Source organism: Perissodus microlepis, chromosome 17, assembly GCF_051167445.1.
Source record: "Perissodus microlepis isolate ML-2025 ecotype Zambia chromosome 17, ASM5116744v1, whole genome shotgun sequence".
NCBI classification, from domain to species: Eukaryota; Metazoa; Chordata; class Actinopteri; order Cichliformes; family Cichlidae; genus Perissodus; species Perissodus microlepis.
The window spans coordinates 37,282,725-37,354,813 of NC_140477.1; the positions used below are offsets into that span (position 1 = coordinate 37,282,725).

At 41.1% G+C, this 72,089-nt stretch overlaps 1 protein-coding gene across 1 annotated transcript; it reads right to left on the reverse strand.

The window, feature by feature from the left end:
- Window positions 1-22,306: 22,306 nt before the first annotated feature.
- Window positions 22,307-46,512, reverse strand: LOC146370055 (chloride anion exchanger-like). Its single transcript, XM_084909356.1, has 20 exons — window positions 46,382-46,512; window positions 44,648-44,787; window positions 44,063-44,173; window positions 43,819-43,979; window positions 42,192-42,356; window positions 41,966-42,118; window positions 41,591-41,673; window positions 40,524-40,671; window positions 40,327-40,440; window positions 39,639-39,716; window positions 39,466-39,561; window positions 39,252-39,358; window positions 38,938-39,007; window positions 37,846-37,938; window positions 37,572-37,667; window positions 36,834-37,061; window positions 36,709-36,763; window positions 36,442-36,587; window positions 36,274-36,337; window positions 22,307-22,641 (listed from the first exon to the last, which is right to left on the reverse strand). Exons 1-20 carry the CDS (start codon window positions 46,510-46,512, stop codon window positions 22,307-22,309), a joined length of 2,574 nt encoding a protein of 857 aa, XP_084765482.1.
- Between the last annotated feature and the right edge of the window lie 25,577 nt (window positions 46,513-72,089).

The window sequence follows — 72,089 nt, forward strand, 5'->3', positions numbered from 1 at the left end:
CACGTGGCCACAGCACCAGAACGCATATTCAGTATGTACGAGAACTAAAGAGTAGGCTGAAGTATGCATACGACCTAGCCTCAAGGAATGCTGAGAAGAGACAATTGTTGAACAAAAGACGCTGGGATGCTAAGGTTACTGCCCTTCCATTGGAAGTGGGTGACAGAGTCCTGGTAAGGAATCTGAGCCTCAGAAAGAAACACAAAATCTCTGATAAGTGGGAGCCTATTGTGCACATCGTTGTTAAGCAGCCGGATGAGTCTATCCCAGTTTATGTGATTAGGCCAGAGGATGCAGAGGGCAGAGAGCGAGTTCTGCATCGTGACATGCTTCTTCCCTGTGGGTTCCTACCGGTTAACCTGCAATGTGACAGTCAGGATGTGCTAACCAGTTCGGTTCAACCTCTCATGAGAGCGGATGCAGGGAGCACCACAGAAGAAACTCAGCTGGAGGAGGAGTTTGGGCAAGACGAGGAAATAAACTTTACATCCAGCCAATTTCCTGACAATGACTTGTTGGCGGATCAAAGGCATGTTCTGGGAGAACAGGAGGCGTCCCATCCACAGTATCCTCTGAATCCTGGGGCACCTGAATTCATTCTAGATCTGACAGGATCGGAGACAGCAAACGCTGAGGAGGTGCTCAGCCCAGCCCCAACATGTGGTAGGCCACAAAGGAGGAGAGTGCCACCGGCTTACCTCAGTGACTATCAGGTCGGCTACAAAGTCGATTGTAAGCATCACAGTTTCAATGCGCCGATGACACTTGCATTGCTCAATAACTTTTTCCTGTCATTACAGCAACAGATTGCTAGGTTAGTGCAATCTCTGTCAGGTGATAGTGACGGGGACGTCACACTTTAAGCAGGGGTGGATGTAACCCAGTGTTAATTTGGTTATCTGATATTGTGTGATATTCAGTATATATGTATATATCTATATTGGGTGTTCAGTTATAAAATGTTCTTCAATGAGTTTGAGTTTTTTTTTTTTATTGCTATTGGTTTGCGGCTGCTTTACGACAGTCGACTGTGGTAGTACATCCTAGCGGGAGGGGCTATGAGCTCACGTGGCTTGTAGCTGTGCCAGAGAGCAAGCTTGGGTGAGCTAGCGGGGAATATCTCCTTCTGCAGTAGCCTTAAAAAAAGACTATTGTTCGTTCTCCTGCCAGGTAAAAATCTGTTTCGTATGTATATTATACTATTCCATGTGTTATCATGTGTTTGCTATGATGTGATGTGTAGTAATGGTTATTAAGGTGCTAATCGCTAATCGGGGATAAGCTAGCAAGCTCGACAATTAGCCGCTATGCTAAGCGGACGTTGGTAGCCAAGTTCGTATGTCACTGTGGGGTTATGAGCTCACGTGGCTTGTAGCTGTGCCAGAGAGCAAGCTTGGGTGAGCTAGCGGGGAATATCTCCTTCTGCAGTAGCCTTAAAAAAAGACTATTGTTCGTTCTCCTGCCAGACGCCTCGCTGCTGTGCTGCCTTACTGCTGTGCTGCCTTACTGCTGTGCTGTCTCGCTGGTGCCGTTAAAGGACAAGCGGCTGCCATCCATTCATCCATCCGGACCTTGATTATTTGGACTGAAGTACTCACACACACGCCCGCACTCAGTGCCATACACTCTCTTTATTTTGCTGGCCAGCTAACACCATTGTTTTTTTTTGTTTTGTGTTTTTTTGCATTCACAAAGACTATCCAAAGACATTTTGGTTATTGTCAAATAGACACTCTCTGATTACGGACTGAGGAGGTTGTGGTGTTACAACCCCAGGACTGAGAAAAAAAGACTCTTTACATAATATATTCACTTGTCTCCTGGTTAGGAGAAGTGACTATTGATGGAAATATTCTTTTCTTCTTGTCTTTGTTTACATTGTATCCCAGAGAAGTTTTAAGTTGTTCAGGTTGAAACATTTGCACTTAGTCGGTTAAGTTTCCTTTGATGTATCAGTGTCAAGCTGATGTTCAAGAGGGTATGTTAAGGACAGATGTGCTCCAGTCCATCAATCCTTTAAAGTGCTGGACACCGATGGTAAATTGCCATCAGACCCTAAATAAATTGTCCTCTGCTGTTATCCATATTGCTTCACTCATTCTTTGGTGAGTAGACGTATTGGTTACATCTACAGTCTTTGTGTTTTTGCACCAGCTTTCATTGATGTAAACCCCCTCCTTTGTTCTCACCGGGGTGGCCGTTCCTGTCATGACGGTGGACGACATTGCTGCAGACAAAGCATGTTGAAGTGCAAATTTCTCTGAAGAACATTTAGACAGCCCTGTGAAATACTCTGAGAACACAGTCTGGTAAGATGAGACCAAAATTGAACTCTTTGGATGCCATAACACACACCAAAGGAACTGCATATCAACCCCAAAACGCCATACCAACAGTGAAGTTTGGAGGTGGGTAAACAACATCATGGTAAAGACGCTCTCAATTAGTTTCAATTGAAAATCTCTGGAAATAACTAAAGGTCAGACTTCATAGACGGGCCCCGTGGAACCTTCAGGATTTGTTGTTTGTGTGAAAGATTGGTCCAAACTCCCACCTCAGCAAATCATACTTCTAGTTTCTCTGCACATGAAGCATGTTGATGCTTGAAGGTGGCACTTTTATATGCCAGCCATGTGTGGCGTTGTTACCGACATCTGGAGAGAATTTCAATAGCAGATTTAGAAATATATTTATTTTAAAAACATTGATATGTTCAATATCTGTTTTACCAGCTGTACCTCATTAACAAAGAAATTTGTAAAATTTTAAATTAGAAGGTTTTAAACACTAATGGTTTTTATACTTCCTGGGAGCTAAGCTAAAGCTAGCTAGTGTAGCAATTGTGGGTATTATTGTAGACAAATTCTTCATGGAAGTATTTGTATCCTTTGCCCAATTTGTTGCCTTTAGTGAAAGAATTTGGTTCTACGGTCTTCACCACATGAGTGATAGCGAAATCTGCTAATGTAGTCAAAAGCGCTCTTTACATTACCTGCATCTATTTTCTATTGACAGACTGCAAAACAGAAACGAGTTTGCTGTCAATGATGTGGTTTGGTTTTTGTGAAAAAGGCAGAGCTGGTCACATGTCATGTGAATGTCAGGCGTGCAATAGCACAATTGTTTCTTTTCATCTTTCCTATGGGGAGTGTAATTTGCTTTAAAGCACACTAAAGAAAGCATGTTTAGAACAGAAACCATCATTTTCAGTTAGACCAGTGTGAAAATGCACTTTAAATGAATGACAAGGTTGTTTATTTTTTCCTTCATTTTTTCACATTTTCATGAACAAGATCTATAAAAGTATTGTTTCAGTCTTATACTGGAATCATTGATAGATGACCCTGGACAGCCAAGAGATAAATTCTTTATTGTTATTGCAGAGAAAACACAAACAACAGCATTTACTAATCTGTTATCGTAGCAGTGTTTTTATGGGTTTTATAGTACAGTCATAAATACCATTAAAAACACTCATGTACAGTCCAATCATAAAAGACAACAACTGTAAAAGCAACAAATAAGACCATTTATAAATCCATTTGTACAGTAAAGGAAGGGGGGGTGAAGGGGGACTGTTCAGTATGTGCATGGTTGTACGGTAGAAACTATTCCCCACCCTGGTGGTGCCATAGGTACAATCCGTTTTATTCAAAAAAAAGTCATCTCCCTGCTCACATCAAGCCTCATCTCCATATAATATAACGTATAATATAACATGCCTTTTTTTTAAATTTCTAGATAGTGTTCGGGTTATGTATTGTTGGCAGATTAAACATGTGACCCTTCCATCTCGATATCTGACTAATCAGTAACATCAGCTGGTTATAAACTCTCATTACACCAGCTAATGTTAGCTTAACCCTTTAAAGCCAGTCGGAGCGGGCACGCTCCGTTTTGCGCAACTACTTTTAAATCCTTGTAGCTCTGCAACCACGTAAGCTAGCGCAATAATTTTTTTTGCTTTGCAAAAACTGCATAAAAAGCACTTGCAGCAACACAAACATAATATTCCAGAAACACGCTTTGCCGATCCGATCAGCTGTTCATAACACTAGTTATAATGGACGTCAGCGTGAACTATCGCATGTCTGCCATGACCTGCCCAAAACCGAAAGTGACGTCATTTTCGCGGAAATGTAGTTTTTTACCATCAGGGCCTCATGAGCCTTTACTGGTGTTTTTAAAAGTTATCTTTGACTTTATGACTTTCTGTGTCGTTTCTGGGATGCTTAGGACTCATATTGCACTGCTGGAAATAGTTTATTTTGATGCATATGCTGCTTTTTTGCAAATTTGCACTATAATATTTATTTTTGTTTTTCCTGCAGTATATAAAAATTGGTGTATTTCAAAAATAAAACTATGAAGACACTCAAAATAAATTTCCTGTGGTGGGAAACTATTTTGTGCAACTTTTTTGTATTTACAGTTTTGAGGGATAAGCCTCTTAAATCTCTCTAACTAGAAATATATGTTAAAAAAACAAAAACGATTTTCAATTTTTTTGTAGTTTTTTGCACTTTCTTGCAATTTATGTAATTACTATGCACTTAATGCAGACATATTATTAAAATTTGGGCTATAATGGTTGCATTGATGTATAGCAACTTGAAATGCTCCCAAAAATGGCTCTACAGCATGTAAAAATATAATATAAGCTCTGGCGGACTTGGTTCTATGGTAGGTCTTAAAGGGTTAAATTCAGCATATCCTCAACAACTCACCTCAGTGTTCCTGCCATTGGACAGACGTGAGTTTTACTGACTCTTCTGCTCGTACTGGACTCCTTTCACAAAGTTTTACAGCCTTCTCCATTGGAGATGGGACAAATATGGGACAAAATACATGGACAGTCATTAAATTGTAAACAGTGGACTTAGAGCCCAAACTAAAAATAGGTGAATAGCGGCTAAAGTTGAGAGGAAAACAATTAGTATAGGCCAATTAAATATTTTCAGTTGTAATGAGAATGTGCTCAACAACTAAATACTTGAAATGATCTTGTTCTCTGATGTTTCTCTGTTTGCTAGAAGAGATAAATGTTCCTTTGCAAATTGTTTTGATTCTGATAATTCTAGCATCTAGTCTGAATCTGCAAGGGTGATAAGTAGAAGATTGTTATGGCGGGTTCGCCAGAACCAGGTAAATGGGCCCGAAAGCAGACGCAGCACGAAGGCGAGGGTAGAACGTGAAGACAAAACTTTATTAACAAATAGTGCCTCTTGATTAACAGAGTGAAACTGTGAACCAGTGTGTTGCAAACATGAATAACATGAAATAAACATGAACTATGATATCAAAACACAAAGTTATGCACTGAAATGTCAGACGGGGGTGTGAACTATGAAACAGGAGCAGTCTCAGGGTATAGAGCGTCGTGGCTCGGCCAGTGGAGATCAGAGACACTAGAACACAAAGAGAGTAATGTCAGAGATGTGCTGCGATTGGTCAGGTAAGAAAAGGTGAGTTACTTTGAGTGTCTTACAGTCTTTGCAGGATCGAACCTGGCGTGGAGGGGAAAGCAGTCAAAGTGTTCGGGTGAGTTTCCGGAGGCAGGGAGTCCAGAAGGGAGCGTGGTTCGTAAATTCTTTTTCTGTGGCGGGGAATATATATATAACGGTGTACAGAAAGAGTTGAGTGCGCACGGGCAGAAATGTTGAGAGCGCGAGCAACACATTGCGAGCGAGCGCAGGTGCAAAAACTGAGCGAGAGGGGCTGCTATGTGTGTGTGTGGATAATAGCAAACACAGACGGAAAACAACACGGAAATACATTTTTTGCACGCAGCAATCAGTTTTGTTCACTCAAATTCAGCTTTTCTTCGCTCAAAATAAATTTCTCCTCAAAATGCAACACTTGCACCTGCAAACTTTTTTACGTGCGCTCAGACGTGGCACAAAAATAACGCCATAGCATATGGCCTTCCTAAACATTTTTATTCTTGTGTATATTGATGACGTAGACATCATCAGTATGGACATAAAAACAATCACGTTTTTCCAGGACCCTAGAAGAACACAAGATTCATCTTCTCCAACTGTTAGAAAGACTCTTAGATACCGTGTGTACATAGATGCTAAAAGTACCCGGCACAGGCGCCATCTGTAACCTTTCTGAGCTTTTTGTTTGACAAATTAGTTGTTGGCGGGCGTTGCGAAAAACTTCCTCAGCTTTGACAACTTCTAGCTTTGCTTCATCCAAAACTACACTCAGGCACCACTAACACAACGGACCTCCACAAAAATAGCTTTGACTTAGTCCTCAGAAACAGACACAGTCTTAAAGAAGGAGAAATTAATCTTAGTGTCTATTCTTGTCCAGCCTGACCATAAGCTGCAGTTCATTGTGGGGATAGATGCGTGAAACTCAAGGGTCAACACACTTTCTATCAACATTTGGGTTCTGAAGGCAAGTGTTGACCCTGTGTGATGGCTGCACTTACAGCCACACAGTGGTAATACCCACCATGTTAGTGTAGAGGCTTATAAGTAACATTGCATTCACATTTCTTTCTTTAAATATAGGAATTAATTTACAGGACAATAAATAACTGGTTTTGGTTTAGAGTTAATTCACATATCCACATAACACTGCATTCTAAAATAAGTGCGCACTAGTGATGGCCCGCTTGAAGCTGACACTCCGGTGCGTGTGTCAAAAAAATCAACACACTGCTTCAGAAGCACTGTGTCGAAGCTTGATTCGTTTGGCCAGAGTCACGTGATCAGTGACGTCCGAAGCTTCATTTAGAGCCTAACTGCTTCGGTGTCTGATTCAATGGTTTATAAGTAAGTGAATCATTCGCGGGATTTGTGGTGTTTTGATGGTGACAGATAGCGAACCAGTGATCATTCCACTGAGAGACTTGAAGCCAGCCAGGAATAGAGGAGGTTCTGTTGTGTGGGAATATTTTGAGTTGATTTTGGTCAATCCGGTGGGTTTTCCAGCTTTGTGTTCTGGCCGTTTGCTTTTGTTTTGTGCGTGTTTATTTTATCTTATAATGGGAAAAAACTTAAAATGTCAAAAATCTGCTTCCATAATATAAATATCATTAAATAACTTTAGAAAAACTTCCACTTGACTCTTTACATGTAATGTTATAAAAATATATATTTTATTGTTTAATTAATCTGAAAATGTTAGTCTGCCAAATGTGCAGCAATTGAATCTATTTATTCTCTTTAGCTGATAGTTTGTGGGGCCCAGGTAGACTGTATAACTGCATCTCTACCAGTTTCTCTGCACTCCAGCCTCCTCTGTGCCATGTGAAGGGATTTTCCTTAAGGCAGGAGAAATGATCTCCACGAAAAGGAGCAGGTTCGGCCATCGCACAGTGGAACAAATTCTCTTAAAAATAAAAATGAAAAAGGGTTACTTTAAATGCATCATGTTTTTAATTTACAAGTTCATAAGCATTTTCCCTTTCCATTTCACAATCAATTCTACCCCCAGGTCAAAAATATGTCTAGGAAAATTTCCCTAATATAATATTATTTATAAATATACCCGTCTAGCACTTGCACAAGTGCATGGAGGCGGGACCTCACAGCAGAAGCATACTCCATAATGTGTTGTACATTATTATATGTATATTATATGTAATGTGGTATTTTTCAATTATTGTAACCAACATCAAGAAGTCACAAGCAAAGAAAGACCACACCATGGTGCATGTTTGAACAAGGAGAGTTTACTGATCAAGATTATTTATTAAACAACTAAACCACATTTTTTTAACCCCCCAAAATACACGTTCAAAGCAACACAACGGAGGCCCAATATCAGACAGAATTCCACTCTGTAGAGTGGGCAATCATAATGACGCAGTTGGTTTTATTTTGTGGATTCAAGCTGCTCTTCATATTTTTGGCCACCAGATGTCACCAGAGAGGACTGTGTTGAAAAGCTTCAAATAATGAACCGTTTTTCAATACAAGCTTCAGTGCTTCAGAAAGCTTCATTTGGCCATCACTAGTGCGCACATTTTAGTTTACACTGTTATGTATGATTAATCTTTTGTTTTCTGAGTTACCTTAGTTGCAGCTGTTCCAGTCCCTTGATTAAGGAGCCAAGAGGTGGAAAAGGGGCGGAGCGACCTTTAAAGGAAGACTGCAAATTGGTTCATAACTCGGGACCATGGGGGGAACTGGAGTTCATTATGTTAGGTTTAGTTAGGTTTTGTGTGTTTTACCCCTTCTTGTGTTTTTTGTGGGCTGATCAGCAACTATTTAAGTTTCCCCTTTGTCTCGTTAAGTGAGGTCAGTTTGTTTGTGTTATCAGTAGTGTTGTCAACTTTGAGTAGAGTTCTGTTATTTTGACCTCTTTTATGGGCCCAAGATTTTGATTCTTTTTGCATGATTTGAGCCATCTCTAGACCCAGCAGTCTTAGCTAATTATAGGCCAATCTCCAACCTTCCTTTCATATCAAAAATCCTTGAAAGAGTAGTTGTCAAACAGCTAACAGATCATCTGCAGAGGAATGGTTTATTTGAAGAGTTTCAGTCAGGTTTCAGAGCTCATCACAGCACAGAAACAGCTTTAGTGAAGGTTACAAATGATCTTCTTATGGCCTCTGACAGTGGACTCATCTCTGTGCTTGTCCTGCTAGACCTCAGTGCAGCGTTCGATACTGTCGACCATAATATCCTATTAGAGCGATTAGAACATGCTGTAGGTATTACAGGTACTGTGCTGCAGTGGTTTGTATCATATCTATCTAATAGACTCCAATTTGTGCATGTAAATGGAGAGTCCTCTTCACACACTGAGGTTAATTATGGAGTTCCACAGGGTTCAGTGCTAGGACCAATTCTGTTTACATTATACATGCTTCCCTTAGGCAGCATCATTAGAAGACATAGCATACATTTTCACTGCTATGCAGATGACACCCAGCTCTATCTGTCCATGAAGCCAGATAACACACACCAATTAGTTAAACTGCAGGAATGTCTTAAAGACATAAAGACCTGGATGGCCGCTAACTTTCTGCTTCTTAATTCAGATAAAACTGAGGTTATTGTACTCGGCCCTGAAAATCTTAGAAATATGGTATCTAACCAGATTCATACTCTGGATGGCATTACCTTGGCCTCCAGTAACGCTGTGAGGAACCTTGGAGTCATTTTTGACCAGGACATGTCCTTCAACGCACATATTAAACAAATATGTAAGACTGCTTTCTTCCATTTGTGCAACATCTCTAAAATTAGAAATATCCTGTCTCAGAGTGACGCTGAAAAACTAGTTCATGCATTTATTACTTCCAGGCTGGACTACTGTAATTCATTATTATTAGGAAGTCCTAAAAACTCCCTGAAAAGCCTTCAGCTAATCCAAAATGCTGCAGCAAGAGTACTGACGGGGACTAGAAGGAGAGAGCATATTTCTCCTGTTTTGGCTTCCCTTCATTGGCTTCCTGTTAAATCCAGAATTGAATTCAAAATCCTGCTCCTCACATACGAGGTCTTAAATAATCAGGCCCCATCTTATCTTAATGACCTTGTAGTACCATATCACCCTATTAGAGCACTTCGCTCTCGCTCTGCAGGCCTACTTGTTGTTCCTAGAGTATTTAAAAGTAGAATGGGAGGCAGAGCCTTCAGTTTTCAGGCCCCTCTTCTGTGGAACCAGCTTCCAGTTTGGATTCGGGAGACAGAAACTATCTCTACTTTTAAGATTAGGCTTAAAACTTTCCTTTTTGCTGAAGCATATAGTTAGGGCTGGACCAGGTGACCCTGAATCCTCCCTTAGTTATGCTGCAATAGACGTAGGCTGCCGGGGGATTCCCATGATGCATTGAGTTTTTCCTTTCCAGTCACCTTTCTCACTCACTATGTGTTAATAGACCTCTCTGCATTGAATCATATCTGTTATTAACCTCTGTCTCTCTTCCACAGCATGTCTTTTATCCTGTCTTCCTTCTCTCACCCCAACCGGTCGCAGCAGATGGCCGCCCCTCCCTGAGCCTGGTTCTGCCGGAGGTTTCTTCCTGTTAAAAGGGAGTTTTTCCTTCCCACTGTCGCCAAAGTGCTTGCTCATAGGGGGTCATATGATTGTTGGGTTTTTCTCTGTATCTATGAAGCGCCTTGAGGCGACTTTTGTTGTGATTTGGCGCTATATAAATAAAATTGAATTGAATTGAATTGATTTAACCAATTATGTTTTTTGGGTTAAATAAAAAAATCACTTTTTTGGACTTTAACCTGTGCCTAAGTTTCCTTCACTGCTTGGTCCATCACACCCTGCACCTTATTTTCCCAACATCTAACATCCGCTGAATGGAATTACAACGTGGGGACAGCCAGCTGATAGCGCTGGAGGGGGACACACATCTGTTTGTTATTAGGACTGATAACAGGAACCGCTTCTTCAGTGGAAACAATAATTATAAAAGTAAAAAGACATTTGATCCTTGGCTAGAATTATAAATGTGTTCACGGTTGGCTCGGTTAATAACTCAGCTCAGATAGCTCAGCAAAGCTCGCACCTCACTGTGACGGCTGGGGTTGATGCTGGTCTAGCTGCTCTAGGAATAAGTGCGGATACAGGGTTCGTCCTGGCTACCCTCACTCTAGCAACTGGGACAGGCACAGAGTGCTCAGTCACTGGAGAGGCCTCAGGTAGAGAAACACAACAAAGTCTGTGGGAGGGCCGGATTAGCAACAGAAACAGTCTCAAAATAAGTAGGACAGAAAAAGTCTGAGGAAACCAGCTTGGCAACGCAAACACCAAGAGGAGATGCCGCCTCCAGGGCCGAAGTAGATGTTCTCCTTCGGGGTTAACTCCTTTCACTTTTATAGAGTAGTGAGGCAGGCAGAAATTAGTGGAGACGCCCGGGGAGACTGAAGAGATGAGGCTTTAAAGGCAGTGCTGCACATTTTAATACACAATGTATAGGCTGGAGCCAGTTGGAAACCTGCCAAAACATTGGTTCTTTAGTTGAGTGTGCTAGGAGGAAAAAGTCCAGAAATGCTAAGAGCTAGAGCTGGGGGCTTGGACAGAACAAAGTCTTCTATGATGATTAAATGCATCAGCCTTTTAAAAATGTCCTTGGTGTTGATCACATGTAGACAATATTTCTTTAGTTTGGAAACTTCCTCCAAACTAAAGAGCAGGGTCCCTGGTTTGGTTGCGTCCTTCTGTCATATAACACTCAAAGCAAAGGCAGAAAACCATAAAAATAAAACAGGAAATAACTAATACTGAGACAGAGACTCAAGCATCTGAACTTGACACAGAGGCACAAACAGGCACCAACAAACCTGTAGTCAATGAAAGCTAATAAAGGAACTAAAGGATTAGAATAACCAAAAGCTCGTAAGTTCAAGGGAACATGAAATGAAACCATTAATAGTGGACTACAGAGCTCAATTCAAAAAGAATCACCCAAAATCCCACCAAAAATTTAAAAACTTTTGATTTAATCAATTTAATCAAATTGTTGTTTCCCCGCTGTGCAGATGAATGGCGGCCATAGTTGCTTGTCCTACAGTGGCCACCGTAGCCAGGAATCCGCAATTGAACTGGGAGGCGTAAGAAAACAGAGCTCCTGAAAAGATGTCAGTCTGCACTGAGATGGTTGGCATCAGGGACTCAGTGAAGGAATGTGTACAGTGTAAGTGGTTAAGCCATCCTGGTCATGTTGTAACTTGTAACTCTTGTCTTCTGTATTTCTCTGAGTCCAAGATAATAACTTCAAGAACTGATTATTATTCACTGGCTCTTTATTGGTTCATCTGATAATTAGATGTGAGTTAAACTTTTAAAATAATATAAGTTTAATCTTACCCAAAAGATTAATTAGTTTATTTTTATTTAATTATTTGTCCCAGTGGCACTGGGCCACATTTCTAGCTACCATGGCGTTGTGGGTGGCCAAGACTAAATGTATGAGGGACTAAGGTGAAATGATGATTCAGATGTTATCATGTTTAGTTTAAAAGACACTGTGTGAGTAATACTTTTACACATTAAAATATTAACAAACTATGATAGAGGTATACAGGTGTTTTCTTATCCATCACAGGCTTCATCCTAATGTTACTGTAAACTTTTGTGATGTGAACTGTAGGATTCACAGTGGACAGAGTCAGAATCAGCATACTTTATTAATCCCTAAGGACATTATGTGGTTTATAGTTGCTCCAATCCAGTAACAGTAACAGAAACAGACTATTTAACAATACAATATGTTACAGATTTATGAAGTTAAGGAATAGCATAATATATACAAATCACTCAATAATAAATATCACGGATTGACGGAGGTGATTGTAAATAAATATCAAGAATATTGACAGCAACATTACTGAGTAGAAAAGAGTGTGCAAAAAGGATGTAAGTATTACAGTGTTTACAGTGTATTAGATGGAGGAGTTGTACAAGTAAAGTAAGTAAGTAAAATTTTATTTATATAGCACATTTCTAGATAGAAATCACAAAGTGCTTCACAAGATATAACAGATTATAAAAAGAAAAAAAACAAACAAGATACAAACAGTTAGCAAAAAGCAATTTTAAAAAGATGTGTTTTTAGCTGTTTTTTAAAAGTAATCAATGAATCAGCGGATCGTAAGTCCTGAGGAAGGGAATTCCACAGTCTGGCGGCCACAGTAGCAAAAGCTCTATCACCCCTAGTTTTCAGTCTCGTATACTGAGTGACAAGTAGGCCCTGACTACTCGACCTCAGAGACCTACTAGGGGCATAGGGCTGTAAAAGTTCAATAATATATGGTGGTGCTTGTTGTTGAAGAGCCTTAAAAGTTAAAACCAAAATCTTAAAATGGACTCTAAATTTGACAGGAAGCCAATGTAACTGCATAAGCAACGGTGTTATATGTGAAAATTTAGAAGCTTTCGTCAAAAGTCTTGCTGCAGCATTCTGAACGATCTGCAGACGCTCCAAAGAACCTTTGTTTAAACAAGTAAACAGGGAATTGCAATAGTCCAGTCGTGATGAGATAAAAGCATGAATAACAATCTCCAGTTCGGTATAGGATATTATAGAGCTCAATTTAGAAATATTTCTTAAATGATAAAAGCAAGACTGAACAAGAGATTTAACATGACTATCTAACGTAAGAGCAGGATCAAGGATAATCCCTAAGTTCCTGACAGATGGTTTTACAAACGTTGAAAGAGGACCAAGAGCATTTATTATACTGGGTATATGTCTATCTGGGGCACATAAGAGGACTTCGGTTTTATTTTCATTTAGTTGGAGGAAGTTTTCAGCCATCCAGCCTTTAATGGTTTCCAAGCACACATTTAAAAGCCGCAGCTTAGAAGCCTCTTCCGGTTTAAAAGATATATAGAGTTGGATATCGTCCGCATAACAATGGTAACAAATATCCTCAAAAGGGCTCAAAATGTGCTGGAGAGGGAGTAAATAAACTAGAAACAATAAAGGCCCCAGCACAGAGCCTTGTGGCACACCAAAAGACAAGGACGCAGAAGATGATCTATACTTAGAAACTGCCACAGAAGAATATCGTTCAGAGAGATAAGAGGAGAACCATTTCAATGCAGTCCCAGAGACACCAACCCAGTATTTCAGCCTGTTAAGTAAAATATGGTGGTCAACAGTATCAAAGGCCGACGTAAGATCCAATATTAAGAGAACAGAACATTTACCTGCATCGCTTTGTAACAAAATGTCATTAGAAACTCTAAGAAGGGCTGTTTCAGTGGAATGAACTTTATGAAAGCCAGATTGAAATTTGTCGAAAATACTATATTTATCTAAAACTGCTGTAAGCTGCTTAGCCACGATCTTCTCTAGAATCTTAGCAATTAACGGAATTTTTGAGATTGGTCTATAATTGCTAGTGAGAGATGGGTCCAGCATAGGCTTTTTTAACAAGGGATGTATAACAGCAGTTTTAAAATAGGCAGGGACTATGCCCGAGGCCCAAGGAGGTATTAATTATAGTAAGAATACAGGGACCAGTAGAGTAAAAGACATTTTTGAATAATGATGCAGGTAAGAAATCAAGAGAGCAAGAGGATAATTTTGTTGCACTAACTATTTTTCCCAGCTCTGGTAGTGAAACAGGTGAAAAACCTTCTAAAACAACAGGCCGAGCTGGAGTGGGAACTGACAGCGCAGATGCTGAAAAAGACAAGTTTTTCCTTATGTTGCTAATTTTTTCTAAAAAGAAAGCAAGAAAAGTTTCACAATCTTCAACAGAAGAAATAATGGCAGCAGGTGGAGCAGGAGTAATAATATTAGTAATAGTATCAAATAAAACTTTAGGATTACCTCTGCTCTTTGCAACCAACTGAGAAAAGTAAGCAGCCCTCGCAACTCTAATAGCATTGTTAAAGGAGGCTAAAAGATCCTTTAAATAAAGGAGATGAACATTTAAGTGGGTTTTCCTCCATAACCGCTCAGCTTTACGACAATTACGTTTTATAAGACGAATGTTGTCATTTAACCAGGGTACAGACTTGGAAACAGGCACAGGTCTCATTTTAATCGGACAGATTTCATCTAAGATCGAAAGACAATGATAATTGAATAGATCTATAGAAAAATCAACATCGTTTTGTGGGGATAATGTTAAATTAAAAGCATCAGAGAACTTCTGTGCTGAGGAGGAGTTTAAGGTGCGGGAAATAACTGTCTGATGAACAGGAGACATAGGCTCATAAAAAGACATATTAAAAAAGACACAATAATGGTCAGAAATAAAAATGTCCTTAGAACAAATATAATCAATATTCAGACCCAAAGAAAAAACAAGGTCCAGTGTATGGCCTTTGTTATGTGTGGGGCCAGATACATGTTGGATAAAATGAAAAGAGTCCATGATGCTGGTAAAACCCTTAGCAAAGAGGTCGGACTGATCATCAACTTGTATATTAAAATCTCCCACAAGAAGCAATTTAGACAACCTCATAGTAGAGGACAAAAAATCACTAAACTCAGCTAAAAACGAGCTGTTTGGGCCAGGAGGGCGATAAACCAACGCACAGTAAAAAGGATCCTTCTTTCCGATTTTGATAAGCTGCAGTTCAAAAGACAGAAAGTGTCCAACTTTCACTGAACGGCAGTTAAACCGGCTCCGAAATGCCACCGCGAGGCCTCCTCCACGACCAGATCCTCGAGGCTGGCAAATGACAGAGAAGCCATTTGGGCACATTTCAATAGTAGACGAATAATCCGAACCCCGTTGCCAGGTCTCAGTCAAGAACAGGAAGTCCAGATTTTTAGAAACAATAAAATCGTTAAGCACAAACGATTTATTCGTCAAAGATCGGGCATTAAAGAGCGCCATAGACAGCGGGGTGAAAACATTGTTGTTGGAAGAAGCTCGAGTTTCTCGAATTAAAGGGCGTAAATTCTCGGGATCAGAGCCTTCACGTTCATATATTCCACTCACCGAGGGGATGAAAGGCCAGTTGGCAGGAGAGTCTGGATAAACCCTTCTGAGACAACATGGCCTCGGAGAGCCGGGCCCCCTATATCCAAGTAGGGCCTTGGGAGACAGATTTCTCTCTGTATGGCTGTCATGTGCGTAGGCAACAGAAAACGCCCGACATCGCTTTCCAATCAGCCCCCGCCGCCAGAGGAGCCTAAACTTCACCTGGATGCCCGATCTCTTTCCTCTTCTTCTCCGTAGTCTACGGGGAACGCCGAAAACGCTGGCCGAAGATCCAGTCACAGGCAGAGGGTGGAAGGTACCAAAGGAGTGCGGGGGAAAGTGTGGAGAATGGAAAGTCCCACAAAAGGAAGAAGAAAAAACATCTTTGGCCGTCATTGACGAACGGATGGATAACAGCGTCAGACGATCGTAAACCAAGGCAGCCAGTACATCATTAAAACAGTTAAAAAACAGCAGAGTAGAAAGAAAAAACACAACAATAGAGCGAGACCAACTACACCCGGCAGCGGCGAAGCCAAACACAGGCGCCATCATGCCGGTGGAGACAAGGAGATGGCCATGGGCAGGAATGATTTCCTGTGTCATTCAGTGGTGCATTATGGGTAATCTCAGCCTCTCACTGAGCGTGCTCCTATGGCTAGCCAGCACGTCATGGAGTGGGAGGGAGGTGTTATCCATGATTGTCCTTATCTTGGACAACATCTGCCTCTCAGACACCACCCTAACGGAGCCCAGCTCCATCCCCACAACATTACAGGCCTACAGATCAGTTTATTTATTCTCTTGGTGTCTGTGACCCTCAACCTTCTGTCCCAGCATGCAACAGCATAGAGGATCGCACTGGCCACAACAGACTCATAGAAAATCCTGAGCATTGTCATTGAAAGACCTCAGCAGCCTCAGAAAATAGAGACGACTCTGGCCCTTCCTGCAAAGTGCTGTAGTGTTTTTAACCCAGTCCAGTTTATTGTCCATGTGTACTCCAAGGTATTTATTGTCCTCCACAATGTCCACGTTGACCCCCTGGATTAAAACAGGGGTCAAGATTTTCCTGGTCCTCATAAAATCCACAATCAATTCCTTGGTCTTTGCCACGTTGAGCTGCAGATGAGTCTGCTCACACCACGTGACAAAGGAGTCGACCACAGCCCGGTACTCTGTCTCATCATCCCTGCTGATGCATCCAACCACCGCAGAGTCATCAGAGAACTTGGTGAAGATGGAGGTCTGTGCAGTGGCTGAAGTCTGTGGTGTAGAGGGTGAAGAGGAAGGGGGAGAGAGCAGAGGTGCCCCTGTGTTGCTGATCACCTTGTCAGACACATAATGTGGAAGACGCACATATTGTGGTCTTCCTGTCAGGTAATCAACAATCCAGGACACCAGAGAAGCATCCACCTGCTACAGGACCTTTGCCCTGACACATGGCTACAGTCAGGATGGCAACCAGCTGAGTGTGGCCATTAGATGAGCTGCTGAGGTTTAGATCCTTGCACTATAAACTCTTCTTGGATCAGAAAATAGTTTGTTATTGTCCAAACATTTGTGTGATTCTACATGTTTGTTAGAACATAGTTGGGATGATCCAGCTAAAATACATTTTGTTTTCTGGATGATGGGACTTTTTCTAACGTCTGTTGCAGGTCCCGAGAAGCTCGTTTTTTCACATTGCTATTGAAAATGCTAACTGGAATTGCTGCTCAGTCAGCCTGTGGGTGACCTGACCAGTCATATTGGAGATCTCAGCTGTTCTGGGAAGAATGTGCTGGTAATTCCATGACCTCGTCTGTGGACTGTCCTTGTTTGAATCCTCACTTGACTACCAGTCTCTACTCTTCCTAGCAATAGAAGAGCTCTTTGTTCCCTTTGTACAGCATTACCCTCACCTGTGTCATCGTCTAAAAGAACAAAAGAACAGAATAAACACCTGGCAAAACCCTTAAACAGCTAAATGACATAAAGATTTTCCCTAGCAATCGTCAGTTTCCATTCTGTAGTCCTGCCTGACCGCATTTGATTCCAAGTAGCTTTTGGAGAAATATTTTATTTATTTATTTTTTAATAAAAATTATGCTGAAATGATTACTAAGTGTGTTCAATAAAGACATATACTCTTTGTATTATTAGTTTAGTAAGATTGTGTTTGTCCATGCCATGCTGTGTATTTTGTTCCTGGTTTGTTTTGGTTGTTTCTGCTCAGTGAAGCTAGCATGTAAACATCTGCAATGTGATTAAGGTATAAATGTTGCATTATTAACTGTCTGCTGCAGCTGGTCATAAGCTCTTTCTTTTCTCTTTCTTCATTTTCTGTCCCTTCCTCCAGCATCATGTCGGGTACTGAAGAGTACAGGAAGAAAAGAGACACACAGAACACGGGTGACACAAGTTAGTTCCACCACAGGAGTGATATACTATCTAAACTGCTGCTGTAAAATCGTTGTTCGAGCGGCTGAAGTCTGTCGGAGTTATTGCTTTTTATTGAGTGCATTTGATTACAGGGCTAAGATTGGACTGGTCAGTCTTTAAAACCAGATGTAAGAAGTCCACAGCATCTAATATAAATGCTCATACATTCAACCTGCGAGCACAGCCCGTTCTCACTCTCGATGCGTAATATAAGGATGATTTGACAAGTTCTGCGGCGTTCCAGAGGAACACGAAAGGTGACCGTCTGCGTTCTTATGCTAGTCAAAATGTTACACCAGTTGAATACAATGATTAGCTTGAATAATAAACAATGTTAATAACAACATTATAAACTTTGCTTTTTGGGTAAATTCTGGTTTGATTTATTTAATTTCTGCAGACAGAACTGTTACTGGCGTGTGAGAAGATGAGATAAAAGGCCGACCTCTGAAGACTTGCATATGCAAAAAAACAACACTTTCTCTTGACAGTAGTGTCTGCCCACATAGCAAAACTGGTATGGATCGGATCTGGCCCACACAATGTGCTTACACATGGCCCACATGCTGCAAACAATGACGGCCCTTTGGTGGCCCAGCACAAGGCCATGTGCAGACACACTGCTGGCCCTGTGCTGGCCCAGAACAGTTTCAGCTCTGGCCCCAGATGTCAGCCTAATGTGTACCTTTATCAAGCCATGTAATAACAACATGTGCATAATAGTGCACAGTATAAGTGCACAGTATAAGTGCACAGTATATAGTAATAGTGCAAAAGTAACAGGACAAAACTCTGTTCAGACAGTGAATGGACTGATTCTTATACAGCACTTTTCACTATCCCGCATTACTGAAAGTGCTCTATAGAACATGCCACATTCACCACATCACACACTTTCTCTAAACTGAGTGCTGCTTAACTACATTCACACTCTCGACATGCAGACTGGAGGAGCCAGGGATCGAACCACAAACCTTTCGATCAGTAGGTGACCTGCTCTACCTCTTGAGCTACAGCCATCCGGTGGCAAACATGAGTAAACCTCACTAGGTTTTGGTTAAAGTGTACACTCACAAACCTGCAAACCTGCATTTGAAACGTTGGCTACCATAGCAGTATAGTATTGCAACATGGCATTTGGGTCTTCTGACTAAAATAGGAACATAAATAGCGCCATCATTGCCAGACCTGGGCCACATCTGGGTGACATACACCCTGCCATGACACCAGTCAGTCAGAAGTGCCAGCTTGATGCCGGATCCGGGGAAGACCTGTTTTCTATGGGCCTGGGCCACATACACCAAACCACAATTGAGCCAGATATGGCATACCATCACATAAACAGTGCCATCTATGCCAGACCTGGCCCACATCCGGTTGATATACACCCTGCCATGACACCAGTCAGCCAGCAGTGCCGGCTCGATACCCGATCCGGGCCAGACCTGTCTGCTATGTGGGTTGTTATTTTCCTTTTCTTTCTCAGGCTTTCTGGCGTCTTCTGTGCTGTAACTGAATGACAACCGCTTGGTGGCTGTACCTGTGTGTCCTGTGCAGTCCAGGACACAGAGGTACAGCCACCTGGTGGTAGCATACTTTTTCACTGCTATGCAGATGACACCGAATACGGAGCCGGAACCTTTACTTATCACACAATTATTAAGCTCTAACAGCAATACAGCACGCAGCTCATGGAGCTTCAGCTCATCTTTCTGTATTTCCACCTGGTGGTGGAAATATTTAGTTATGTGTAAGTGACGTTTTGAAAATGGAGCAACACTACATATGAGCGGGCGGAGGGAGGTTTGGGGTCTTCACTCACCCCCGTTCTGTTAACCGTCAGGGCTGGGGGGCTGGGAGGAGGTGCTGGCCGTTGGATTGGGGTCTGGGATGCAGGGCCTCCCTGCTACTGCAGATAAGGAGGCGGCCTGCTTTCCTCCACCCCAGAGAGAAGGGTTACATCTCCTGGGTCCGGGTACGGTTTGCCCCTCTGGGAGCAGTGGTACCCGGACCTGCGATATAGAGTATGTTTGGGGAGTGTGATTGTGTGTACAGTGTCTATTTGTGTCTGTCTCCACGTCGGGTGAGTGCCGAGTATTTGGTTGTGTATATGGGGGTGGGAATGCACGTTTGTGTCCACGTGCGCCTGTTCGTCTGTGTCTATGTGTCAGCTTAGGTCTTAGACTCCACCTCTCTGGGAACATCTCAGGCTCTCTGAGGTATGGAGGCCTATCTCCCCTCACCACAGTTCCTGCCGTGGTGGCCGATTGGCGGGTCCTGGTGCCTGTGGCCCGGCTGGGCTCCTTCCGGGGGTGTCCTCAGGCCTCCGGCCTCTGGGCCTGAAGCTCGGTCCTCTTTGGCACAGCTGGCTGCCGGCAGAGCCCACGGGCACGTCACTGCAACCCCCTCTGGCCTCTGCTCCGTAGCTGCTGGGTGACCTCTCGTTTGGGGCTCTACTCAGCTCTTCCCAGGAGGGTGGCACGGTTGCCCCCCTGGTGGTCCTCCTCGGGTCCTCGTACTCTGGGGCCTCTGGATGTCTGGGGCCTGGATCTCCTCCATACCTGCTTCATACCCTGGGGGACGGGGCTATGGCTCCCCACACTCCCTAGCAGATCGTTACATGGAGAAACCTTTGGAATACAAGCGTGCTGATCCACACAGGTGTGCACACAGGTGTACACACGGGTGTACACACGGGTGTTCACAGACACAAACTACACCTTTCTTGGCTGCTGCCTCAAAGCACATTGTGCGCTGTCGATCTTGTGTGCTGCACAATAACATGTAATATTTAGTATCTACTGTTATCTATTGTTAGCTAGTTTATTGTGATGGTGCTGTTTTTATTATGTTGCTCTTTCTTGTTTGTTTTCTCTTCTGTTTTTTTTCTCCATACAGGTGATCCAGGTGTTTTGTTTCTTTTTCTTTTTCTTTCTCCCCCCCTTTCTCACCGTCTCTTCTCCCCTCCTCTATTTTTCTTTCTCTCCCTCTCTTTCTTTCATTCTTCCTCCCTGTCCTATCCCCCAGTCATGTCTCTCCGGTCTGTAACAACAAAAAATCAAATAAAATAAATACATAATTATAATATAAGTCAATCAAATGGACCAATATGGCAAGGCCATGATGATCCACTTGGTAAAATAAATCCACTTGGCATCTTTCTTGGCCTTCAGACAACAATTCTGATCCAAAGATCCACACGAGACAGGCAAAAAAAAAAAAAAAATGCTATGCTATAGTAAAGCAAGACCCAACGTGAATCTCGGCAGTACTGAGCCCGGCTGCATCTCATTCCTTGTTCTCTCCACCAATCTACTCTTAGATAGCTTTAAAGCTAAGCTTTTGAATTCATACAAACCCTCCCTTTATTATGCTGACTCAACACAGAGCATCATGTATCCCAATTTCCCGAGTGAAGAATAGATTTGTAGTCCATACTGTTCAGCCATATTTAGAGTGCTTCACACATGAGCACACAATGAAACCACATGAAACATAATTTCTGTTTTCCCGCTAACTTCACTGTCTGCTCCCTCGTTCTTCCTGTTCTTGTACAATCTCTCTTTCCTCCTCATTCAGCTAGAAGTTAGAACATAACAAAAATATAATCTTATAATAATTATTATGGGAGCAAGTCGGAGATCCACAATGGACAACAGGACAACACGCTGTTTATTATGAAATCCTCATCAGTGAATGTGGGCAAACAGAAGCTACAGTATTTGGTGAATTTGACCACGTCTAATCTTACCTGTTTCTCTTCACCCTGCTCTGTCCCTCTCTATCCTCCTCTCTCAGTCTTTGTGCCACCACCCAAAACTTAATTGTTAAAGTGAATAAAAGACAAACTGATTTACTACTAGGCTGCTGCTGCATACAGACAGGTAACATCATTTGAGTTGGTGTCACCTGGATCTGGAGCTGTGCTGTAAACAAACACTCAAGCCCATTTTGACCAAAATAGGAATAGTACAGACCAGGAGGATCAAATTTGGAGTTCTGCCTCCAAGCCAGAATTGCAGGAATGCACCACGTGTTGGCTGTTTCACTGCCCTCTGTGCCCCACTTTCAGCCCTGCTGTCAGGGCAAAGATTGAGGAGCAAATAAATGGACACATTAAAAATGCTTTGCCTTTAAAGGTGTGTTGGTGCTAAATATACCTCATAGTTATAAATATGCACTGCAGTCTCTTTGTTGACTTAAAAGTTGCTTTTCACATTGTGTGTTTTCATTAATTCCTGTTCACCACATTTCTTGACAGCTCTTGTGATCCACACCATTTTGCTTTCATTATTGAGGAAGGCTCAGATATTTTTGTTAGTATGTACAATCTGATTGTTAGATAAACTGATTGCATTCTGTACAACTGCATTTAAATTACATGTTGTTGTGTTTCTTTTTTTTCTCTCTTACACACAAAATGATATGCCGGTGCACTTTCACTGCCCTGTCTGTAACATGACAGTCATACAGCGTGGGGATATGGCAAGGCAATTATTGTCACGTCAGCATTAAGGACTGCTCCCCGCTGCACTCTCCGAGGAGCCCCGCCTCTCTCCCGCTGCTCTCTCCGTGGAGCCCCGCCTCTCTCCCTCTGCTCTCTCCGTGGAGCCCCGCCTCTCTCCCTCTGCACTCTCCGTGGAGCCCCGCCTCTCTCCCGCTGCACTCTCCGTGGAGCCCCGCCTCTCTCCCGCTGCACTCTTCGTGGAGCCCCGCCTCTCTCCCTCTGCACTCTCCGAAGAGCCCCGCCTCCCTCTCGATGTCTTGTCTCCAGCATCTAAACCATTTTCTGAATCTTCAGTAGAACATTCATGTGCTCCTCCCTCTGTGCTGAATGAAACTGTGGCTTGTGGAAAGTCCATGAAAATGAAACGGCCTCACTGTGGGCTTAGTCTTCTTACAAAAACACTTCAAGGCTGACATGATGAGGAGGCATTCAAACAGGTCAATAGATGTTTGCCTGGCCTGTCATCTGCAGTGTTTGTGTAGAGGGACTTCTTCCTCTGTGTTTTTCAGTTTGCAGAGGACATGGAGCTCTTTTTAAAAGCATGTGACGAGCAGGGACTACAGGTCAATGCGATGTTTGACATTTAATGGACGGATGAAGGCACTGGCTGTTTGTTTGTGTTTTTATGTGTTGTTTGTTTTTCAGTGTACAGAATTCCAGTTAAACTTATTATAAAATGTTCACTTGTTTCCATACTTATAGTAAAAAATTTAAGTGTAAATGTAACATCATTGTTTATACTTGTAACTTCAGAGTAAAAAGCTTATTGTTGATATTAACAGTAATGTATTATCCTGTAATCAATAATATTTTTAGACATTTTACGCATTAACATCTCTGATCTCTATCCTGGCCATTTGGGACCACTTCACTTCTTCCGTTTTATTTTGACTGCAACACTGCAGTGGACCAAAAGAATGACACAGGTTTGATCTTAAGGATCTAATAGTTGTGTGTGTTTGTGCATGACATTGCAACGCAAACATGTATTTGCAAGATAGACTGGAATAAATTATGACGCATCAAATATTACACAGGCTGCAGTGAATTTCTGTTCATACAGACTATTGAGCTTTGAGTTTCCCAGTCAAACTTAGCTTTGACACACCTGCTAAAAACACTCTTACTCTTGTACATTTCATAACAAGACACCATAGCCAAAATACGGTTATAGTCAAAAAAATTCAAAGCTGCAGCTGCAGCACAAACAGCAACAAACACTGTTAGTAAATGTGTACTGGAGTTTCTGCAGGTGCAGAAAGTGCTGCTGCTGTAAGTAAGACTAACAGCTTCCTGATCACTTATATTTCTGGAAAGATGGTAAGAAGGGAATTACTGCTCATTTCTACAATCTCCCAGATCTTGGAATACAAGCCTTTGTCTCATGAAAACCACTTCACAGTATTGGGAGTCCACTAAAACCTACAAATGAAGAGTGATCCTGGAAGAAATAGGGCGCACACTAGTGAACCTCAACAATTGCAAGACAGCCTTGTCCCCGATGCTCAGATGAAAAAATAAATAAATAGGAAGATTTATGAAACCATTAGGACTTTATCACCTTTTATCTGAAAAGTTACTGGTAATATATATGACCTAACTGGCATTTAAAGCGTAAAAAAAGAATGTAGATAACATTTTGGTTTTGATGAAAAGGACTGGAGCTAATTTAAAGAGTCAAGTCGGTAAAAGTAGAAAAATGTTTTAATAAATATACATTTTACAGCATTTTGTGAACATACACAAAAGTGGCCATTTTTGGCAACGAACAAGCTAAGAGAGAGTTTTATATTTTTTGCTCTCCTTGAACAAAAATAACAGTGCATAATAATCAATGTTGATGTTAATCAAGTAAATGCCCCAGACTACTAATGATACAGTGGCCCCTCGTTTATCGCTGGTGTTATGTTCTAAAAATAACCCGCGATAGGTGAAATCTGCAAAGTAGCCAACTTTAGTTTTTTACAATTACTACAGATATTTTAAGGCTGTAAAACCCGTCACTACATGCTTTATACACTTTCCTCAGACAGGCATGAACATTGTCACACTTTTCTCTTTTCTTTAAACACTCTTAAAGTTCAAACCTTCATAGAAACATAAGTCCAGTATTATAAAATGAAACCGTGCAAAACGTTTCATCGGCATTGTTGTTTGTTGAGGAGAAAACTTACAAACATACAGTGCAGCACTTCAGAGTCACGCAGCTAGCGATCGAAGATTTATATAAATTGGACAAGCTAAAGTCATTCTGTGCTGTACAGCAGCAGTCCCCAACCTTTTTTGCACCACGGACCAGTTTAATGTCAGACAATATTTTCACGGCCTTTAAGGTGTTGCGGATAAATACAACAAAACAAAATGACACGACCAAGACAAAAACTGGTATTTTGTAAATATAATAATAAACGCGAGTTCACTTCTTAATGCTCTCTGGTTGCTATGGTAACGCGTAAATAGTTCTTTCAAAATAAGACACACGACTACAACACAGGAAAAGACTCAGGGAAACCGACTTAACGATAAAATCCCTGAAAACCATACATTTCACACCCGAACCTCAACTCTTGGCCCGGTACCAAACGATGGCCCGGGTGTTGGGGACCGCTGCTGTACAGGAGACACGGCCATAGATTAATTGACAATGGTCTCCTGCAATCAGAACGCACAACACAATGTGCTGTAAAAAAATAAATAAATCAGCAGAACAGCGAGTCCGCAAAAGGTGAACCGCGTTATAGCGAGGAACACTAGACAATAGTTTCCAGTAGCACTGCTGAAATATGAAATGGGGAGTTTTGAGGTTGTCTTCAAACATGTGCATTGTACCAGAAAAAGGTGTTTGAAGGATTAAAAATGTAAAAAGTAATGACTATTTTATATTTATGAAAAAACCTTTATGCAGAAAAAGTGGCAAAGAAACAAAAACATTTTTGAGCACGAACAAGCTGAAGGGATGGTGATTTTTTTTAACAAACCCAGAGTGTTAAAAAAACACTTAGAACCAAATTTATTTATCAGCAGTATCAATAGTAACAAAAATACAATTTAGTTTTCACTGTCAGACCAGGAGTGACATGTTTAGCCGCATGTTCTCCTTAAATTGCTGGCTGTCTGAGTGGTGTCCCAGAAACGATGTGGGCTTCATAGATAATAGGCAAACCTTCTGAAGGAAACCTGGTCTTGTTAGGAGAGACGGCATCCATCCCACTTTGGATGGAGCAGCTCTCATTTCTAGAAATATGGACAAATTTATTAAACCCCCCAAAATATGACTATCCAGAGTTGGGACCAGGAAGCAGAGTTGCAGTCTTACACGCCTCTCTGCAGCTTCTCTCCTCCTGCTACCCCCCCAAAAACCCATCTCCATAGAGACTGTGTCAGCTCCAAAACAGACAAAAAACAAACTAAAAACCAGCAACAAACAACTTAAACATAAACAATCACAAAGAAAGAACAATACAGTATCCACATCTGAACCAAAGAGTAAAACAGTGAAATGTGGATTATTAAATATTAGGTCTCTCTCCTCCAAGTCTCTGTTAGTACATGACTTAACCCTTTAAAACCGGTCAGAGCGGGCACGCTCCGTTTTGCGTAACTATTTTTAAATCCCGGTAGCACTGCAACCACGTAAGCTAGCGCAATAATTTTTTTTGCATATGAAACCGGAGGAGTTGTACTTACATCTTATGCCATCAGCTTGTCCTAGGTCACAGTTTCCTTCCACATATAGCTTTGCAAAAACTGCATAAAAAGCACTTGCAGCAACAAAAACATAATATTCCAGAAACAGGCTTTGCCGATCCGATCAGCTGTTCATAACACTTCCTACGTCCATCAGCGTAAACTATCGCATGTCCGCCATGACCTGCCCGAATCCGGAAGTGACGTCATTTTCGCGGAAATGTAGTTTTTTAACATCAAGGCCTCATGAGCTTATACTGGTGTTTTTAAAAGTTATGTTTGACTTTATGACTTTCTGTGTCGTTTCTAGGATGCTTAGGACTCATATTGCACTGCTGGAAATAGTTTATTTTGATGCATATGCTGCTTTTTTTGCAAATTTGCACTATAATATTTATTTTCGTTTTTCCTGCAGTGTATAGAAATTGGTGTATTTCAAAAATAAAACTATGAAGACACTCAAAATAAATTTCCTGTGGTGGGAAACTATTTTGTGCAACTTTTTTTTATTTACAGTTTTGAGGGATAAGCCTCTTAAATTTCTCTAACTAGAAATATATGTTAAAAAACAAAAACGATTTTAAAATTTTTTGTAGTTTATTGCACTTTTTTGCAATTTATGTAATTACTGTGCACTTAATGCATACATATTATTAAAATTTAGGCTGTAATGGTTGTATTGATGTATAGCAATTTGAAATGCTCCCAAAAATGGCACCACAGCATGTAAAAATATAATATAAGCTCTGGCGGACTTGGTTCTATGGTAGGTCTTAAAGGGTTAATAATGGATCAACAAATTGATTTACTCTGCCTTACAGAAACCTGGTTGCAGCAGGATGATTATGTTAGTTTAAATGAATCAACACCCCTGAGTCATTCTAACTACCAGAAACCTCGAAGCACAGGCCGAGGGGGAGGTGTGGCAGCAATTTTTCACACCAGCCTATTAATCAACCAAAGACCCAGACAGACTTTTAATTCATTTGAAAGCCTGATGCTTAGCCTCGTCCACCCCAGCTGTAAAACTCAGAAACCAGTCTTACTTGTTATCATCTATCGGCCACCTGGGCCTTACACAGAGTTTCTGTCTTATTTCTCAGACTTTTTATCTGATTTAGTTCTCAGCTCAGATAAAATAATTATTGTGGGTGATTTTAACATCCATGTAGATGCTAAAAATGACAGCCTCAACATGGCATTTAATCTGTTATTAGACTCAATTGGCTTCTCTCAAAATGTAAAAGAACCCACCCATCACTTTAATCACACTCTAGATCTTGTTTTAACATATGGCATAGAAACTGAACATTTAACAGTGTTTCCTGAAAACCCTCTCCTGTCTGATCATTTCCTGATAACATTTACATTTACAATAATTGATTACGCAGCAGTGGAGAGTAGACTTTATCACAGTAGATGTCTTTCTGAAAGCGCTGTAACTAAGTTTAAGAATATAATCCACCCACTGTTATCATCTTCAATGCCCTGTACCAACACAGAGCAGAGCAGCTATCTGAACGCTACTCCAACAGAGGTCGATTATCTTGTTAATAATTTTACCTCCTCACTACGTACGACTCTGGATACTGTAGCTCCTGTGAAAACTAAGGTCTCTAATCAGAAGTACCTGACTCCGTGGTACAATTCTCAAACACGTAGCCTAAAGCAGATGACTCGTAATCTGGAGAGGAAATGGCGTGTCACAAATTTAGAGCCTGGAGAAATAGTTTGCTGCTTTATAAGAAAGTCCTCCGCAAAGCCAGAACATCTTACTATTCGTCACTGATTGAAGAAAATAAGAACAACCCCAGGTTTCTCTTCAGCACTGTAGCCAGGCTGACAAAAAGTCAGAGCTCTGTTGAGCCAACCATCCCTTTAACGTTAACTAGTAATGACTTCATGAACTTCTTCACAAATAAAATTTTAAGCATTACAAAAAAAATTACCTATAATCATCCCACAGATGTAATATTATCTACAACTACTCTTAGTACCATTGATGTTAAGTTAGACTCTTTTTCTCCAATTGATCTTTCTGAGTTAACTTCAATTAGAGCACTTCGCTCTCGCTCTGCAGGCCTACTGGTTGTTCCTAGAGTATTTAAAAGTAGAATGGGAGGCAGAGCCTTCAGTTTTCAGGCCCCTCTTCTGTGGAACCAGTTTCCAGTTTGGATTCGGGACACAGACACTATCTCTACTTTTAAGATTAGGCTTCAAACTTTCCTTTTTGCTAAAGCATATAGTTAGGGCTGGACCAGGTGACCCTGAATCCTCCCTTAGTTATGCTGCAATAGACGTAGGCTGCTGGGGATTCCCATGATGCACTGAGTTTTTTCTTTCCAGTCACCTTTCTAACTCCATCCATCCATCCATTCGCTTCCGCTTATCCTTTTCAGGGTCGCGGGGGGCGCTGGAGCCTATCCCAGCTGTCATAGGGCGAGAGGCGGGGTACACCCTGGACAGGTCGCCAGTCTGTCGCAGGGCCAACACACAGGGACACACACATATTATGGGCGTCACAGCAGCCGTGTGAAGACAAACGTTGGTTGAGAGCAGAGAGAGCGAGTGTGATGCAGCGTTGCAGAAAACAGACATTTTATTGGGCATGTGGATTTTTTTACCATGTTTTTTTGTATTGTTTGTTTTTGCTGTTTGGTATTTGACGGGTGGCTGTAGCTTAGGAGGTAGAGCAAGGCAAGGTTGGTGGTGTGATACCCCCCCACTCTGCATGCCATCCTTGGGCAAGATATTCACTTATTTGTACATAATCTGTTCATAACTATTCCCACTTTTCATACTACCCTTACCTGTAGATAATCTGCTCCTATTGCACTTACTGCTCTTGCACTTCTGATTAGATTCAAACCGTATTTCGTTACCCTGTATTTAGACATGTGTAATGGTAATAAAGTTGAATCCTAATCCTAAATTGCTCTCCGATGCATCCATCATAGAATAAAGGCAGTGCTTGTGTGAATGGGTGTGAGTGGGTGAATGTGGCATGTTGCATTAAGCGCTTTAGGAGAGTAGAAAAGCTCTATACAAGAATCCGTTCATTTACCATTTGCTATGTCGTGTCTGGGATTACCATAATGACTGTAATATCACTGAGCACAGAGTTGATGCTTTCAGGAACCTTTGGAATCTTTTTCGATTGCACCAATGGTTCAAGAGTTACAGTAATTTGACCTAAAATCAACGGGAGCAGGCATGCTCCCAATGGTTCACGCAGCATGATACGATAAATTCCATGTAAAAACCACCAAAACCTCTGTAGCCAAGGAACCAATCATTCACCAAAACTACAAAGTAACTGAGGAGTGACAAATACTCCACCCCAAACAATGGGCCAAACAAGGAGACTGAACCAAAATGCCCTCTCAACAACACACTGACATATTAGGTGTGACAGTCCTCAATTCTCCAATAAGACAAATCATCCAATTAGGTAGCTACTGTCAATCACAAGACTTACCCTGTTCAAACAGTTTCAGCTGAATTGATGAGCTTCACCCAAGTGTGCAGAACATATGGCTGTAGATCTGTAGATCTAGATTACAAAACCAATCACTGACCTGTGATGGAGGGTGTCCTGGTGCCTTATGCAAAAATGATAAGTTGCATTGCTGCTATAACAGTGAGAGGCTGCCTTTGTTTGATTCCCTTTGGCCCCTTTTTTAATGCAAACCACGACAGCTGACGACTGTGACATAAAAGTAATATTCAGCCTTATATTGCCTTAACTAAAATTCAGAGAAGTTTTACTTGCTTAACATCAGTAACTGATTAACTCTTTTTAAAGATTTATTACTCGGCTAGTTTGGCTTGATCATGTTTGACAGAGTAGACTTTGATCAGGAGGCGACAGCTAACAATGGCTCCACAGCACTTTCCTTCATGACGCATTCTGGGAGCAGTGGGAGACTCACAACTCACACCACAGGTCGATTGTGTTGTCTAGTTAAACGACATGAAATCACATACCTGATGGAACAGCAGTCCAAAGACATGCAGAGAACTTAACTACTTACCATTACATCTCTGCACTTTTTTACACTGTGCACTCAAAATGCTGAACTACCTCGTTCACCCGAGCAGCTTCTCCACGTAAGTGCTTTCTACCTTTGGTGCACAGTCATACTCTGATGGATGCATCGCAGAGCAACTTAGGGTTAGTATCTTTCCCGAGGATATTTGGCATGCAGACTGGAGCGGCCAAGGATCAAGCCTTCCAATTAGCCGATGACTAAGTTCTTGGAAATTCTCTAAATTACATGCAAAGAGGCTTTCAAGCAAATTACAAGGATGCCATATAGTTTACAACATATCTTAACTGGACAAATCCTCAGATAAACCACTTCAAAAAACTGCCGACGTCATTAAAAGGGCAATATAACAGAAGACTGGTTAGACGCCAAAACAGCAGGCATATTGCCAGGCTCGTGGATATTGTGACCACGGCTTAGTTGATATTAGCTGCACCGAACAAGCACAACTGTCAAGATAGACAGGATAGAGATAAGACACTGAGTTGGTTTAAGATGCAGTTTATCCACAACATAAATGTCTGCTGTATGAATGGGTGAACGAGGTGTGTTGTACAAAGTGCTTTAATGGCTCAGGTTGAGTAGAAAAGCACTAAATAATAACAGTCAGCAGTATGGCTGCCAGTGATCATATGGGAATATTTTACGCAGTCTAATTTTAAAGAATCTGATTTATTTGATCAACACATCAAGGCATGAATTCATCAGACACTTTAAGTAAGTAAAGTTGATTTATGAAGTTAAATAAACAGACAACACAAAAGGTTAAATGTAGATAAAAGTTTAACATTAAAACAAAACTCAGCAGGAATGTTTAAACAGAACCGTTTACAGCTGTAACAATGTCAGCGCACAATCTTTAAATATATGCAGTAGTTTCTAAAGTAGTGTTCTTTAAATGTTATATTTATTATTTTTTATTTTACTTAAAAAATGTTTAGCAAGGAAGTGAAAGTGAAATAATGAAGAATTCACATTGATAGGCATCATAGTTTAATATTTTAATGTTATTTTAATGTTGTTGTATGTGTACTGAGTCAAAGTATACCAAATAATCATGGATATGTTCATGTTACTGAAATAATGTTTTTAATGATGTCATTTTAGTCGTGTTAATGTCAATTTCCCAATAGTAGAAGCGAATAGTGACGATGAATCACGTTGCAATAATAACCCTGCTAACAGGGCTGCAACAGCATCCTTTTTAATTCTATGGGTGCCAGATTAAAAAAGACTAAACTGAATTATTTATTGATAAAAAACATTTATTTCAGCCACTGCTTTTTATCGTCACATTCGTTTTGTTCTAAAAACAATATTCCTTTGTCAAAAGTTCCTTCACTGTCACTGTTAGGAAAATACACATTACAATATATTACACCATATGTCTCTACAAATCCAATATGTACAGTATAAAAAACAATAGAACGAAACGTCTCATGAATTAAAGTCAAAGCTAAATAAATTAAAGCAGTTCATCATTCTTCACTATGCATGTTGCTATAAAGCATCACTTGTAAGATATTCGATGCTTTTAGTCTTTGATCTTCTTAATCATCATCTTCTGACTCTGGCATTATAACTTCGTTTGTGCTTCTGAAGCCTGTGGGTGAAGAAGGAACTCGTGTTACAGGTTGTTTCAACTTTTTAGCACACTATATTATTAACCCTCTTGAGGCAGACGTTGCCGATTTGAAACAGTTATAAACTAACAACCCCACAAACATATTTTATGAGTCTTTTTTACTCAGAAGCACCACTGCAGGACTTGGTTGTGCATTAGCAACAAAAACTTAATTTGAGCCTGAGAGGGTTAAAAGTGTATTACTTATTTCATTTACAAGAGACTAATATGCCCATAGGAGGAATTCAGGTGAGACAACACTGAGTGACAAAGACACATTGAGGCAGGAGGCTGTGGAGGTTGCATGAGCTGCTTTTACCAAGGAGACTGTGATTCAAGCCTTGTATGTAACTTTCTATTCAGTTGCAGGATGAGAACATTTAGCCAACTAAGGTGAACGAATGAAACTCAATGAACTGAAGCAACGTTGTAAAGAAGAGCGAGAAAATAATTCCTCAGGTCACACTACAGTGCAGTGACTGACAAAACCCTTATTAAGTGAAAACTAGAGATCAAAATAGTTTAAAGTAGTTTAAAAAGGTTGGAAACAGACCCCACCGAATAGATATAAATATAAGAAGTACAAAAATAAAATAAACAAAGACAAAATTACATTAGACTGTATTTTTAATGTATTGAAACTAATAATAGGAAAGATAACAACCTGTAAACTGATATTAACAATGAAACATAGTTGGCATGACGACCATGCCCAGAATGTATAAAATGAATAAAAGGAAATAATTCACACGGAAACCTTTTAAATAAAATAGAGAGATGCATAAGGTACATTAAGGCTGTGTCATTGTTCAGCCAAGGAAAGTGTGTGAAAAGGTAAATGTCTCCAGCTTGGGAAAGGGTGAAACTGCAGATCACCCGAAGCCCTTGATGGATACAAAATAAAATATAAAATATATAATAATAAATTGCTTGGTTCGTCACGCAACAGAGAGAATGAATGTGACTGAAGGTTGGATCTGAGATGAGACAAACAGAAGACCAGTCTAAAAAGTAGGCACAAACCTGTTCAGAGAAAAGCAAATTTGTACAGATTGGATGAATTCTAAATGATCTGTTTGCTGAGTAAGATGATCCTAACTATTAAATTGGCTCAGTAGTAGTATAGTGGTATACACTAATAAAATACTGTAATATACTATTGTTATTATATAGAAAGAAAAAGATGATAATATTAATAATGACATAATATTAATAATAAGAAGCAACCTAGTCAGTTATGATGTGAGGTGGATGATTGTTATGAAGTAATCTGCATCAAGCTTAAGGTTTGCTCAAACTCAGTATAATGACACATGAGATGAAGAAAATAAAGAAACTATCTAAACTAATTACGTGCATAGAGGCACTTAACCTGCTTAAACATCTGTCATTTATCTTAGATAAAATATTACTGAGATATAGAGCACACCCATAATAACAACTAATAAGCCAAACCCTGTAGACAACAGCTAAAGCTACAGGATTGAGAAGCTGAATTAAATACGTGGACACCGCTAAGTTGATGAGCATGTTACACATTTTCTTTTATTTTTATTTATTTGTTTTAAGAGCAGAAACTGCATTAAAAGCCAACACATGCAGCTGTCTGTGAGCTCAGTTTTCCCCTCACACTTCTGCTCTGTTTCAGTAGCAGCATTTTTCTTTTTGTGTCCTGACTCATGTATGTTTCCTGTTTTGTTTGATTATTTTATTTTGTTGATTTGGAAACAAATTCGTGACCATACTTGTGGATCACAGTGACACATAGTGATTAGGCATATGATTTACAAATGGCTAGTTTTAGAACTGTGAGCAATTCAAAGTTTAAAAAAAAAAAATATATATATATACAAAAACCCTAACTTCAAAGTTTGAAATGTGTAAGATGTGTGAGATGGGTGAATTCTTTGAAAAACTAGAAATTATCTAAAAATGCATTAAGTGAAAATGTAATGTTGCATCTATAGAGAAGAAAGAAGAAGCATTCAGTTATTTAAAAATAGGCATTACAGACAGATACAGTTTTAGCACTGCCTGACTATGATAAGCCTTTCTACTTACGTGTAGATAGAGGAGCAGGTTATATGAAAGCTGTGATAACACAGGCATTTGGAGAAAAATAACGCCTGTTAACATTCCTGGTGAAATTTAGACTCGTGTAAATTAGACTCTGTAGCGTCAGGCCTGCCTGCATATGCAAGCCTATGCAGCCGCAGCAGAGGCAGTAAAAGAGTCGGCTGCACGTATGCAGCCATATGTGCATATGAATTGCACGCAGGCCAAAATATAAATATATACACTGACAGCCAGTTTGTTTTTTCAGCAGTGCACCACTTTGCAAAAATTTGGCATAACAGAGGTATGGTTACCTCTACGGATAACCCCGTGCAACACGGCAGCTTATTAAAAATCTTATTGGAAGTGATCAGCTTGCCAAAACAATTGGCACTTTGTAAATGTGCAGCACATCAAAAAGACAATTTTATTATCACAAAAGGAAATAATTTTGCAGATCAAACAACAAAGCAGGCTGCACAACAAACGATAACGCTTCTAACATCCGAACATTGTACACAAATACCACTTGATGTACTAAAAACCGAACAAAAAGCTGCAACGATCACTGAACAGAACACGTGGCTGAAATGTGGAGCACAACTGAAAGATGACTTAATGGTCTGTGATGGAAAACCAATACTACCAGTGTCGTTACACAGGACAGCGGCTGTAGTGACACATGAAGTAATACATGTGTCAACAGGAGGGAAATATAGTATAGATAAACAATACACACTTTTACACTATAAATTTTGAAACTTGTAAATTTGTAAGAACATGCCTATTCTGTCAAAAACGCAACTCACAAGGAAACTTAAGACCTAAGAGAGGCCAGTTCTCCACACCATCCACATGGATTTTATTGAATGAATGTCAAGGATTAAAATATGCCTTAGTGATCATAGATGTGTTTTCAAACTGACCAGAGATATATCCAGTGAAAGCAGAGGCAATCTCCATTGCAAAATGTTTATGTAATCATTTTATTCCAACATATGGTATCCCTTCTCTGATAAGATCAGACAATGGGACACATTTTGTCAATGATGTGATCAGTAAGGTCTCTGAAGCACTAGGATTCAGCATAAGGAATCACTGTGCTTATCATCTATGGAGTGCAGGGTTAGTAGAGAGAACTAACGGCACCATAAAACGGAGACTCAGAAAATGCCTGGTATAGATACATATATAATCGCAAAGAAGACAAAGATTGTTATATATGCTCACACATGCCTGCTACAACACAGCATGCTACATTATATGGCAGACTTATGAACATCATTCAAGTGACATGCGCAGCAAGCTTTGCCAGTCTAGGTTATCAATATTTAGGAATTGTCCTAAACCACAGCGACCTCCTGACTATTGGACTATAGTTTTGGACTGTTTTTAAATGCATCGACCAGCATCAACAAAGAACAAAATCAGGAAATTGATGCCATGAGAATAACTGTTATGCAACACAGAGTTGCCCTGGACATGATCTTGGCAGAAAAGCGCGGACTGTGTGTTTTGTTTAATATAACTTGTTGTACATATATTCCAGACAATGTGCATTCTGATAATATGACAAATACTCTACAATTACTTAGAAACGTTCAACAGGCACAGGTAACCGATTGGGAAAATTTACAAAGTAATTGGTGGGATTGGTTTATGAGCGGCTCATGGAGAACATTGATGTTTAAGGTTTTGATGTTTATTGGCCTAATACTTATCATGTTTTGTATCTTTACTACATGCATTATTCCCTGTGTAAGAGGAATGGTATCAAGAATGATATCCTAATCTCTTGTTGCATATGTCACTGTGCCAGACGAGGAGGAAGGAGAAGACGATGAGTATGAAACTAATGTGATGAATGATTATGTTTGAATGATACACATTTTATGACGACCAGACCGAAAGCACTCACAATGTAGGGTCTGTGTCTGAAACACATTGATGTATCTTTTTAATTTCAGCTACAAACAGGAGGGAATGATGAAAGATTTTTAATTTTGTGATTATTGTTTAGTTGTAGCTTCATTTAAGATAGGAGAGCTTGTGAGTTGGAACCACCACAGGAAAGGAAAGTGGAACCAGATGTGAAGAGGAATGCGGTGACATACGATACTACCTCCTGAGTTAACGGTCTCCCCCCTCTCTCACTCTCCTTTTAAGGAAATGTTTAAGTTTCTATACATACCAAGCTACCTCCTGTTTCAGCAGATAAGCGAACAGTTTTCCTCCTATCATGGAAATGTTTTTGTATACTGAACATACCACTCCTACTTCCTTGAAAGCTCACTTGGAGTATAAATAAAGAATGCGCTGAGAGCCCTGGGCGGTTTTTCTGTCACATCTGTTGTGCGCACTTTGAAAGCAGAGCAGACCGCCCATGCGCATGTAAAAAAATTAGATATCTGAGTGTGACTTCATTTGCCTTTCTAATAATTTTCTCTTCACATATATATATATATATATATATATATATATATATAGACACACACACACACACACACACACACACACTGCATACAAACATTGAAAAGCACAGTTTGGGGCTGATACCTACATTTCTGTCTCTGCTCCTCAATCTGCCAGCGAGGTGATGAACTGTGACTGATGTTATTATCTGTGCAATAACACACATTTCTTATAAGTTTGATATTCTGTACATATTTCCAACAGTAAGATGTCAAATACTCCCTGAATATTGTGTTTGTTGCTCTTCTTTACCTTCTCATAATCAGACTTTTTTGGAGTAGGCTCCGGATGTTTCTCCAGGATGTGCAGCATGGCGTCATGCAGTGTCAGGTAGAACATTGAAGACTGAACTTCATCATCAAAGAAGCTACAATCATGGAGTTTCTCCAGGATGTAAGCTGCAACAGAAGGTCCAAATATGGTAGACAAACATACAGCTGAGTATGTGACAGGTGTTTAGGTTAGCATGGTAGGCTAACATGATTACTAAACTAATACAGACAATACGTTAGTACTTACGGTCACAGGCCACAATGTAGACCTCGACCTCAACTCGGATCAGCTCTTTCAGCAGCTGCAAAGAGAAATGAATTAAACAGAGCCAGAGTGAAACATCTGCTGCTGCTGCATGAATACAAACGCACTGCTCTGAGTCCCTTCAGTCCAGAGATGTCTAAGAAGGAGACGGCGGCAAAGTCCAGGACCAGGCTGTGAATCTCAACTCTGGGAAGCACAATGTTGGCCGGAAGCTCGGCGTTCCAGTCGATCCGGGCAGGAAAGTCTTTGAAGTCAGTCGGTTGGTCCAGCTCTTCCATGTTGCTCTCGTCCTCTGATTCATTTATGGGTCCACACGAGGTATTCAGGAGGCCGATCTGTAACAGCGAAATATGTTTTCTATGTCAGAGACTTCACCACACGGGAACACATTCCAGCAGGAACTGCAGGAATGTGTTTACAATCAAGATATGGCTACTGACAATTTAAATAAATAAATAAATGATAAATGGTATATATATGATGGTTTTTGTCCATCGAGCATCAAGGTTCATACTGAACGTGTCAGTTATTGTCAAAGGTTTTTGTTCTGACTGACTCTGTAAATATTTGTAAACCACACAAAGTCACACATTACAGCCTCACACCACAAGTGAAGCTGGACTCTGCACCATCTGCTGCTTTTCTCACATCACTGTTTGGGTTTTTGAATTTTCTGAAAATGTAAATCTGCCATGATGACATCAATCGAGTTAAATGACCAAAATAACTTCTCACTCTGGTCAATTTACTCACTGTCGGTGTAAAAATGAAACGTCTTGTTAATGTGTCGACACAGGCAACATTTGTGCCGTTACTATCAAACCAAGCTCAGCCTCGATACTCACAGATGTCCACTGCAACTTGCCCTTCTTCAGAAGTTTCCGTATCATCCTCACTGCTTTATTTCTCTTTCTCAACACCCGTAATGGGTTAAACCCGACCTGGGAAGACATACAGTAAGTGTGTCATTTATCGTATCTGCTGATCAGGTCAGAGATAAGTTTATCTGATGTGTTTTATTGTGTTTGAAAGAATAAGAGGCTTTGTTGAAAACGACATCAGCCACATTGTACATTAACCTTTTTATTCTTTTACACTCTGAAGCCAGATGTGACTTACAGCTTCCTCCAGCTTGTTCCTGAAGAACTCAATGTTGGCAAAGAAGATTGGAGATGGCATCCTGAAGATCTTCACTCCTTCTGGCTCGTATATCTGCAAAGAGTTTAAAAAATCCTCCTGCATCTCTTTCTGTCTAGTTGAGTCGGACTGTTGGCGTGGATGTGAAGAAGAAACCAGTCAGTAAACGGCTTTTACTGACAGTGAGTCCTGCTATTCTTTTTCAAAGTATCATCCCAACCCAAACACCAAGAAGCAAGTAGAGTGGCAATCATTCCTAGTAATGCAGTAATCTTTTGTCTAATTATGATGAATCAGCACAAAATATCTTTCAAAATTAACTGGTGGCTCAAGCTGGCAGGTACATTTAGCTGATCGTTAAAGGATTTCACCTCAGGATTTTCAACTAAAGTAAAAGGAGTTTTAGAGACACGTTAAGAAGAAAATTCATTATTTTGAGAAAATGAGAACATTTTGAGATTAAAGTCTAAAAAGTATTTTGAGAAAAATGTGAAGATTACAGTTGTTTCAAGACAAAGTGCCACAGCTGCTACACGCTCCACAAAACGTTTTGTGCTGATGAGTCCGTGAAGTCGTACCTCAAAACTGGTTTTAGTTACAAGGAAATGATTTCTCTGTCAGCACAGACACACAGTGTGCGTCTGTCAGCACAGACACACAGTGTGCTGTAAGTGTAAAGATGGTGCAGATCTGAAGAACGTGGAAGACTTTGTACAAAGTGTGATTGTCTGTCTGTGGGCTGCCTGCCAGTGACAAACTACACTCACACTTCCTGTTGACATTTCGTAGGTTTTCAGTTGTAATTAGTAACATCGTAACAAGTCCTTTATGTTATTATCAAACTGCAACACTTCTTTCCACATGCAGTGCACATAAGGTAAAGTACATCTCTTTCAGTTCAGTTGAAACTATCTTTCCATCCTAGGTTTCCATAAAAAGTTTTGCAATGTAAATAATGATAATAAAAATAATGACCTCACACTCTAATCCAAATGCCTGAGATAATATCCCGACAGCTGTGTAAATATTTGAAAGGTAAACTGAAGCCACCTGAGGGGCCACACGCTAACTCACGCTGATGTAGTCCTTTCGGTCTTTGTAGATATCGGTGCCCCTGATGTTGGCCAGCAGACTGCAGCGAGGACTGAAGCAAACAAGCAAACATGACATGCTAACATGCTCACAATGATGACGATACAACGATGAAAGGTTTGATGTAAACTACTGTATCATTTACAAGAATCAGAGTTACGTGTTTGTACTTGCTGTCGGGGTCATTTATCTAACAGCTGACAGAATAAAAGCCATCATTTGAACCTCGTGACAATAGCGTGATGAAATAACAACAGTAATCAGTTACATGATCACATTGTACACCAAATACTCACAACTGAGTCCTGAGGATGACACTGATCAGCTCCACACCGAGGCCGACAGCCAGTCCCAGATCCAGCCCCAGCAAGAAGGCACCGATGCAGCTAGCCAGCCACACCACCTTGTTGTGGTAAGAAACATGTTGTTTACTAACAAGGAGGCCACGTGTCCTTTCTTACAAAATATAAACATGGTCTTTAAGAGTACTGGAAGTTTGTGAGGTCTTACACAGTCGGCTTTGTCCCTCCTCCACAGATATGGGATCTCTCTGAACTGCATCAGACTGCCCTTCAGGTTGACGATGATCACGGCGCCCAGCACGGACTGTTAAAGCAGAGGGCCAGAGATCGGCTTTCCCAGAGTATAGACAGCATGTCAGAGGCACAGGGAGGTGTACATACCTTTGGTAGGGGCTCCAGTAGGAATCCAATAGCCAATGTGACGATCATCACTATGACAGCTGACAGTAAACCAGCTACCTGAAAACGACAGAAGAGGCAGAGGATTGAAAAACAAACGTGATGGAAATCAGATTCTGTGAGTTTGTGCTGATTTAAAAAGGACTTTATCAGATCAGTTGATTGATACACGTTCTCCTCTAAACACTAGAGGTCACTGTTGGCTGGCCTTTCTATTGGTCACTCACTGTGAATTTAATGCATTTGTGTGACTGTATGTCAGAGCGACGAGCCGCAGCTGAAACTAGCAGTGTCACAGGAACTGCTGTCAATTCATTTGCAGTTAATCACAGAGTCTCTATGAACGTGTATAAACAGAAGAGAATGGACAGATTCTGTAAACTGATATCATGCAGTTTGTCATATTTAAATGTTTTCCAGGGATTCAACAAATGAATTGTAGTGAAAAAGCAAAGATTTCATTATAAAGATTTTCATTGTAAAGATACTTCAAACGTTTGTGTTACGAAATTGGACTTCAGTTTCAATATTATTCAATACAGCTTTATTTATACAGCACCAAATCACAACAACAAACCTCACGGTGCTTTATACTGTAAGGTAGACCCTACAATAATACAGAAAACCCTGCCTGACATGGACAGATCCGGGATCAGCTACATTAGGTTACCTGAGTTTTCCCTCCTGTGCTCTCCTGAACTGCACTCCTAGAAAGAGCTGTACTCGCTGCAAAAGACCTGAAGGAAGCTCCAAAGATGTTGCTGACTCCAAAGGCTATCAGCTCCTGTAGCCGGGTCACAGAGATAAAAAAATCACACTGACGTCCTGACACGACTTTAACCTACATGTGGCTGAGTTGTTACCCACCTGGTTTCCATCTATGGTGTAATCATGTTTTATAGAATAAACCTTGGCCACAGAGAAGGCCACAGCAAAACCCACGATGGCTATAGGAAACGCTTCCACTGCTGTTTCTTGGAAGATCTGCGGGTTTGGGGCGACTGGCGCCTCGTACCTGAAACGGTACAAGTCTGTCAGATTATTGTGTCTCTAAACATGGACACGCTCAGGTGGATCAGCCACAAGTGATAAGAGGAACAATTCAGAGCCAGAACTCAGACCGTTACCTTAACATGTTGGACCCTTAGCTAAAGCGTAATATTATGTTTCTGTTTCAAAATACAGGCTCATGGTTCTGGGTCACTCTGACCCAGCATTTTGACCTTCTTGTATTCTAGTAATATTTTGTATTATGTTCAGGGTCATTCATGGTCGTAGTTATTCTGAGTGTTCTTGTTTAGTTCTTGGACTATTCGGTTCCCCTTGTGTCTTTGTCCTCTGTGTCTCTCTCTCGTGTTCATGTCTGATTTGTCTCGGCTGTGTTCACTGTGTGTTTTCTGTTCTCTGGACATTGTGCTGTGTATTTAAGCCTCCGTCTCCCTCTTTCCCCGCCGTGTGTTCTGCCTACCAGCCTGTTTAGTTTCATTACAAGTTTAGTTATTTTTGTATTTTCTGATGTTCAGCAATAAAGCTGCCTGTTGAGTTTCTGTCTCGCCTCCATGAGTCTGCGTTTGGGTCCTCAAATCAAAAACATATTTAATTTTGGCCAAAGCAGAAAGAGACATAACATGTGTAAAGTTTGCATGTTGCATTTTAGAACTATAATGTTGTGGAAGTGGTTTGACCTCTCTTTGACTGCCTTTCTGATTTCACACTTTTACAGGCTCCAAAACAAACTGTTAGCTTTTAGCTATTATCACCTTATAAACTTCTTATGTACTTGTGAGTTATGCACAGTCTCAGGATATTAAAACAACAGTATAATATTACAGGGGAAGTTTGTCATTGATAACTCCTGCTGCTGATGTTCTGACTCTTCTACAGCAAAGATAAAACAATCGACAGGTTTTACTGTGAGCTTGATGTATTCTTACCCTTTTGGTATATAACCAACAACATCAATGCCATATCTTGTCTTAAAGTCGAATGCATATGAAACTCCACATGCAATAACAGTCTGTGAAAGAAATGACAAATGATTATTCACAGCTATTTACTCTTTTAAATACAAAAGTCAGAGAGCATTTATTAACTGCAGGTGTGAACCTGTGACCGGTATCTCTCGCTGAAATCTTTTTCTGGCCCATAAATGAACATTACTCACTTTAATGAGTGTTATTCACCTGCTGAGTACAGTCGTTACAGTGAAGAGCCAAAACCAGTGTAATAAATATCAGTGTTGTTGTTTATGGAACCAACAAGCCTTCAAAGAGATGCAAAAATGTCAGGAGTCGTGCAGTGTTGCTCACCATGACGACCTCTATGGGGATCGGCACAGGCAGCTTGGATTTAAATCGGTCATTTATCTCCTTTACGATGAACACCACCACCATGATCACGATGGAGATCACCACATCACAGACATTGGTGGAGGTGATCTTGTTAAAGATGATCTCCAAGGTCTGAAGAATGAAACCAGCAGATAAACAACCTGTTGTGATGAACAGAGCAAGCTTCAAGCTGGCCTGTGCTTACATATATGAGTGACAGCGGCCCGCTGATCCCTGGAACTTCCAGCCCCAACACAAACTTGAGCTGCGACACCAGAATGTGGATCGCAGCAGCTGTGGTGAAACCTGACACAAGTGTGTCGGAAAGGTACATGACAACGAAGCCCACCTGCAGAACGCCCATCGCAAGCTGCCAGAGACAGGAGTCACAAACAGATTCAGTCATTTAGATTGAAAAACCCAACATGATAAACATAACAAAATAGTGTATTATTAAACTGCGAGTTACCAGAAAAAGAAAAAAGGTTTTTTGAATTTCTTTTAGGAATGAAAACCCTGTGACGTCCCTCTGTGTACGACTACATCAAGGTTAACAACAGCTGTTCATCTGAATGTGCTGCTTGTTTGATTAGCAGATCTGGTGTTCTCATCCGTAACATAAACAGCTAACACACAGTAAAGTACCACTCTGTGTGATTAGTATTACAAAAATAGCCTTAAAGTACCGATAAGAGTCCACTTGGGACCAATGAATGTTTACATTGTAAACTGCAGTCCTCTCAACAGTTATAAAAGTAACTGCCAGTTTTCTGTAAATCACATAATTGATGAAGTGAACCATCTACTAAACAGCATACTTTACATATAACTTATATATATTTCAGCTACTTCATGTTTCCCTAAAGCACAGCTGTCAGAGCACACAACAGGAAACACCCAGGGAGTGCGAGCCTCTGCCTGCTCACTCTCTGGGCAGTTTGCTTTCAAGAGAATAATGCTGTATTTTTCATTTATAACTGTAGTTTCTGGTGCAGTGAAAAATCAGATTTTGTGTAGCATGACAGATCCTGTCTTTGATTACACAATTGTTACGCAGGAGTAACATGAATAACTTGAGTTTATTACATAACTACTTTCTAACTACTGTAACTAGGCTGCTTATTGTTCCTGCCATCACTTTCTTTAAAGACTGAACACAGCTTGAAAGAAAGGCGGACGTGAAATGCAAGAGTGAGATTCTAGGTCAAATATGACATGATCATATATCCTCATTGCTCTGTGACTCTCGCTGCAGGTAATAACTGCTCCTGTATGGAGCTTATCTTATCCCACCTCAGTCCAAAGCTAACAAACCTAAACATAGTAAGTCCATCTATGAGTGCCTCTTATGCTCACTGACTGGGATTTAGGTTTTGTTTCACCTATTCCAAAAAAAGAGCACAGCCTTCTTGGTGCGTCCAGCTAACCATCGCCTTAAATGGATAAATGTGAGAGTACAATCAATATTCTCATGACTTTTAAAATGTCAACCTACTTTTCAGTAGCCGTCAGTGTTTTCATGCTAACACTATTATGCTACATTTGCTGCTCAATAGTATTTTTTGATGGAAAGATGGAGCGAAGTATGCTCCTTTGAAAGGCAGAGCTCACAAATGAAGTTGTGATGAACGGCTCTCAAGGAGCCTTATTAAAAAGGACGAAACACAACATCTGTTTTCTGTCAAGGACACAAAGCTTTTTGTTGTTTCCAAATCACAAACGTATGTTTGAGATCCTACAGGTTTGTGTTTGATCCTCAGAAAGCATGCTTGTTGACAAGGTGACTCAGTTGTTGACTAGAGCAACTTATTGGCTGTGGCGAGCCGATTCACCTGCATGATACCGGCAAGGAAGGTGACAGAAGAGGCCACCAGCACTCTCTGCTCGTCTCTGGTCAGGCCTTCAAACCCCGTGATGTTGAACGCCGGCCCCTCGTCTGGGACCAGCCTGGTGACCACCGAGCCAATCATCAGACAGAGCACTGGAAACGGACCTTCAGGGAGACAGGAGGATGGCAGATATACTTACACTCTAACATTTAGAGAGCAGCTATATAGAAATGGACGATGGCCTTACCCACTGAGATGTGTCTGGAGGTGCCGAGGAAAAAGTAGATGATAACAGGGAAGAAGGCGGAGAAGAGCCCATACCAGGGTGGCAGAGAGGCCAACAAACAGTAGGCCAGCCCTGCAAGACAGAAACACTCAAAGTATTATTCACATTTATATCATAATGCTCCTGTTCATTTCACTGTACAGTGTTGTGTCCTCTAAAGAAACGTGTGCCAGTAAAACCAGCAAGAATCACTTTTATTCTCTTTTACTTTTTTAAAATAAATTAGGTATATAATGCTTAAAGGACCCTTTAATTTGCTTTTACATATTTTCTTTCTTATACTGTTACAATGTTACCATGCTCATATTAAACATGGCCAAAGTTTCAAGACACAAGGCCGGTAACACCGGAGCTCCTTATCAATGCTCGGGCAATCATTCTCACATCATTTTGCATGATGTGAGAGTGATATCGCTAACATACTCATCTCACACCAACAGCTCTGACTGTGAGCACGAAACCCCCAAATCTGCCAATGAAGAGCAGCCAATTCCAAGAAAGTTGGTCCTCGAAGAAGAACAGAAGAGCTGCCTTAGTACGACTCACCTTGCAGGACAGCCACCAGTCCAGTGCTGACACCGGACACGATGTCACCCAGCAGCCATTCTTTGAATCGGTACGCTTTCATCCAGCCGATGACTGGGAGAAGAGACAGAGCTGTGCTCTCGGCTCGTTTAGCGTCACATCTGAAACGATAATGAACCAAAACATATGGTGTTAAAGAGAAACACTAGAGTAACGACTTTTTGCATTTTATGCTTCACAAAATTGTTTGAACTGGTTACAAAGTACAAATATCGAGCAGTCTTGTATCCTTTTGTTGTTGTTTTTCAGTAATCTTATTTACTTGTGTATTTAAACATCTTCTACCAACCTAGGATTAGGATTTTACAATCAAAATATATAAAAAGATTATGAAGAAATATTCAGCTATTATATTATATTATATTATATTATATTATATTAAGCTACTATTATATTCATTATACATTAATTAATATTACATAAACACTGGCCACTGACTATGTCAATATCAGTTGCTCTGCAGTGTTTTAAGTCATCCAGGATTTAGTCTTGTAATTTATTTTCTCTGTTTTTTAAATAAACACACTCATCCTGTCATTTTTCTCTCACAACATAACAGAAACTCTTCCAGGGCAAGAAAAAGAGGTGAAAATCAGAGTAAATAGGCTGTGACCATAACTGGAAATGGGTGAATGGTGAATCATCAAGACCAGCATGTACAGATGGAACCATTACCAAGTCTGAAAAGTTTAACTTATGAACTTAATAAGTGTCTGTTAATCAGATGCATCAGTGCTAGCTGTTCTGCTTACTGCGCCTGGCACACTGACAAACAGAAGTCCAGGCAAATTTATTTATAGAGCACATTTAAAACAACAACAAGGTGCTTTGCATTTAAAGTAATGAGAAGAGATAAAAAATGATAAAAGTTAAGAAAAAGAATCATAAAATGATTTGAGTAAGAAATAAGATGAATAAAGTACAAACTCATACAGATTTTAAAGCTAAGGAATAAAAGTTTTCCGCTTCCGGTTTTGAAAGTGTCCACAGAGACGGCCATATGTGACATTAAAATAGATAAAGCATCACCTCTGTCTTTGTTAGAATTACAGCTGAAAGCAAAGGATCTAAATACTTTTATCTCTCGTTCTTGTACACATACCATTGATAACTGTTAAAAAGGAAAAAAAACACAAAGCACCAAGTGGATAAATAGCCAACAGCTGTTCATGCTTATAATCATAGTTACAGTGTAGAAGCACAGGCCTGCCAGTGTGTCACCATTTTAAACACCCAGTAAATATCATTTTTCAAACGTCTGGACATCAGTGACAGTCTTCATGTCACAGATCAGTTACCTCGGCCAATAGCTGCCCTAACCCTGTTTGCATGCTGCACAGATGCTGCAGGTTAGAGTTTCAGACTTGAAGCTAATGTAAAATGTATATTTTGTACATATGGACTGAGCACCAAAGCTAATGGTAATCTAAGGATACACAGATCTTTTACATATAAACACATAATGTTTTTCTATCAGGTAAAGTGTCTCGTCAGACCTTAATCACTATAAACGTAACCTGTGTAAACTGAGCCCAACAAGCTTGAACCTTTGTTGATGGAAATAAGAGCAGCTGCTGCTGAAATCACCACAGTTCATCAAACCTTTGCAGAGTCGTCGTTTGGAACGTAGGTTTGTATTCAGTGATCACAGCAACCAAACAGAAAACACAGCAAACAGTCTGACATGTTGCTTACGTGAAATATTGTTTGATGTGGTCCAGCATAGTTTTGCGGTGCCTGTAGATCTTTTCATGGTCCTGAGCGAAGGACTCCTCCGAGTACAGCGGCCTGGTCACCACGTACTGCTGAGCTGCCGGGCGCATCATCTCGCCTTTGCTGCTTCCTCTCTGTGTGGCTCTGAGGTCCATTAATCACATCGGGTTAGCAAAAGGATCCCGTCCTTCCTTTGAACATCACTTATCAAAGCACATTAACAGAAAACAGCAAAGGTCCAGACCCCCAAATACAAGACAGAGCACATAAGGCAGGTCAGAGCGTGCGTCGTCCCAGAGGGTGAGATTGTCAGGTTGAAGAAACACCAGAGAAGTTTGGTTTGAGTTTTAGCAGTCCTCACTTCCCCACAGTTCCCTCTTTACTTTCCAACACGTACGTATATGCAGAGCAGCTCGTCCTACGTACCTGAGAGCGTCCCAGTCTGTGTCGAAGCTTCCACCGTCTCTTCCTCCTGCTCCAGATCCTGGAAATCAACTGGGGTCTCAGACGGTTGTGCCACCAATAAATACCATCTCTCCCACTTATCACATTGTAATTATTAACAGCAATGACGATCATGTCATTCTTTCAAGTAGGATTACAAATGCTGGATGTCTGCCTTGACCTTTGTTCTCACTGATAACCCGCAACTTTTAGTAGCTCGAGGATGTGGACAGCACAAACAGGATAGGATAAAACTCAAGTAGCATGTTAGGAGGGGACACAGCTTTAAAGGTTGTTTGTGCCGTGCCTTTGTGCACCTGGTGTGTGTGCTGCAGGAAGCAGGTTTGTCAGTATCTAAAAAGTTAAACCATGCTCACACTGTGGCATTAAAGTTAAACATATTACATGTTCACATGTGTGCAGCTTTAAATCAGCAGGGATGGAGAGTCATTATAAACTGGGTTAGAAATTACAATGAAACCGTTTTTCTTCATGAATGTGTTATCTGTGTGCATGACCAGAACAACATGGCTCAGTCCAGTCTTTCTTATGCCACATCATGCTGAATGATCAGCCACAGTGCAGTGGTCAAAACCCTGTGAATTACAATCACTTTCCACTCATTGGGCCTTATTTCTATCAGTAGACAAAACTGAAGAGTCGTCGTTGGTTGTTTAAGTTCACAATCAATGACCACATCGGTTGTGAACATTATAAATTCACATAACGGGTGCAAAGAGTTTTAAGGCGATATTTTAGAAAGTATGACACAGCTGATGTACATGAGTAAAAAACACAACAAAACCTTTCTGCACCTGTTTCTTGTTTTTCAGTCATTAAAGACACTCGCTGAATATTCGTCCCACCATGTAGAAAGAAATCATTGCACTTCATGCTCCTGATTGGTGCATTTCAGCAGGACAATGTGAACTGGGCCTCATAGCAGAAGGGCCTGTGTGCTGAGCTGACCGTCTGCAGTCAAGACCGACTAAAAACATTTTACTCATCAAATCAGTTCACAGATGTTTACTGACTGCTGTTAAAAGAACGCTACGCACTGGTAAACGTGGCCTTGTAACAACTTTTAAAGATGTTTTCCTTCCAGCAAATTCCAAATGACCCTGTGATTTTGTTAAAATGGGACATTGTAAACATTCGATATGTCTTCCATTGTAAATAAAACGGGTTTATGAGATTCATTTACATTTCACACAGCATGTGAACGTCTGTGGAATCGGCGTTGTGGTTTGTTTTAATCGTCAAGTCAAGAAGGTTTGATTTCCTCACACATGCGTCCCACGGTATTTCTCAAACTGTGCGAAGAGGCAATTTGTTCTGCTTGTTTCAAATGTCGTTGAATGTCCAGTAATTTATATCATAATTGTGCTGAAAGACAAGCTGTTTCTAATGATGATAAACTAGATTTGTAACTTGTAAAAGAAGAATGTGGTGGAAAAAGTCATAAATGGCCTGCCTGCTGCTTTATGTGCTCCTTATCTGTTGCTTATCACTCATAAGATAACAGCAGCGACAAATAAGGTGTAAATGTTGTGTCAGTCCAGTCTTTGTTGCAGAACAGCTCATAGTATTGTCCCAGATTTACATCACAATAAACAAACACCAGTGAATAAAACACTGTGTGCTTGATTTAGTGCTGCTAATAAAAGATGGAGACGATGTTCATGCAGAGAAAAGGCCTCTGTACTGATTGAACGAAATACTATCATTTTATTTCCTTCATTTAGAAATCGTAGTGATGAGGCCTGACATGCTGCTCTGTATACAGCAGAGCTAATGAGCCCTTCTGACTGCAGCTGGCCTCTCTGATGATCTGATCACGGTCTCTGCACTGAGCCACTGTCTTGTTTTAAACCAGAGGTGATCACGCTTCAGAGGCTGTCGTGTCTAAACTTTGGAGCAGCTTTCTGCAGCTTCAAAACTCATTTCCATGGTTCAGCTTCTCTTGAATCTTTTGCCCATTGGCCTTGTATGTGTGCAGGAGTGTGTAGTAATGAATGAAGGTTTGCATCTGCATGTATAAATATGCGCTTTTTAAAATCCAAACTGTTAAAATTGTGTAAAAAAGTGCTATATAAATAGTTATTTTTTACTACCACCCGAGACATCTCCAGTAGGACAAGATGATCTACCTGGAGCAGTAAAACCAAAGAGTTTGGATACTGTAGTCGACGTGAGGTCTGTATCTGACAACTGTGAGATTATAATATTATTTTATGCCATGTTAGACCCCTAATTAAAGATTGTGAATTATTATGTAGTTTTAGTTTGCATTATTCTCCTGAATTAGAAGAAGGCGATAACTATTGCATTTGTTAAACTGATTTGCATTACATTAGACTGCTGATTTATTGTGAATGAATGATATTGTTTATGATGCATTATACTGCTGAGTTATAAGAAATAGTGTTTGCAGAAAGTCATCGCCTTATTTGTCTGATTAGAAGAGAACAGAACATACTGGAGAGGTTTTCTGCCCCATCTCAGCAGGAGCAGATAAACAGGGAGCCAAGGTCGTAGCTTAGGCGCCGTGTGAGAGAAAGAATGTGAATGTTGAGGCTTTTATGATTAGGTGGGGGCCACTAGAGGCTATAAGAGTTTGATCAATGCTCCACCATTTTGAGATCTGATGCTGTCTGCGTATGGTGTCCATCTCCCACGCGTGTGATCATTAAAATCATCATTTGACTCAACCCGGCCGAACCAGTGTTGTTTTTGTGGTTTTTCCTCTTGTATCCATCCCCAATATTTGAATCCGTAACAGTTTGGGGGCTCGTCCTGTGGTATTGGGGTGGAAGTTGGAGGTTTGGACGGTCCGAGGTTGTCGAACGGACAGGCACAAGCCAGTGGTTTGACGTGAGTGGGCATAAGCCGGATTATACAAAGGTAAGGCACTACCTGTTGAATCTATTTCCAAAGTGTGCCAAATTGGACATGATAAAATTAAAATTCTACTCACTGAAATTACTGGTAGATGTCTGTTTTGATTTTGATGAAAAATCTCATGAGAACTGAAGCTGAAGTAATGATAATGAAAGGTTGAAAGTGCATTTAGAGCAGTTGGACTGCTGATTGAAGTTAAAGCAGTTGGACTGCTGATTGAAGTTAAAGCAGTTGGACTGCTGAGAAAAGTTAAAGCAGTTGGACTGCTGATTGAAGTTAAAGCAGTTGGACTGCTGAGAAAAGTTAAAGCAGTTGGACTGCTGAGAAAAGTTAAAGCAGTTGGACTGCTGATTGAAGTTAAAGCAGTTGGACTGCTGAGAAAAGTTAAAGCAGTTGGACTGCTGATTGAAGTTAAAGCAGTTGGACTGCTGATTGAAGTTAAAGCAGTTGGACTGCTGAGAAAAGTTAAAGCAGTTGGACTGCTGATTGAAGTTAAAGCAGTTGGACTGCTGATTGAAGTTAAAGCAGTTGGACTGCTGAGAAAAGTTAAAGCAGTTGGACTGCTGATTGAAGTTAAAGCAGTTGGACTGCTGAGAAAAGTTAAAGCAGTTGGATTGCTGATTGAAGTTAAAGCAGTTGGACTGCTGAGAAAAGTTAAAGCAGTTGGACTGCTGATTGAAGTTAAAGCAGTTGGACTGCTGAGAAAAGTTAAAGCAGTTGGACTGCTGATTGAAGTTAAAGCAGTTGGACTGCTGAGAAAAGTTAAAGCAGTTGGAGTGCTGAGAAAAGTTAAAGCAGTTGGACTGCTGATTGAAGTTAAAGCAGTTGGACTGCTGAGAAAAGTTAAAGCAGTTGGACTGCTGAGAAAAGTTAAAGCAGTTGGACTGCTGATTGAAGTTAAAGCAGTTGGACTGCTGAGAAAAGTTAAAGCAGTTGGACTGCTGATTGAAGTTAAAGCAGTTGGACTGCTGATTGAAGTTAAAGCAGTTGGACTGCTGAGAAAAGTTAAAGCAGTTGGACTGGTGATTGAAGTTAAAGCAGTTGGACTGCTGAGAAAAGTTAAAGCAGTTGGACTGCTGATTGAAGTTAAAGCAGTTGGACTGCTGATTGAAGTTAAAGCAGTTGGACTGCTGATTGAAGTTAAAGCAGTTGGACTGCTGAGAAAAGTTAAAGCAGTTGGACTGCTGATTGAAGTTAAAGCAGTTGGACTGCTGATTGAAGTTAAAGCAGTTGGACTGCTGAGAAAAGTTAAAGCAGTTGGACTGCTGATTAAAGTTAAAGCAGTTGGACTGCTGAGAAAAGTTAAAGCAGTTGGACTGGTGATTGAAGTTAAAGCAGTTGGACTGCTGATTGAAGTTAAAGCAGTTGGACTGCTGAGAAAAGTTAAAGCAGTTGGACTGCTGATTGAAGTTAAAGCATATGGACTGCTGATTGAAGTTAAAGCAGTTGGACTGGTGATTGAAGTTAAAGCAGTTGGACTGGTGATTGAAGTTAAAGCAGTTGGACTGCTGAGAAAAGTTAAAGCAGTTGGACTGCTGATTGAAGTTAAAGCAGTTGGACTGCTGATTGAAGTTAAAGCGGTTGGACTGCTGATTAAAGTTAAAGAAGTTGGACTGCTGATTGAAGTTAAAGCAGTTGGACTGCTGAGAAAAGTTAAAGCAGTTGGATTGCTGATTGAAGTTAAAGCAGTTGGACTGCTGAGAAAAGTTAAAGCAGTTGGACTGCTGATTGAAGTTAAAGCAGTTGGACTGCTGAGAAAAGTTAAAGCAGTTGGAGTGCTGAGAAAAGTTAAAGCAGTTGGACTGCTCATTAAAGTTAAAGCAGTTGGACTGCTGAGAAAAGTTAAAGCAGTTGGAGTGCTGAGAAAAGTTAAAGCAGTTGGACTGCTGATTGAAGTTAAAGCAGTTGGACTGCTGAGAAAAGTTAAAGCAGTTGGACTGCTGATTGAAGTTAAAGCAGTTGGACTGCTGAGAAAAGTTAAAGCAGTTGGACTGCTGAGAAAAGTTAAAGCAGTTGGACTGCTGAGAAAAGTTAAAGCAGTTGGACTGCTGATTGAAGTTAAAGCAGTTGGACTGCTGAGAAAAGTTAAAGCAGTTGGACTGCTGATTGAAGTTAAAGCAGTTGGACTGCTGAGAAAAGTTAAAGCAGTTGGATTGCTGAGAAAAGTTAAAGCAGTTGGACTGCTGATTGAAGTTAAAACAGTTGGATTGCTGATTGAAGTTAAAGCAGTTGGACTGCTGATTAAAGTTAAAGCAGTTGGATTGCTGATTAAAGTTAAAGCAGTTGGACTGCTGAGAAAAGTTAAAGCAGTTGGACTGCTGAGAAAAGTTAAAGCATTTGGACTGCTGATTGAAGTTAAAGCAGTTGGACTGCTGATTGAAGTTAAAGCAGTTGGACTGCTGATTAAAGTTAAAGCAGTTGGACTGCTGAGAAAAGTTAAAGCAGTTGGACTGCTCATTAAAGTTAAAGCAGTTGGACTGCTGAGAAAAGTTAAAGCAGTTGGACTGCTGAGAAAAGTTAAAGCAGTTGGACTGCTGAGAAAAGTTAAAGCAGTTGGACTGCTGATTGAAGTTAAAGCAGTTGGACTGCTGATTGAAGTTAACGCAGTTGGACTGCTGAGAAAAGTTAAAGCAGTTGGACTGCTGATTGAAGTTAAAGCAGTTGGACTGCTGAGAAAAGTTAAAGCAGTTGGACTGCTCATTAAAGTTAAAGCAGTTGGACTGCTGAGAAAAGTTAAAGCAGTTGGACTGCTGAGAAAAGTTAAAGCAGTTGGACTGCTGATTGAAGTTAAAGCAGTTGGACTGCTGATTGAAGTTAAAGCAGTTGGACTGCTGATTGAAGTTAAAGCAGTTGGACTGCTGAGAAAAGTTAAAGCAGTTGGACTGCTGATTGAAGTTAAAGCATATGGACTGCTGATTGAAGTTAAAGCAGTTGGACTGGTGATTGAAGTTAAAGCAGTTGGACTGGTGATTGAAGTTAAAGCAGTTGGACTGCTGAGAAAAGTTAAAGCATTTGGACTGCTGATTGAAGTTAAAGCAGTTGGACTGCTGATTGAAGTTAAAGCGGTTGGACTGCTGATTAAAGTTAAAGCAGTTGGACTGCTGATTGAAGTTAAAGCAGTTGGACTGCTGAGAAAAGTTAAAGCAGTTGGATTGCTGATTGAAGTTAAAGCAGTTGGACTGCTGATTAAAGTTAAAGCAGTTGGACTGCTGATTGAAGTTAAAGCAGTTGGACTGCTGAGAAAAGTTAAAGCAGTTGGAGTGCTGAGAAAAGTTAAAGCAGTTGGACTGCTCATTAAAGTTAAAGCAGTTGGACTGCTGAGAAAAGTTAAAGCAGTTGGACTGCTGATTGAAGTTAAAGCAGTTGGACTGCTGAGAAAAGTTAAAGCAGTTGGAGTGCTGAGAAAAGTTAAAGCAGTTGGACTGCTCATTAAAGTTAAAGCAGTTGGACTACTGAGAAAAGTTAAAGCAGTTGGACTGCTGATTGAAGTTAAAGCAGTTGGACTGCTGATTGAAGTTAAAGCAGTTGGACTGCTGAGAAAAGTTAAAGCAGTTGGACTGCTGAGAAAAGTTAAAGCAGTTGGACTGCTGAGAAAAGTTAAAGCAGTTGGACTGCTGATTGAAGTTAAAGCAGTTGGACTGCTGAGAAAAGTTAAAGCAGTTGGACTGCTGATTGAAGTTAAAGCAGTTGGATTGCTGATTGAAGTTAAAGCAGTTGGACTGCTAATTAAAGTTAAAGCAGTTGGATTGCTGATTAAAGTTAAAGCAGTTGGACTGCTCATTAAAGTTAAAGCAGTTGGACTGCTGAGAAAAGTTAAAGCAGTTGGACTGCTGAGAAAAGTTAAAGCAGTTGGACTGCTGAGAAAAGTTAAAGCAGTTGGACTGCTGATTGAAGTTAAAGCAGTTGGACTGCTGATTGAAGTTAACGCAGTTGGACTGCTGAGAAAAGTTAAAGCAGTTGGACTGCTGATTGAAGTTAAAGCAGTTGGACTGCTGAGAAAAGTTAAAGCAGTTGGACTGCTCATTAAAGTTAAAGCAGTTGGACTGCTGAGAAAAGTTAAAGCAGTTGGACTGCTGAGAAAAGTTAAAGCAGTTGGACTGCTGATTGAAGTTAAAGCAGTTGGACTGCTGATTGAAGTTAAAGCAGTTGGACTGCTGATTGAAGTTAAAGCAGTTGGACTGCTGAGAAAAGTTAAAGCAGTTGGACTGCTGATTGAAGTTAAAGCATATGGACTGCTGATTGAAGTTAAAGCAGTTGGACTGGTGATTGAAGTTAAAGCAGTTGGACTGGTGATTGAAGTTAAAGCAGTTGGACTGCTGAGAAAAGTTAAAGCATTTGGACTGCTGATTGAAGTTAAAGCAGTTGGACTGCTGATTGAAGTTAAAGCGGTTGGACTGCTGATTAAAGTTAAAGCAGTTGGACTGCTGATTGAAGTTAAAGCAGTTGGACTGCTGAGAAAAGTTAAAGCAGTTGGATTGCTGATTGAAGTTAAAGCAGTTGGACTGCTGATTAAAGTTAAAGCAGTTGGACTGCTGATTGAAGTTAAAGCAGTTGGACTGCTGAGAAAAGTTAAAGCAGTTGGAGTGCTGAGAAAAGTTAAAGCAGTTGGACTGCTCATTAAAGTTAAAGCAGTTGGACTGCTGAGAAAAGTTAAAGCAGTTGGACTGCTGATTGAAGTTAAAGCAGTTGGACTGCTGAGAAAAGTTAAAGCAGTTGGAGTGCTGAGAAAAGTTAAAGCAGTTGGACTGCTCATTAAAGTTAAAGCAGTTGGACTACTGAGAAAAGTTAAAGCAGTTGGACTGCTGATTGAAGTTAAAGCAGTTGGACTGCTGATTGAAGTTAAAGCAGTTGGACTGCTGAGAAAAGTTAAAGCAGTTGGACTGCTGAGAAAAGTTAAAGCAGTTGGACTGCTGAGAAAAGTTAAAGCAGTTGGACTGCTGATTGAAGTTAAAGCAGTTGGACTGCTGAGAAAAGTTAAAGCAGTTGGACTGCTGATTGAAGTTAAAGCAGTTGGATTGCTGATTGAAGTTAAAGCAGTTGGACTGCTAATTAAAGTTAAAGCAGTTGGATTGCTGATTAAAGTTAAAGCAGTTGGACTGCTGAGAAAAGTTAAAGCAGTTGGACTGCTGAGAAAAGTTAAAGCATTTGGACTGCTGATTGAAGTTAAAGCAGTTGGACTGCTGATTGAAGTTAAAGCAGTTGGACTGCTGATTAAAGTTAAAGCAGTTGGACTGCTGAGAAAAGTTAAAGCAGTTGGACTGCTGAGAAAAGTTAAAGCAGTTGGACTGCTGAGAAAAGTTAAAGCAGTTGGACTGCTGATTGAAGTTAAAGCAGTTGGACTGCTGAGAAAAGTTAAAGCAGTTGGACTGCTGATTGAAGTTAAAGCAGTTGGATTGCTGATTGAAGTTAAAGCAGTTGGACTGCTAATTAAAGTTAAAGCAGTTGGATTGCTGATTAAAGTTAAAGCAGTTGGACTGCTGAGAAAAGTTAAAGCAGTTGGACTGCTGAGAAAAGTTAAAGCATTTGGACTGCTGATTGAAGTTAAAGCAGTTGGACTGCTGATTGAAGTTAAAGCAGTTGGACTGCTGATTAAAGTTAAAGCAGTTGGACTGCTGAGAAAAGTTAAAGCAGTTGGACTGCTGAGAAAAGTTAAAGCAGTTGGACTGCTCATTAAAGTTAAAGCAGTTGGACTGCTGAGAAAAGTTAAAGCAGTTGGACTGCTGATTGAAGTTAAAGCAGTTGGACTGCTGATTGAAGTTAACGCAGTTGGACTGCTGAGAAAAGTTAAAGCAGTTGGACTGCTGATTGAAGTTAAAGCAGTTGGACTGCTGAGAAAAGTTAAAGCAGTTGGACTGCTGATTAAAGTTAAAGCAGTTGGACTGCTGAGAAAAGTTAAAGCAGTTGGACTGCTGAGAAAAGTTAAAGCAGTTGGACTGCTGAGAAAAGTTAAAGCAGTTGGACTGCTGAGAAAAGTTAAAGCAGTTGGACTGCTGATTGAAGTTAAAGCAGTTGGACTGCTGAGAAAAGTTAAAGCAGTTGGACTGCTGATTGAAGTTAAAGCAGTTGGACCGCTGAGAAAAGTTAAAGCAGTTGGATTGCTGAGAAAAGTTAAAGCAGTTGGACTGCTGATTGAAGTTAAAACAGTTGGATTGCTGATTGAAGTCAAAGCAGTTGGACTGCTGATTAAAGTTAAAGCAGTTGGATTGCTGATTAAAGTTAAAGCAGTTGGACTGCTGAGAAAAGTTAAAGCAGTTGGACTGCTGAGAAAAGTTAAAGCATTTGGACTGCTGAGAAAAGTTAAAGCAGTTGGACTGCTGAGAAAAGTTAAAGCAGTTGGACTGCTGAGAAAAGTTAAAGCAGTTGGACTGCTGAGAAAAGTTAAAGCATTTGGACTGCTGATTGAAGTTAAAGCAGTTGGACTGCTGATTGAAGTTAAAGCAGTTGGACTGCTGATTAAAGTTAAAGCAGTTGGACTGCTGAGAAAAGTTAAAGCAGTTGGACTGCTGAGAAAAGTTAAAGCAGTTGGACTGCTCATTAAAGTTAAAGCAATTGGACTGCTGAGAAAAGTTAAAGCAGTTGGACTGCTGAGAAAAGTTAAAGCAGTTGGACTGCTGAGAAAAGTTAAAGCAGTTGGACTGCTGATTGAAGTTAAAGCAGTTGGACTGCTGAGAAAAGTTAAAGCAGTTGGACTGCTGATTGAAGTTAAAGCAGTTGGATTGCTGATTGAAGTTAAAGCAGTTGGACTGCTAATTAAAGTTAAAGCAGTTGGATTGCTGATTAAAGTTAAAGCAGTTGGACTGCTGAGAAAAGTTAAAGCAGTTGGACTGCTGAGAAAAGTTAAAGCATTTGGACTGCTGATTGAAGTTAAAGCAGTTGGACTGCTGATTGAAGTTAAAGCAGTTGGACTGCTGATTAAAGTTAAAGCAGTTGGACTGCTGAGAAAAGTTAAAGCAGTTGGACTGCTGAGAAAAGTTAAAGCAGTTGGACTGCTGAGAAAAGTTAAAGCAGTTGGACTGCTGATTGAAGTTAAAGCAGTTGGACTGCTGAGAAAAGTTAAAGCAGTTGGACTGCTGATTGAAGTTAAAGCAGTTGGACTGCTGAGAAAAGTTAAAGCAGTTGGATTGCTGAGAAAAGTTAAAGCAGTTGGACTGCTGATTGAAGTTAAAACAGTTGGACTGCTGAGAAAAGTTAAAGCAGTTGGACTGCTGAGAAAAGTTAAAGCAGTTGGAGTGCTGAGAAAAGTTAAAGCAGTTGGACTGCTGATTGAAGTTAAAGAAGTTGGACTGCTGAGAAAAGTTAAAGCAGTTGGACTGCTGATTGAAGTTAAAGCAGTTGGACTGCTGAGAAAAGTTAAAGCAGTTGGATTGCTGAGAAAAGTTAAAGCAGTTGGACTGCTGATTGAAGTTAAAGCAGTTGGATTGCTGAGAAAAGTTAAAGCAGTTGGATTGCTGAGAAAAGTTAAAGCAGTTGGACTGCTGATTGAAGTTAAAACAGTTGGATTGCTGATTGAAGTTAAAGCAGTTGGACTGCTGATTAAAGTTAAAGCAGTTGGATTGCTGATTAAAGTTAAAGCAGTTGGACTGCTGAGAAAAGTTAAAGCAGTTGGACTGCTGAGAAAAGTTAAAGCATTTGGACTGCTGATTGAAGTTAAAGCAGTTGGACTGCTGATTGAAGTTAAAGCAGTTGGACTGGTGATTGAAGTTAAAGCAGTTGGACTGCTGAGAAAAGTTAAAGCAGTTGGACTGCTGAGAAAAGTTAAAGCAGTTGGACTGCTGATTGAAGTTAAAGCAGTTGGACTGCTTATTGAAGTTAAAGCAGTTGGACTGCTGATTAAAGTTAAAGCAGTTGGACTGCTGATTGAAGTTAAAGCAGTTGGACTGCTGAGAAAAGTTAAAGCAGTTGGACTGCTGAGAAAAGTTAAAGCAGTTGGACTGCTGATTGAAGTTAAAGCAGTTGGACTGCTGATTGAAGTTAAAGCAGTTGGACTGCTGATTAAAGTTAAAGCAGTTGGACTGCTGATTAAAGTTAAAGCAGTTGGACTGCTCATTAAAGTTAAAGCAGTTGGACTGCTGAGAAAAGTTAAAGCAGTTGGACTGCTGATTAAAGTTAAAGCAGTTGGACTGCTGAGAAAAGTTAAAGCAGTTGGACTGCTGAGAAAAGTTAAAGCAGTTGGACTGCTTAGAAAAGTTAAAGCAGTTGGACTGCTCATTAAAGTTAAAGCAGTTGGACTGCTGAGAAAAGTTAAAGCAGTTGGACTGCTGATTGAAGTTAAAGCAGTTGGACTGCTGAGAAAAGTTAAAGCAGTTGGACTGCTGAGAAAAGTTAAAGCAGTTGGACTGCTGATTAAAGTTAAAGCAGTTGGACTGCTCATTAAAGTTAAAGCAGTTGGACTGCTGATTAAAGTTAAAACAGTTGGACTGCTGATTAAAGTTAAAGCAGTTTGACTGCTGAGAAAAGTTAAAGCAGTTGGACTGCTGAGAAAAGTTAAAGCAGTTGGACTGCTTAGAAAAGTTAAAGCAGTTGGACTGCTCATTAAAGTTAAAGCAGTTGGACTGCTGATTGAAGTTAAAGCAGTTGGACTGCTGAGAAAAGTTAAAGCAGTTGGACTGCTCATTAAAGTTAAAGCAGTTGGACTGCTGAGAAAAGTTAAAGCAGTTGGACTGCTGAGTGAATTTAGTTTGATAGGGAATTGGTCATTTTGTGGGTTAGAGTCCCCATTGGTCAGACAGGTTGGACCTGCGTCAGTCATACACTTGTTCTGGGGTGTTGACTGTTGTTTCAAAGTATTATAAATTTTTCAAGAACGGCAGTTAGAGTCTGCTAAGAAGCGCATAGCCCGGAGGTTACGCTCTCTCCTGGCCGTGGACGCGCGACCTTGACCTGTTGGCGAACAGGGTTAGTTCAGTTTGGCTTGACTGTGGGGTACAGGGCATCCTGGAATAAGCTAGGAGTTAGAGTCTCCTTACCGTTTGGAACGGTATCTGCGCTTTTTTGGGCAGCAAAGGTTGGACCTTGGGTGTTGGACACTTTTAAATTGAGTTAGGGACTTTAGAGATGAGGCCAGAAACTGTTGGACAGATACTGGTTAATTGATCACAAAAAAGTTGGACTTTTTCGGTTGGACCCGTTAACTTAAATTTGTCAAAATTGTGTAGGCGCTAAATCTGTCAGGCCTGAGAGTGATTGTAAATATAAGACGTCTTTGTAATATAAAATAATAGAGCTGTGTGTGAGACGAGGCTGTGTGTGACGTCAGCGTGCTGCAGCGCTGTGAGCTATTTTTAGACGGTGTGTGAACATGCAAATGAGGTGGCTGCTGTGAAGCGCACAGAGGACTTTTGCTTCCTGTTTAGCGTGTTATTGAGTTTTATAATTATGATTTGCAAATACTGTTAAAGACCTGTAAATAAGACGCTGATTTTGCTGATTATAATATTACAAATAAAGTTTTGAATGACTACGGTGAATGTTTGATGTTTGGCTGGGTTTTGATATAGAAAAGACAAATCGTGCATGATTTAGACCGGCACTTCAGTCGGCAGAGTAAGACTGAGTGATAAATACAGCTGTGATTTGTTTCAGTTTTGTGGTGTGAAGCAGGATTTATAAGATTTTTTAAGTGGTTCTTGTTTCAGTTCAATAATATAAGCGGTTACATTTGATTTACTGTTGGTTTTATCATAATATAGGGTGTGATCAAGCACGAATTTCAGCTGTGTGTGTGACAGGAACTCTGCATGCCCATAAAAGGCAACGGCCAGACTGTGTGAATTATGCACCGAGAGAGAGAGAGAGTAAAATCTAGGCAGATGAAGCGAGTGGATGTTTTCAGAAAAGAAATACTAAGTGAATGTTTTAGTGTGTTAATACAGGTGGATTTCTCTCAACCTGGAAACCTGAGTACAGCGGCAAAAGGATGGATTAACAGAATTGGGACGACAGACAGGCCAAGCTTTGGCTCAAAAGTTTACAGCTTGACCCCAGCTTTGTCCCCACCCTGAAAAGAAGCTTAAAGGACATCTTCTCCTCCAGTTATCGGTTACCATCACTGGAAATTTGCAGGCAAGTTTTTGGCTGAATTGTTATTGGCACCATGTGTCCCTGAATCTCACAAGCAAGCTCTAACTCCTGGCTGTAGACATGAAATGCTGTTATTTAAGGTGGGAAATCAAAATTTGGGAAACAAAATAAAAACACACACACAACCAGAGAAATGTATGAGAAAGGCACGTGTTAGAGAAATGCCTCGTTTGAGAAAAAAGTTAAATTAACCCACCTACAAACGCACACACACGCAATGAAGAAACAGCTTACATTCATGAACACGTGAAGATTTTCCAGCAAGGTTAAAGCAGCGAAACTTAACATACACCTGTTGTTGAATGATAAAGTTTATCCACTACTAACAAATAAACTCTCTGGGTTGCAGGACAACAACTTAACTTCAAAAAAAGAGACACTGGTCTGACCAACCCGTGACGACACGACAAATTTAGTGGTTAAAATATTCAAATTGTGACATGTTTTCTGCTGATTGATTAATACAAGTGATTACTGAATGAAAGAAAATCCCTTTTTTGGGCTTTTAAACATGATCTTAAGAATTTTAACATGTACCTGTGTTGTCCTGTCAGCTTGGTGGGTTATGAGTTGATTATATGGTGAGAAAAAACAAAAAAAGGGGGAGAGAAGGCTGACACAGGGCCTGGCCCGGTGTTTCTCCCCTCTCTGAGTAACACAGCCAACACAACATCATTTTCCTGTTCGTCTGTTTTTGTTGTGTTTTGTTTTTTCTCTTTATGCTTGATTACAGGCTGCTTTGTCGGCCCGGAAAGCCGAGGCTGACCTGGACTCCTGCTCTCCCCTCTACCATCTTTGCTCTCCCCTCTACCATCTTTGATGTGACCCTGACCAAATGCTACAGCAGCTGGACCCACAACAACAACCTGAAAATGTCAACAGTGCTGCAGGAAAGCGATCTCATGCAGCGGAGACGGAGAGCGTTAAACCCAAGGCCCGTTTCACTACACGGGGGGAGATTTCCAGACAGCTTCAGCTGACAGAGCTCTGACGAGACGCCCATTAAGCCCAGATGAAAAGTGAGGGCGATTAAAAGAATGCTGACCTTAACAACTCTGCATTAAAACTGTGCAGGACAGTGACGGACCAACACAGATGATCGGGCAGCAAAAAGGGCGTGCCAGAGACAGGAGGAGTAACTGAGGTCAGGAGGCACCTCAGAATGGACAAAAGCACCAGAAGAAAATAAGCTGAAGGCACAGGTGTCGGGGCTCGGCCAGGAGCTGACCTCTGAGAAGAGCCGGACAGCAGAGCTGCAGAAGGCCGTGGAGCAAAGCAAGGAAAACATCAATAAACTTCAATCTGACGTGTACGGAAAAGACTCTGAGGTTTCTGCCCTCAGTAAGAGCTCAAGGCATCAGAGCAGAAACTGAGCATGGCTCAGGAGGAGCTGGCTGCTAATCCAACCCATCAGTCAGGCTTGGAGTCCCAGACACAGGACTTGAAATCAGGCCGGAGCTTGCTGGAGCAGGAGGTCACCAGACGGGACAAGAAGCTCCAACAGCAGGAGCAAACCCTGAAGGAGCTACAGAAGCAAAAGGGTCAAGTTAAGGAGGAGCTGGACAAGGAGAAGATGCAGGACACTGGAGAAAAGGACTGCCTCAATTGGGGCCAGAACCAGTATGGACAGAACTTTGAGCAGCAGCACCAATGGATGCAAACAGACTGAAATGGAGGAGGGCAGGACCCCAGGGCACGCCTCAGGCCGTGGTTTACCCAGAACACCAGAACAGGAAAGTGATGAACACAGACACACAAACACACACAAACACACACATCTACATACACTGATTCAGAATGAAGAGAAACACACATATGAACACACATGCACTCGTTGATTGAGTGAGAAATGACACACACACACACACACACACACACACGCACAAATCGAAATGCTGATTCAATTCACTGAGAAGTGATCCACACACACACACATGCACACGCTTGTGCAATGAAGAGTGATGCACACACACACACACGCTGCTGCAATGAAGAATGCTTTACTAACAAATGCTTATGCTGACACGCAAAATGCTGCACACAAACATCCAAATACAGAATCTGTTACAACAACAAGAAGCCATTGATTGTTTATTGGTTAAATGCGTTTCATGTCACCCAGAGGGCGTTTGTGTAGATTTAGGGGACAGGGTCTAAAGCAGTTTGGTTATGAAAACAATGTCTGTGCGTGATGTCTGTTTGTGGCACACTGAAAAAAAAAAAGAAAAAAAGAAAAAAGGGGCCACCCCTTGGATTTACGTAAGCATCTCGCGTGTGTTAACACAATTGCCTCAGGCTTTAAAGATCTGTACGAAATCCAACAACTCAATTTGTTCTCATTGAGATGACACGATACGATCTAATAAGAGTGGTTAGCTGCTGAACTCACGGAATTCACAACACCGCATAAGATTTCAAACTACAGGAAAATCACTGGAGTTATAAGAGGCAGACAGCGACACACACACCACATGCATGCTATTGCTATTTATTGTGGATTAACCTGTCAAGGGCAAGAACAAAAGAATTCTACATCAAATACAGGAAATCATAGCTTTCCTGTATTTCCTACATTGTTGGCATGCTGGTTAGTGCTGTTGCTCCACAGTAAGAAGGTCTTGGGTGCAGGTCCACAGTCTGGCTAGTTTGCAGTGGTTTCGCTCTGGGTGTTCTGGTTTCCTGCCACAGTGAAAAGTCATGCAGCTATTAGAGCTATGTTAATTGATGATTCTAAATTATCCATGAATGTGAGTGTAAACGGTTGTTTGTTTCTATCTGATGGCCTGGTCGGCTGTCCGGGGTGTACCCTGCCTGGTAACCTATCACTTCAGGGTTATTTCCCGGCCCTGCTGCAACCAGGATAAAGAGAGGAGGATGGTAGTTGTTGTAGACCCATTCAATTTTTATGGTAACCAGGATCTAGACTTTGTTGAACCGTATGCAATATGAAGACAACATGTAGTATTTAAGTGACCAAGTAGAATTTGAATAAAAGTTATTGAATAGTGTTGAAATAAACTGACAGAATTGTGAAGGATCAAAATATTCCAGGAGCTCAACTTACTCCATCTGAACATGTTTCAATCGTGTTTTATGAACACAAAATGCAGGTTTACTGAATATGAAAAGGTTGTGTTGATTTAACTCAGTTGTTTAAGTTTCTGCCAAAGCAAAACATTTGTGTGCAACCAGTGTCCACTATTGAATCAAGTAAATCCAACATGTTTTTCAGGGCAAAAAGGAGTTACGGTCCCTGTATTCCTACACAATATTGTCCCGGGAGGGAGAAAAACTTTCTGGTGAAGTTTTGGTTGATTTTTGGGTTTTGCTTAACACTAGGTTGATTTCATCAGTGAGGTTTGGATTGTTTTCTTTCTCTAAGAGAGAGAAAGATGGTTTTATGCTTGGACATGTTTGCAATGGGCCCCAGTATTTGTTATTATATGAGTATTTTATTGGTTACGTTTGTTTTTGCTTTTGTTACAGTGCACTGAAATAAGAACATCTGAGAGGTGTGATCCACCGGTGGTGATATTTTGGTATTTTGTGAGTTCCTGATTTAACAAATCAGCTCTTTAATCCAGGCCTGAGAGATTGAACTTTAAAGCGCTACATAACTGTGTGAATCAATTGCCTTCAAAAAGTTTATCAATTCACTTGAACCAAAATTACGAACACCCGGTGCTGCAAGAGTTAATAGTCTCAATACCCAAGGATAAGCAGAAGAGCATGACTGATATGATGAAACTGGGATTTTGTTACACTTAATTATTGCAAACACAACTAAAACTATAACTGAAACTAATCAAAACTAAATTGAAACTAAGGATTTTCAAAAAAATAGAAACTAAACTAAACTAGCAAACAATTGGTAAAAACTAATTACAACTGACATAAAATTGAAAATCTGAAGTCGAAACTAAATAAAAATAAAAACGAATGAAAATTGCAGAACTATTAAAACCCTGGTCCAGACTAAGATGGCGTTGGACATCTTCAGAGCGGAAAAGGGTTGGTGTGACCAAGGTGTGGTTTGGCTTGTTGCATGTATATTTCAAGTTGATATGGCTCTGGATGGACCAGTTACCAGGGCATGGAAGGAGGACGGACTCATTAAATAAGGAGAAGGAATTTTCTGGGGTTGAAGATCCTCTGGGTGAGTGTTTGACTAAAAGCATGCATAAAATAAAAGCTATTTTTTGTTATTGATTGGTAATAGATTGATAATTGGCCACATTTACAGCTGTATTGACTTGTTGTGGACGCAGTCTACTTCATGTTTAAGCACTCTAATTAACAGATTGAAAATAGAGACATTAAAGGAAGAATATGCAGCGCCACCCTGTCAGATGCCAGTGACGGTGGGGCTCAGTGATGAATCAGGCGAGCTGGATTCATGGCTGAATCAAAACAAAGGTTCCCCTGCTGTGGTCAGTGAGGGAAAAACAGGGGGAAATAAAATTAAAAGAGGCATTTATAAACATTTATTTGGGAAATGTATAAACAGGATAAATGGGGGTGTTTTACTGTTATTTTAGCATCAGCATTATTATTGCATCAGAATCATATAACAAGCATTGCATTAATGAGTTATTGAAGCTGTTGACATTACATTAACATTTGTATTACAGTGATTGTTATAACCTCAGGTTAATCTTCTATTTGCAGGTGTCAGAATAGTCGTATGATCTTTCATTACAGGTGTGACCATGATCATCTTTATACATATTGCAGTTTGTTGCTCATTATAGAGTTGTGCTCGAGTTAATAAGGGTTAAAAGCTACAGTCAGCGCGATGTCTGGCTGATCTATGGACTGCAATGACTTTGAGCATAGAAGGCCGCACGCGCTTACATAACACTGATATCATGCTTTTCTTTGTAATCTTTTATTCAGTTATATCTTTTGCTAACTTTTAGGTAGTGGCAGTTGATTAAACAACATTCGTTTAATATTACATACTTGATTCAGAGCATTACACACAGATCACCTTAACAATCTGCAAAACCTTGTAGCTGCAATGTTGTGTCTCCATAAGGGACAGTTGGCTCCAAGAGATAAGCGGGAGTCAGTGCCTGTCCTCGGGAAGGAGAGGATGTTCCTTTGCTGTGTCAGAAGTAGTCAACAAGTTCATATTGAAGTGAAGTTCATATTAATACAGGTTTTGTTTCTTGGCAATTCTGCGGACGCAGGCTCTGGGCGGAGCCAGGAGTTGAACAGATCTAACATGACAATTAAATTGATTTCATTCCCTAACACAGGATGACAGGACTGCAGCAAAGACACTGGATAGGAGAAAGTCTGATACTTTCTGAGATATGAGGTCACTAACCTTTTCTTTTAATTTTCTAGCGCCGTTGATTTGACACATGGGAATGTGTCAAAAAAGGGGGGAAGTTGAGTTTTAACATCAAACAAGGGTTATATGAACATTTTTATGACTTCATTTGTGTTTTAATAACTTAGGTACGGTAAAGCTTAAGCTAATAATGACCCAAAAGGTTTCCAGACTTTTTAGAGAACCAGTGAGAAGCATAAATCATTATTTCCATGTTTAAGCGTGAATCATTGAAATGAACTGAATAGCGTTTAGAAGATAAAAGCCTGTGTTCATGAGAAGCTGAGTACCACACTGGAGAGGAAACCGTGGGACGGTAGGCGGAAGGAAACACATGATTTTTGTGAAAACGGGGGACAGATGTTAGAATTAAAGACGGCTAATTTGTTTTTGATGTCTTTTATTAGAATGAGTGGTTTTAATCATTTTCATACACACCTTGCAAATGTGCTTATAATGAGTTGGCACTTGGTCTTTTGAAGGTCATAAGCTTCGTTCGGCGTGATGGTCCGGACTGATATATTGCAGGTATTGACTTTGAGTGCAGAGGGCTAAATGCAAACACGCTTACACACACATAGGATATGATTAGAATAAGTCCCTGGGACATTCTGGATATTCTAAACCAATTCTGAATCACCAGAAGGTCAGTAGATAACAACAGTAGATTATTAGAGCTAGGCAGAGAGGTGTTTTGGTTTTCTGTCTCTTACAGAGAAAGGAACAGACACCAGACGAGGTCACAGATATACGAGGATCCTTCGCAGCAGAGGCAGACACAGTGACTGCCGAGACACCAACTGGGTCCAAGTGTCATGGCGTTTGGGCTCCGATTAGTCACCTCAAAAGGATGGATCCCATAAACACAGCAATAACCATGAAGGGGTTTGCGGAAATCCAGGAACACCAGACCAACGAGGTTCGAGAGGCTCTTGGTCAAAAGGGGGACACGTTCCTGTTCCTTTTTCTGGGGGATACACAGGATACACAGGACCCGAGGATACACAGATCGTTGTTTGAAATCGGGGCAGAATAATCCCCTGATCTGTGCAACGACTGAAGGGTTATCTAACCCCTGAGGTTAAAGAAAGAAGAGCAGTGGATCACCCAACTGGAAGACACTGGTGGCTGCAGCAATAAAATAAAGGCTAAAAGCTCCTCGGACAGAGGTTCTAGTCTGAGTACGTCTGAAGGGTATAAGGTAGCACCAAGATAAAGCTGTGGGAGACCTGGGGAGTGTCATCTGTACCTGCTACTGTTGGAATAATAGTTTTTCTTGCATCTGAACTGTGCAAACTCAGAGGTCATCTCACATATGGTTCACCCAACAGGGGGACAAAGGGCCTGAGGGGTAAGAAGGAATGAACCCGGCCGCATTGGACTACAGGGTGTAGGTGAGCTCTTTATTCTAAAGAGCTCAACAGGGGGAGTGTGAGATTATAATATTATTTTATGCCATGTTAGACCCTTAATTAAAGATGGTGAATTATTATGTAGTTTTAGTTTGCATTATTCTCCTGAATTAGAAGAAGGTGATAACTCTTGCATTTGTTAAACTGATTTGCATTACATTAGACTGCTGATTTATTGTGAATGAATGATATTGTTTTATGATGCATTATACTGCTGAGTTATAAGAAATAGTGTTTGCAGAAAGTCATCGCCTTATTTGTCTGATTAGAAGAGAACAGAACATACTGGAGAGGTTTTCTGCCCCATCTCAGCAGGAGCAGATAAACAGGGAGCCAAGGTTGTAGCTTAGGCACTGTGTGAGAGAAAGAATGTGAATGTTTAGGCTTTTGTGATTAGGTGGGGGCCACTAGAGGCTATAAGAGTTTGATCAATGCTCCACCATTTTGAGATCTGATGCTGTCTGCGTACGGTGTCCATCTCCCACGCGTGTGATCATTAAAATCATCGTTTGACTCAACCCGGCCGGACCAGTGTTGTTATTTTGGTTTTTCCTCTTGCATCCATCCCCAATATTTGAATCCGTAACACAACCCAAAAGCTGAACTGAGCGTTCTTTATCTCAGTTTCATTTTCTCTGGAAAGGGTTCAATCAAAATTAAACAAATAAGCCTGAAGATGTCGACATAACAATCTGGTGTGTGCTTATAAAATCAGAGTTCTAGCACCTAATATTCTAAGGTGCGTGAAAAACAGAAAACCTGAAAAGTTTTTTATTGCTGCCACGAAACAAAACCAGAAACCATGAAACCAAACAGGAGCACACAGGCAGGATCTGAGGGTACGACGCGACACTGAGCACAGGAAAACACAGGGCGAATATACACAGGGTGGTAATCAGGGAGTGAGCAACAGGAGGGAGACACAGCTGGGAGAAATTGGACTAACGAGCCAGGGGAGCAGCAGAGCTGAATCACATGAGACACAGACCTTCACAATAAAACAGGAAACAAGAAACCACTAAACAAGGACGCAGACTGAGAGGCAGACAGAATATAACACATGCAACTCGAACTATACAAAACATGAGACACAACCAAGGAACAAATCCTTAAACATGAATAAACAGAAACCTGTAATTCTAATAATGGTCAACAATGCATCCGAATAAGAATACAATCCAAAATTCAAAATTAAACCAAACACGAGAACTCAAAATACTCAAAACTGACCCAGAGCTGTGACACTTATTGTCACATTTTAGTGAGTACGTATCTCCTCGGTATATTTCTGTCCAGTAGACTTTGAGTCCTTCAGTGTTTGGGCAACAGTGTCTGCTCTGACACTGCAAAGCCACAGGTTTGTTGTGGGAGTTACTGCTAAACCTAATCAAGTACTGTTGGTGCTGTAAGTTAACCAGAGAGCTGAAATTACAAACATGAAACTAAAACAACAGGAAACTCTGCTCTCTTTCGTCACATTTTGTCAAAATGTACATCGAAAGAGTCCAGAGTCGGGAAAAAGTCCCAGTTTCTCAGTTTTAATGAAACACTTGTGTTTTAAAGTGAGTAGAATAAAATACCTAATACTTACACGACACTTTCATTTCATAAGGAATAGTGACCCCCTCCATCTTTGGTTTAGATTTGAATATTAGGAGACGCAGACATACAGACACCTTTGTGCTTTCAGTTTGTCCTGGATTAATTAAATGCATTGTCATGAATCCAAACTGGTTAAAGTGATCCCAGAAAAACCAGTCACAGTGTCCTGTGCATAACTCAGAGTTGCTGGCATCAGGGCTGGGGTCATTTTTGCTCATGTAATCGAACCTTCAAGTCTAATCTAGCTCCCAAAACGTTGACTGTAGAGTTTCTGGGGATTTCCTTACCTGCACGATCGAGCATGCATCGAGATTCTAATCAAGCTCATTTTGAATTTTAAAATCTCTCCTAAGAACAAGACAGCGTGTTGTTTTGATGTGCATACATAAAAAAGCTTTAGCTCACAATAAACCTAAAATGTTCACTCAGCCGTGGAGTTCAGGATTGAATCTGAGCTCAAGAGTGAGGCTGCTCCGCTGTTGTAGGTCACACTTTTAATTGCTGCTTTCAACCCTGCTTTGTTGAGCCATTTGATTTCACTCAGGTAAACAACAAGGTTATTCATAAAAATAAATGTTCTTTCAGTAATTCTCCAGCAAATGATCATCCACAGCTCGACACATAAAAAGTGCTTTTATGACACAGACTTTAAACTCATTGTGGACAATAAATGGCAGCAACGGCTGGTAGTGAGAATACAGGCAGACAGAACTGACATGCTGATGGCAAAGATATCAGATAACTTTCACAGGAACAAAAGAAAGTGCAATCACAAAGGACTGATAACTGCAGCAGGGCTCTCAGAACTTCACCTTCCTGAAACTACGTACTGCAATGTCACCACGAATAATCATCCAGCTAGTAATGAGAGACTGCTATGACCCCACAGACTGGGATGTGCTTCTGAGCCCACATGGTGAGGACATAGAGGGGGCGACACACCGTCTGACAGACTACCTCAACTTTTGTGTGGACACGGTCTCCCCTGCTAAGACGGTACGGTGTTATCCTAATAACAAACCGTGGGTAACACAGGAAGTCAAAGCTTCTCAACATGAAGAAGACGGCTTTCAGGAGCAAAGTGAAGGAGGAGATGAAAGCAGCACAGCGGGAGGTGAAACGCTGCCTGAGGGAAGCAGAGGACACCTACAGGAGGAAGGTGGAGCATCACAACCACAACCATCACAGGCCACAACACCAAGGACAGCACAGTGGGGGGGGGGAGAGACTGTGGAGAAGGCAAACGAACTCAACAACTTCTTCAACAGGTTTGACCAGCCCACAACCCCCCCACCCCCACCTTTACTACAGAGCCCTCTCCCCACTCTCCTTCCTCCCTCGCTCCCCCACCCTTCCTGACACTATGACACCCCCCTCCTCCAACCCCTCTCTCAACAGCAGGACACCCCCCCCCCTCCCCCCCCCCCCCCTCCCAATCATCTCCCAGTGTCACAGTGGATCAGGTCAGGAGACAACTGAGGAAGCTTCGCCCCAGAAAGGCAGCAGGTCCAGACAAGGTGTGTCCTAGGATGCTAAAGGCGTGTGCTGCTGAACTTGGGGAGCCGCTACAACGAGTCTTCAACCTCAGCCTGCGACTGGGGAGAGTGCCCGCCCTCTGGAAGACATCCTGCATCGTCCCGGTCCCCAAAAAGAACCGGCCCAATGAGCTGAATGACTTCCGACCGGTGGCACTGACGTCACATCTTATGAAGACTCTAGAGCGGCTCTTCCTCAACCTCCTCCGACCACAGGTACAACATGCCCAGGACCCACTACAGTTCGCATAAAAGGTGGATGTCGGAGTGGAGGATGCCATCCTGTACCTCCTGCATAGAGCCCACTCACACCTGGATGGGGGAAAAGGCACGGTGAGGATCCTGTTTCTGGACTTTTCCAGTGCCTTTAATACCATCCGGCCCTGTCTGCTCCAGGAGAAACTAAGCAGGATGCAGGTGGACCCCTGCCTGGTGGCTTGGATCTCCGACTACCTCACCGACAGACCACAGTACGTCAGGCTAAAGGACATCATGTCTGACACTGTGGTCAGCAGCACAGGAGCACCACAGGGAACTGTGCTGTCCCCTCTTCTCTTCACCCTGTACACCTCTGACTTCTGCTACAACTCTGAATTATGCCACATTCAGAAGTTTGCAGACGACACAGCCATCATGGGGTGTATCTGGGATGATCAGGAAGAGGAGACAGAAGTCTGGTGAGGAACTCACAGAAGTCTGGTGAGGAACTTCGTCACATGGAGTGACACAAACCACCTGCAACTCAACACCTCAAACACATATAAGTACCTCTGGCTGTGGGTGGACAACAAACTGGACTGGTCATGCAACACAGAGCACCTGTATAAAAAAGGCCAAAGCAGACTGTACTTCCTCAGGAGGCTGAGGTCTTTTAACATCTGCAGGAAGCTCCTGAGGATGTTTTACCAGTCGGTGGTCGCAGGAGTCCTTTTCTATGCTGTGGTGTGCTGGGGGAGCAGCACAGCAAAGGAGGACTCATCCAGGCTGGAGAAACTGATCAGGAAGGCTGGCTCTGTGGTCGGCATGAAGCTGGACACTCTGGTGACAGTGGCAGAGAAAAGGACACTAAAGAAACTGCTGGACATTATGAACAATGCTGGGCATCCTCTGCACACGGCCATTAACAACCAGAAGAGCCTGTTCAGCGACAGGCTGCTTCTCCCAAAGACAAGAACCAACAGGCTTAAAAACTCCTTTGTCCCACACGCCATCAGACTGTTTAACTCCTCTCTGGAGGGGAGAGGGAGGGGAGACACCCGAGGGCCAGCGTCTGGTGGCCGGGCCTTAGTCCATGGGGCCCGGCTGGGCACAGCCCGAAAAGGGGACATGGGCCCACCACCCGCAGGAGGCGCCGTAGGGGTCGGGTGCATTGTGTGCCGGGCGGCGGCCAGGAGCGGAGGCCTCGGCGGACTGATCCCCGGCTACCAAGACTGGCAATTGGGACATGGCATGTCACCTCTCTTATTTATTCTATTTATCCCTTTGTATGCTCTGTATTTATATATGTGTATATTTCTGCTCACATTCTGTAACTTCTGTCGGTGCTGTGCTATTGGAAACTGAATTTCCCGGAGGAACCCACCCGCGGGATTAATAAAGTTTGATCTAATCTAATCTCTCTAATCGAATGCTTTCAGCTGATGCATGATGATCCACAGGTTTGCAGTCACATGAGGATGCAGAGAGTGTCGCAGTTAAAAATGTGTTTGTGATGCAGGTCATTCATATCTCCTCTAATCTTTATTACTTCACACAGTGAAGAAAGCACATTCACAAATTACCACAGAGGCCTGGGATGTACATTTAGACCACGTTTTGTCATGGGTGGTTGTGTAGAAGACTTGTGTGGCTGGTGCTAAAAATCATTTATACCTGCAAAGTCATGTTGACCCAAATTCATTCAAGGTTATTTTATCAAAACCTATTTAATTTATTTTAACATCAGTGTAAATTATAGAAAAATTCATTAAACAGCAACAACTAAACAAAACAAACACATCATACGATTATAACTTTGCGTACACTAACTAGATTTCAACCAAAGTGAAACAGATTTATAATAAACAACTAAAAAACTTTTATTATTTTATTAACATTTCTGGAGCTGATAAATTAAGCCCGTGGACAAGTGCACAACTCTTCAGCAACTTGAAGCTGACTCCATGTTAAAGCATCAACCTCAGTCAGCAGCGGAGGCAGCTGAGCTCCGTGCACTTACCAGGCTGTGTGCTCTGCTCGGTCCCAGCCAACTTCATCTTCTCCAGAACTTTCTGCGCTGTCTGTTCCTGCTTCACCTGACCCAGAGGTCGGCGCTCCACCGTCACATCCTGCTCCATCTGGTCCTGCCACGCCACCCTGGGCTCTCCGCCTTCGTCGCA

Coding starts and splice junctions, on each gene's coding strand:
- LOC146370055 (XM_084909356.1), bottom strand. CDS start 46,512: ATGATGCGCCCGGCAGCTCAGCAGTACGTGGTGACCAGGCCGCTGTAC. Junction 40,672..41,590: donor GTTGGTTATATACCAAAAGG/GTAAGAATACAT, acceptor GTACCGTTTCAG/GTACGAGGCGCCAGTCGCCC. Junction 37,062..37,571: donor GCAAGTTGCAGTGGACATCT/GTGAGTATCGAG, acceptor TCGCTGTTACAG/ATCGGCCTCCTGAATACCTC.